At 46.2% G+C, this 72,089-nt stretch overlaps 1 protein-coding gene across 2 annotated transcripts; it reads left to right on the plus strand.

Moving 5' to 3' along the window:
• Window positions 1–2,520: 2,520 nt before the first annotated feature.
• On the plus strand, window positions 2,521–58,228 carry YME1L1 (YME1 like 1 ATPase). 2 transcript variants are annotated; one of them, XM_069729622.1, is made up of 19 exons: window positions 2,521–2,671; window positions 29,186–29,317; window positions 35,538–35,703; window positions 36,502–36,594; window positions 36,778–36,887; window positions 37,581–37,731; window positions 44,707–44,790; window positions 45,581–45,663; window positions 46,494–46,584; window positions 46,829–46,981; window positions 47,800–47,932; window positions 48,686–48,748; window positions 48,946–49,058; window positions 49,568–49,723; window positions 52,832–52,983; window positions 53,756–53,882; window positions 53,961–54,034; window positions 54,480–54,566; window positions 55,937–58,228. In XM_069729622.1, the coding sequence occupies exons 1-19, from the start codon at window positions 2,639–2,641 to the stop codon at window positions 56,078–56,080; spliced, it is 2,145 nt and encodes a 714-aa protein (XP_069585723.1). In that variant the 5' UTR covers window positions 2,521–2,638; the 3' UTR covers window positions 56,081–58,228. The 2 variants fall into 2 exon arrangements, with proteins under 2 accessions (XP_069585723.1, XP_069585722.1); XM_069729621.1 differs by having other exon boundaries at window positions 53,756–54,034.
• The last annotated feature ends 13,861 nt before the right edge of the window (window positions 58,229–72,089 follow it).

Raw genomic sequence — 72,089 nt, forward strand, 5'->3', positions numbered from 1 at the left:
TCATGCAGAACAGCTCAAATCGCAGAACTATGTCACCACAGCACTAAATGACAAGGTGGGATTCAGCAGGCTGTTTCACATTTAGCTAGTGAAAATATATTAATTTAGAATGCTATACTCGTGCATAGAGCACAATAGAAGTGGTGCACAACACACTTGTATACATGTGCCCCGCTGGCTTTGTCTGTGGACCTCAGTAATGGCAAAAAAAAAAAAATTGCTGGAAGGTCGATTTCACAGCCACCTAGCTAAACTATCTGAGTAAGGCCGGGGTCACACTTGCGAGTGCAATGCGAGAGACTCGCACGAGTCTCTCACATCATTACCCAGCACTGCCGCCGACACTCGGGACCGCTGCATTCAGCTGCGTGTCTCTCGCATTGCACTCACAAGTGTGACCCCGGCCTAAGAAACAACCACCTAACTAGCTAAAATCTTGCTGCTAACAGTGTCAGGAGCAGCCTCTCTGTGCGGTGACAGTGTCAAAATGGTGCTAAAACAAGATGTCCGCTGATTAAATGGCGAGGGACATGTGATTTCAGCAGCCAATGACAGAAGCCGTTGTGTCAGGACATTGTGGGTGTGCACACATAAAGTTAGGAAACAAAATACTGCTGACGAGAACGCCGTGCCTCTGAGCTCTGCAAACCTCCCCTCATCAAACGCTCATGATACACCACCATTATCGTTGCTAAGGTGCTGAAAATACCTCTGCGGCAATGCAAATTTTTTTCCTGGACTTTTTATCGAATGTTAACGATTTTTCACGATTTTATAACATTTTGATCGTGTTTTCGATCATGAATCCGAATGTGCCATATTCGTGCCGAATTTATGTTTGGCGATCGATTTCCAAACAAATTCGCTCATCACTACTCAAAACTTCCAAATTCTCCTCTCTACATGATTGTGGGCTGTGACTCGTTGCTAGAGCTGCTACCAAAAGGAAGGGTTAAATGTAATTTATGCAGAGAGATGCAGCCCCATCCCCCGAGGAGGAGCTACAGCCTAAGGCTACTTTAACACTAGCGTCGGCCCGTCGCAGTGCGTCGTACCGACGCATCCTGTCACAACGCAGCACAACAGGGGCAGCGGATGCATTATTACAACGCATCCGCTGCCCCACTGTGAGGGTCAGAAATGGCGGACATGACGCACCAAAAAAACGTTACAAGCAACGTTTTTTGGTGCTGGCGGTCCGACGCAACAGTCGCACGACGGTTGCGACGTGTGGCAATGCGTCGCTAATAGGAGCCTATGGAGAAAAAACGCATCCTGCAGACAACTTTGCAGGATGCGTTTTTTCTGCAAAACGACGCATTGCGACGTGCGTTGTACGACGCTAGTGTGAAAGTAGCCTTAAGCTTCAAGTTCAGAGTCACTATCTGACTGCAGACCTCTGAATCCTCACAGTGTGCAATGTGAGGACTCTCTGATGCCGGTGGCGAGACTGGGTGGCCATGTGACCGCTAGTACGCGATTTGCATACTTTTGGCCACATACCGACTAGACCTGTCTGGCCTTGCTCAACACACTTACACTGAGCGAGGCCACGCACATCTAGTCTGCATGTGACCGCATGTATGCAAATCACATACTTGTAGTCACATGACTGCCGTTGCCGGTGTCGGAGAATCCTTACAGTGCGGACTGTGAGGATTCACAAGTCTGCAGTGACATAGAGTGAGACTAGACAACCCCGTTAACCATTTGTCAATCTCCAACAATGGCATTTAAGCGGTGCAATCCTAGAGGACCACCGATTTGGCCGACAATTGCCTCTGACGCCATCGCGTGGTGCTGATGGGCGGCCTTTTCATGGTCTCCATCACCGCCATCTGTGCACTTCCATGAAGCCCAGCCACAGGCTGAGATCGTAAGTACGGTCATTTCTTCGATCTACTGCAGTATTGGAGTATTGATATATACAGAGCAGACGATCAGAGGGGCCACAGGGGACTAAAGAAAAAAGTAAAAATGGAAAAAAGTTTGGTAATTTTAATTAAAAAAATGGAAAAACTTCAACTTACAATGAAAAAAAACCCCCGAAAACAGAATAGAAGCCTTAGGGAAAAATTAAAGTTCCACATTTTGGAAAACGGCAACAAAAAAACATTTTTTTTAACGACTAAAATAAAAGTAAGTTTGGCATCGCCGTGATCGCATTCACCCCGAGAATCATGTTGCTGGCCAGTTCTTACTGTACAATGATCGTCGTTAAAAAACAAAACCTAAACAGCAATGGTGGTAAAAAAAAAAAAAAGGAAAAAGAAAAGAAAAATAAATAAAGAGAAAAAAAAAGTGAAGAAAAATCTTCTCGCCATGAATGGGTAACGGGTCCGTCAGGCAGAACGTATACGGTCATTATTTTGGCTGCATTCTTCCAAGTACAGAAAACAAAGCACACAGCCATCTATTGTCACCGCCGAGCGCCACCACTAGGTGTCGCACTCTTCCACCACGCTGTGAAGTCACTATGGTTACCATTGCTTCTTAGAAAGAACTGGAAGTGACGCAATCGACCCGGAAGTTCCTGAAAGCCGGGTTATCCGGGTCACCTTTGTTACATCACGCCGGGTAGCTGACAAGTGGCCGGAGATTCACACAAGCCGGGCGTGATTCCCGGTCTGCGGACGCCATGTTCTCGCTCAGCAACTCGGTGCAGCCGCAGGTGAGTGACGTCACGTGGTGGCGCCGTGTGACCTATACGAGTGACGTAGTTGTGGTGTGACGACGTCGCCGGTCACGCAGGATCGTGCAGTCCGTCCCCGGCCGGACACGAGGATGACACATCAGTCCCGGGCTCCATAGTGACCTCTGTGTGGAGAGGTGTCAGTAATGTCAGCCGCCTGTCATGTGTCCTGTCACAGGGAAGAGCCGCGTCAGCCACCTGCACCGTCATAAACCGTGCCGCCATCTACAAAACTGCCTGATACCGCAGCCATATGTATATATCAGTGTATATGGGGGTATATAGGAGGGGATGTGCATTACTATGGTCACCGCACTGCTATATAACCGTGTATACGGGCGTCTGTGAGGGGTATATAGGAGGGGATGTACCTTACTATGGTCACAGGTCACCGCACCGGTATATAACAGTGTATACGGGGGTCTCTGAGGGGTATATAGGAGGGGATGTACCTTACTATGGTCACAGGTCACTACACCGGTGTATATCAGTGTATGCGGGGGTCTCTGAAGGGTATATAGAAGGGGATGTACATTACTATGAACACAGGTCACCGCACCGGTATATATCAGTGTATGCGGGGGTATGTAGGAGGGGATGTACCTTACTAAGGTCACCGTACTGGTATATAACAGTGTATACGGGGGTCTCTGAGGGGTATATAGGAGGGGATGTACATTACTATGAACACAGGTCACCGCACCGGTATATATCATTGTATACGGGGGTCTCTGAGGGGTATATAGGAGGGGATGTACATTACTATGAACACAGGTCACCGCACCGGTATATATCAGGGTATACGGGGGTCTCTGAGGGGTATATAGGAGGGGATGTACATTACTATGGTCACAGGTCACCGCACTGGTATATATCAGGGTATACGGGGGTCTCTGAGGGGTATATAGGAGGGGATGTACATTACTATGGTCACAGGTCACCGCACTGGTATACATCGATGTACAGTGGGGCAAAAAAGTATTTAGTCAGTCAGCAATAGTGCAAGTTCCACCACTTAAAAAGATGAGAGGCGTCTGTAATTTACATCATAGGTAGACCTCAACTATGGGAGACAAACTGAGAAGAAAAAAATCCAGAAAATCACATTGTCTGTTTTTTTAACAATTTATTTGCATATTATGGTGGAAAATAAGTATTTGGTCAGAAACAAACAATCAAGATTTCTGTCTCTCACAGACCTGTAACTTCTTCTTTAAGAGTCTCCTCTTTCCTCCACTCATTACCTGTAGTAATGGCACCTGTTTAAACTTGTTATCAGTATAAAAAGACACCTGTGCACACCCTCAAACAGTCTGACTCCAAACTCCACTATGGTGAAGACCAAAGAGCTGTAAGGACACCAGAAACAAAATTGTAGCCCTGCACCAGGCTGGGAAGACTGAATCTGCAATAGCCAACCAGCTTGGAGTGAAGAAATCAACAGTGGGAGCAATAATTAGAAAATGGAAGACATACAAGACCACTGATAATCTCTCTCGATCTGGGGCTCCACGCAAAATCCCACCCCGTGGGGTCAGAATGATCACAAGAACGGTGAGCAAAAATCCCAGAACCACGCGGGGGGACCTAGTGAATGAACTGCAGAGAGCTGGGACCAATGTAACAAGGCCTACCATAAGTAACACACTACGCCACCATGGACTCAGATCCTGCAGTGCCAGACGTGTTCCACTGCTTAAGCCAGTACATGTCCGGGCCCGTCTGAAGTTTGCTAGAGAGCATTTGGTTGATCCAGAGGAGTTTTGGGAGAATGTCCTATGATCTGATGAAACCAAACTGGAACTGTTTGGTAGAAACACAACTTGTCGTGTTTGGAGGAAAAAGAATACTGAGTTGCATCCATCAAACACCATACCTACTGTAAAGCATGGTGGTGGAAACATCATGCTTTGGGGCTGTTTCTCTGCAAAGGGGCCAGGACGACTGATCCGGGTACATGAAAGAATGAATGGGGCCATGTATCGTGAGATTTTGAGTGCAAACCTCCTTCCATCAGCAAGGGCATTGAAGATGAAACGTGGCTGGGTCTTTCAACATGACAATGATCCAAAGCACACCGCCAGGGCAACGAAGGAGTGGCTTCGTAAGAAGCATTTCAAGGTCCTGGAGTGGCCTAGCCAGTCTCCAGATCTCAACCCTATAGAAAACCTTTGGAGGGAGTTGAAAGTCCGTGTTGCCAAGCGAAAAGCCAAAAACATCACTGCTCTAGAGGAGATCTGCATGGAGGAATGGGCCAACATACCAACAACAGGGTGTGGCAACCTTGTGAAGACTTACAGAAAACGTTTGACCTCTGTCATTGCCAACAAAGGATATATTACAAAGTATTGAGATGAAATTTTGTTTCTGACCAAATACTTATTTTCCACCATAATATGCAAATAAAATGTTAAAAAACAGACAATGTGATTTTCTGGATTTTTTTTTTTGCCGTTTGTCTCCCATAGTTGAGATCTACCTATGATGTAAATTACAGACGCCTCTCATCTTTTTAAGTGGTGGAACTTGCACTATTGCTGACTGACTAAATACTTTTTTGCCCCACTGTATATGGGGTATATAGGAGGGGACGTACCTTACTATGGTCACAGGTCTCTGCAGCGAGATATATCCGTGTATACGGGGGTCTCTGTTGAGGGGTATATAGGAGGGGACCTACCTTACTAAGGTCACCGCATTGGTATATAACAGTGTATACGGGGGTCTGTGAGGGGTATATAGGAGGGGACGTACCTTACTATGGTCACAGGTCCCTGTTCCGGGATATATTAGTGGATATGGGGGTCTCTGAGGAGTATATAGGAGGAGACCTACCTTACTATGGTCACAGGTCACCGCACTGGAATACAGTTGTGGCCAAAAGTATTGACACCCCTGCAATTCTGTCAGATAATACTCAGTTACTTCCTGAAAATGATTGCAATCACAAATTCTTTGGTATTATCTTCATTTAATTTGTTTTAAATGAAAAAAACACAAAAGAGAATGAAGCAAAAAGCAAAACATTGATCGCTTCACACAAAACTTCAAAAATGGGCCAGACAAAAGTATTGGCACCCTCAGCCTAATACTTGGTTGCACAACCTTTAGCCAAAATAACTGCGAACAACCGCTTCCGGTAACCATCAGTGAGTTTCTTACAATGCTCTGCTGGAATTTTAGACCATTCTTCTTTGGCAAACTGCTCCAGTTCCCCGATATTTGAAGGCTGCCTTCTCCAAACTGCCATTTTTAGATCTCTCCACAGGTGTTCTATGGGATTCAGGTCTGGACTCATTGCTGGCCACCTTAGAAGTCTCCAGTACTTTCTCTCAAACCATTTTCTAGTGCTTTTTGAAGTGTGTTTTGGGTCATTGTCCTGCTGGAAGACCCATGACCTCTGAGGGAGACCCAGCTTTCTCACGCTGGGCCCTACATTATGCTGCAAAATTTGTTGGTAGTCTTCAGACTTCATAATGCCAGGCACACGGTCAAGCAGTCCAGTGCCAGAGGCAGCAAAGCAACCCCAAAACATCAGGGAACCTCCGCCATGTTTGACTGTAGGGGCCGTGTTCTTTTCTTTGAATGCCTCTTTTTTTTCTCCTGTAAACTCTATGTTGATGCCTTTGCCCAAAAAGCTCTAATTTTGTCTCAAAGAACATTCTTCCAAAACGTTTTAGGCTTTTTCAGGTAAGTTTTGGCAAACTCCAGCCTGGCTTTTTTATGTCTCGGGGTAAGAAGTAGGGTCTTCCTGGGTCTCCTACCATACAGTCCCTTTTCATTCAGATGCCGACAGATAGTATGGGTTGACACTGTTGTACCCTCAGACTGCAGGGCAGCTTGAACTTGTTTGGATGTTAGTCGAGGTTATTTATCCAACATCCGCACAATCTTGCGTTGAAATCTCTTGTCAAATTTTCTTTTCCGTCCACATCTAGGGAGGTTAGCCACAGTGCCATGGGCTTCAAACTTCTTGATGACACTGCGCAAAGTAGACACAGGAACATTCAGGTCTTTGGAGATGGACTTGTAGCCTTGAGATTGCTCATGCTTCCTCACAATTTGGTTTCTCAAGTCCTCAGACAGTTCTTTGGTCTTCTTTCTTTTCTCCATGCTCAATGTGGTACACACAAGGACACAGGACAGAGGTTGAGTCAACTTTAATCCATGTCAACTGGCTGCAAGTGTGATTTAGTTATTGCCAACACCTGTTAGGTGCCACAGGTAAGTTACAGGTGCTGTTAATTACACAAATTAGAGAAGCAGCACATGATTTTTCGAACAGTGCCAATACTTTTGTCCACCCCCTTTTTATGTTTGGTGTGGAATTATATCCAATTTGGCTTTAGGACAATTATTTTTGAGTTTTTTTTTAGTTTAAGACAAATTAAATGAAGATAATAATACCAAAGAATTTGTGATTGCAATCATTTTCAGGAAGAAACTGAGTATTATCTGACAGAATTGCAGGGGTGTCAATACTTTTGGCCACAACTGTATATCAGTGTATATGGGGGTATATAGGAGGGGACGTACATTACTATGGTCTCAGGTCACCGCACCGGTATATATCAGTGTATACGGGGGTCTCTGAGGGGTATGTAGGCCGGCACCGCTCCCGGCAGTGAGTTGGGTCTCAGCTGTGATGTTCTCTGAACCACTGCTGGAGTTTGGCTCGCGATCTCTATGGCATATACAGTGGGGCAAAAAAGTATTTAGTCAGTCAGCAATAGTACAAGTTCCACCACTTAAAAAGATGAGAGGCGTCTGTAATTTACATCATAGGTAGACCTCAACTATGGGAGACAAACAGAGAAAAAAATATCCAGGAAATCACTGTCTGTTTTTTTAACATTTTATTTGCATATTATGGTGGAAAATAAGTATTTGGTCAGAAACAAAATTTCATCTCAATACTTTGTAATATATCCTTTATTGGCAATGACAGAGGTCAAACGTTTTCTGTAAGTCTTCACAAGGTTGCCACACACTGTTGTTGGTATGTTGGCCCATTCCTCCATGCAGATCTCCTCTAGAGCAGTGATGTTTTTGGCTTTTCGCTTGGCAACACGGACTTTCAACTCCCTCCAAAGGTTTTCTATAGGGTTGAGATCTGGAGACTGGCTAGGCCACTCCAGGACCTTGAAATGCTTCTTACGAAGCCACTCCTTCGTTGCCCTGGCGGTGTGCTTTGGATCATTGTCATGTTGAAAGACCCAGCCACGTTTCATCTTCAATGCCCTTGCTGATGGAAGGAGGTTTGCACTCAAAATCTCACGATACATGGCCCCATTCATTCTTTCATGTACCCGGATCAGTCGTCCTGGCCCCTTTGCAGAGAAACAGCCCCAAAGCATGATGTTTCCACCACCATGCTTTACAGTAGGTATGGTGTTTGATGGATGCAACTCAGTATTCTTTTTCCTCCAAACACGACAAGTTGTGTTTCTACCAAACAGTTCCAGTTTGGTTTCATCAGACCATAGGACATTCTCCCAAAACTCCTCTGGATCATCCAAATGCTCTCTAGCAAACTTCAGACGGGCCCGGACATGTACTGGCTTAAGCAGTGGAACACGTCTGGCACTGCAGGATCTGAGTCCATGGCGGCGTAGTGTGTTACTTATGGTAGGCCTTGTTACATTGGTCCGAGCTCTCTGCAGTTCATTCACTAGGTCCCCCCGCGTGGTTCTGGGATTTTTGCTCACCGTTCTTGTGATCATTCTGAGCCCACGGGGTGGGATTTTGCGTGGAGCCCCAGATCGAGGGAGATTATCAGTGGTCTTGTGTGTCTTCCATTTTCTAATTATTGCTCCCACTGTTGATTTCTTCACTCCAAGCTGGTTGGCTATTGCAGATTCAGTCTTCCCAGCCTGGTGCAGGGCTACAATTTTGTTTCTGGTGTCCTTTGACAGCTCTTTGGTCTTCACCATAGTGGAGTTTGGAGTCAGACTGTTTGAGGGTGTGCACAGGTGTCTTTTTATACTAATAACAAGTTTAAACAGGTGCCATTACTACAGGTAATGAGTGGAGGAAAGAGGAGACTCTTAAAGAAGAAGTTACAGGTCTGTGAGAGACAGAAATCTTGATTGTTTGTTTCTGACCAAATACTTATTTTCCACCATAATATGCAAATAAAATGTTAAAAAACAGACAATGTGATTTTCTGGATTTTTTTTTTCTCAGTTTGTCTCCCATAGTTGAGGTCTACCTATGATGTAAATTACAGACGCCTCTCATCTTTTTAAGTGGTGGAACTTGCACTATTGCTGACTGACTAAATACTTTTTTGCCCCACTGTACGCATCTCATTGCTCGGGAAGTGCTTCCCTACCATGGCGTGCATATATACACTTCAATTGTTGTTTGTTTTTTTTTTTTGCTAATCGCTCCAAATGAAATGATTATGTACGTACCCCACAAATGGAAACTGTAGAGTACAACTTGTTCTGCTAGAAACCAGACTTCTTGGTGACTGGTGTGTGCTGGTTGTCGGTCCACACTTGTGCAGTATGGTTTTACATTGGTTCGCCGGCTGCATTCCTGGACATTCACTTGTTGACCTGTGAATCTTAGAAGTGATGAGACCTTTCATGTGTGTAACCCCCGAGGTGATCAGTCTAACAGAACACTCCAGGAGTGAGTTATGTTTCTCTTGTATCTACTCCCATAGACAATAATCCAGATAGTAAGCCACCGTACGTGTCTAACTGTAACATGGAATTAATCGTATGGTATCGTATTCTTTAAGGGTTTGTTTTTCTCACAAAGTACATTTTAAGCGGTAGATCTTAGAATAGTAAGTTCTTCAATTTGATTAGTTAAAAAAAATTGTTCCTGTGTAGAGAATTTTAGAACTGTCCCCCTGTTGTGTACTGTATAATGGCTTTGTGACCGTGCATCAGTCTTCTGACCTCATCATAAACAATCGGTGACAGGCAGGCTCAGCTCTTATGTCACTGAATTAATTTATGATGATCTCTAAGGACTGGTGACACGGCCGAAATAAGCAGAAGGTATGAAAGTTTACTTCCCCAAGGGAATGTGATAAAATAACACACACAGCCATCCTAGTCAGCTGTCTTCCCAGCCTCTCGAGCATCTCCTGATCTGGTTGTCTCCATTGGATCAGAAATCGGTGTCCCGTTCTTCAAGCACCTGGTGGGAAGGTGTGTATATAAGTGATTGGCCCCGCCATAGAGCACTGAGCACCTGTACTTGGTTTCAACAGTCATTCTGAGCTCAGTCCCTTTTGAATAGTCCTATCTTAAAATGTTGAGCAATTGAATGACCAACCTGTGGTAATTATTACATTTAGGATCCTTTTGTGTAGCGGGGCGCTGTTAAAAGCCGTTCACTTTAGGACCCAGAGTATCTGTCCTACACTGATGAGGCCCATTGATTTGCACACGTGCCATGTAATGATTTGCATAGGAAATACTCGGTTACAAAGCAGTTCCCTTGATGACCGTGGTTCTAGCAGCGATCGGCTGTACTCCAGATAGGACCCTGCTTACAGAAATGAGCCTTCGGATCTCCATTTAAAGGTGTGGTTCATTTACTACCAAAAGACAAACTTGTCTCCAGTCTCCCTACTAATTTGAATGTTGGACTCCGCGTGCTGAAATCAAAGTAGCAGAAACATTGAGCCGGCCAGAGACTGTAGGACTCCTTAGACTTTCCACTGAACCACTCTTGAGGTACCTTCACACTCAGCGACGCTGCAGCGATACCGACAACGATGTCGATCGCTGCAGCGTCGCTGGAGAGCTGTCACACAGACAGCTCTCCAGCGACCAACGATCCCGAGGTCCCCGGTAACCAGGGTAAACATCGGGTTACTAAGCGCAGGGCCGCGCTTAGTAACCCGATGTTTACCCTGGTTACCAGCGTAAACGTTAAAAAAACAAACACTACATACTTACCTTCAGCTGTCTGTCCTCCGGCGCTCTGCTTTCCTCTGCACTGTCGGCGCCGGTCAGCCGGAAAGCAGAGCGGTGACATCACCGCTGTGCTTTCCGGCTGGCCGGCGCTGACACAGGATGCAGGAGGAGTGCAGAGAAGCACAGCGCCGGGGACAGACAGCTGAAGGTAAGTATGTAGTGTTTGTTTTTTTAACGTTTACGCTGGTAACCAGGGTAAATATCGGGTTACTAAGCGCGGCCCTGCGCTTAGTAACCCGATGTTTACCCTGGTTACCAGTGAAGACATCGCTGAATCGGCGTCACACACGCCGATCCAGCGACGAAATAAAGTTCTGGACTTTCCTCAGCGACCAACGATCTCCCAGCACGGGCCTGATCGTTGGTCGCTGTCACACATAACGATTTCCTTAACGATATCATTGCTACGTCACAAAAAGCAACGATATCGTTAACGATATCGTTATGTGTGAAGGTACCTTTACTTCTGTGAAGAGGGTAACCTCTGAGTGTCTTGTGATCGGGGGGGTCTCAACACTTGGTCCACACTGATGTAAAATCCTGATATGTCTCTGACACATTAAGGCTGCCGTCACACTATCAGTATTTGGTCAGTATTTTACATCAGTATTTGTAAGCCAAAACCAGGAGTGGGTGATAAATGCAGAAGTGGTGCATATGTTTCTATTATACTTTTCCTCTAATTGTTCCACTCCTGGTTTTGGCTTACAAATACTGATGTAAAATACTGGCCAAATACTGACCGTGTGAAGGCAGCCTAAGGCTACGTTCACATTAGCGTCATGCGACGCTGCGTCGCCGACGCAACGCACAACGCATCGGAAACGCACGCAAAAACGCAACTTTTGTGACGCAAGCGTCGGACGCATGTGTCGTAAAATGCAGCGTTTTTGGTGCGTTTTTGGTGCGTTTTTACAAAAACGCAGCGTTTTACGACGCATGCGTTGTCAAACACTGATTAGATCTTTACACACAATTTAGTGTCTAGACACTAGATAACACCACCAATGAATAGAAGAGGGTGGGTCTAGTGTCTAGACAATCGATAATGCCACCAATGGGTAGATGGGGGTGGGTATTAACCCCTTCATGACCCAGCCTATTTTGACCTTAATGACCTGGCCGTTTTTTGCAATTCTGACCAGTGTCCCTTTATGAGGTAATAACTCAGGAACGCTTCAACGGATCCTAGCGGTTCTGAGATTGTTTTTTCGTGACATATTGGGCTTCATGTTAGTGGTAAATTTAGGTCAATAAATTCTGCGTTTATTTGTGATAAAAACGGAAATTTGGCGAAAATTTTGAAAATTTCGCAATTTTCACATTTTGAATTTTTATTCTGTTAAACCAGAGAGTTATGTGACACAAAATAGTTAATAAATAACATTTCCCACATGTCTACTTTACACCAGCACAATTTTGGAAACAAAATTTTTTTTTGCTAGGAAGTTATAAGAGTTAAAATTTGACCAGCGATTTCTCATTTTTACAACGAAATTTACAAAACCATTTTTTTTAGGGACCACCTCACATTTGAAGTCAGTTTGAGGGGTCTATATGGCTGAAAATACCCAAAAGTGACACCATTCTAAAAACTGCACCCCTCAAGGTACTCAAAACCACATTCAAGAAGTTTTTTAACCCTTCAGGTGCTTCACAGCAGCAGAAGCAACATGGAAGGAAAAAATGAACATTTAACTTTTTAGTCACAAAAATTATCTTTTAGCAACATTTTGTTTATTTTCCCAATGGTACAAGGAGAAACTGAACCACGAAAGTTGTTGTCCAATTTGTCCTGAGTACGCTGATACCTCATATGTGGGGGTAAACCACTGTTTGGGCGCACGGCAGGGCTTGGAAGGGAAGGAGCGCCATTTGACTTTTTGAATGAAAAATTGGCTCCACTCTTTAGCGGACACCATGTCACGTTTGGAGAGCCCCCGTGTGCCTAAAAATTGGAGCTCCCCCACACGTGACCCCATTTTGGAAACTAGACGCCCCAAGGAACTTATCTAGATGCATAGTGAGAACTTTGAACCCCCGGGGGCTTCACAAATTGATCCGTAAAAATGAAAAAGTACTTTTTTTTCACAAAAAAATTCTTTTAGCCTCAATTTTTTTCATTTTCACATGGGTAACAGGATAAAATGGATCCTAAAATGTGTTTGGCAATTTCTCCTGAGTACACCGATACCTCACATGTGGGGGTAAACCACTGTTTGGGCACATGGTAAGGTTCGGAAGGGAAGGAGCGCCATTTGACTTTTTGAATGGAAAATTATCTCCATCGTTAGCGGACACCATGTCGTGTTTGGAGAGCCCCCGTGTGCCTAAACATTGGAGCTCCCCCACAAATGACCCCATTTTGGAAACTAGACCCCCCAAGGAACTTATCTAGATGCATATTGAGCACTTTAAACCCTCAGGTGCTTCACAAATTGATCTGTAAAAATGAAAAAGTACTTTTTTTTTCACAAAAAAATTCTTTTCGCCTCAGTTTTTCATTTTCACATGGGCAATAGGATAAAATGAATCCTAAAATTTGTTGGGCAATTTCTCCCGAGTACGCCGATACCTCATATGTGGGGGTAAACCACTGTTTGGGCACACGGCAGGGCTCGGAAGGGAAGGCGCGCCATTTGACTTTTTGAATGGAAAATTAGCTCCAATTGTTAGCGGACACCATGTCGCGTTTAGAGAGCTCCTGTGTGCCTATGCATTGGAGCTCCCCCACAAGTGACCCCATTTTGGAAACTAGACCCCCCAAGGAACTTATCTAGATGCATATTGAGCACTTTAAACCCCCAGGTGCTTCACAGAAGTTTATAATGCAGAGCCATGAAAATAAAAAATAATTTTTCTTTCCTCAAAAATGATTTTTAGCCTGGAATTTCCTATTTTGCCAAGGGTAATAGGAGAAATTGGACCGCAAATGTTGTTGTCCAGTTTGTCCTGAGTACGCTGATACCCCATATGTGGGGGTAAACCACTGTTTGGGCGCACGGCAGGGCTCGGAAGGGAAGGCACGCCAATTGGCTTTTTAAATGGAAAATTAGCTCCAATCATTAGCGGACACCATGTCACGTTTGGAGAGCCCCTGTGTGCCTAAACATTGGAGATCCCCCACATATGACCCCATTTTGGAAACTAGACCCCCAAAGGAACTAATCTAGATGTGTGGTGAGGACTTTGAACTTCCAAGTGCTTCACAGAAGTTTATAACGCAGAGCCATGAAAATAAAATAAAAATTTTATTTTCTCTAAAATGATTTTTTAGCCTGCAATTTATTATTTTCCCAAGGGTAAAAGGAGAAATTTGACCCCAAAAGTTGTTGTACAGTTTCTCCTGAGTACGCTGATACCCCATATGTGGGGGTAAACCACAGTTTGGGCACATGTCGGGGCTCGGAAGTCAAGTAGTGACATTTTGAAATGCAGACTTTGATGGAATGCTCTGCGGGCGTTACGTTGCGTTTGCAGAGCCCCTGATGTGGCTAAACAGTAGAAACCCCCCACAAGTGACCCCATTTTAGAAACTAGACCCCGAAAGGAACTTATCTAGATATGTGGTGAGCACTTTGAACCCCCAAGTGCTTCACAGACGTTTACAACGCAGAGCCGTGAAAATAAAAAATCATTTTTCTTTCCTCAAAAATGATGTTTTAGCAAGCAATTTTTTATTTTCTCAAGGGTAACAGGAGAAATTGGACCCCAGTAATTGTTGCCCAGTTTGTCCTGAGTACGCTGATACCCCATATGTGGGGGTAAACCACTGTTTGGGCACATGTCGGGGCTCGGAAGTCAAGTAGTGACGTTTTGAAATGCAGACTTTGATGGAATGGTCTGCGGGCGTCACGTTGCGTTTGCAGAGCCCCTGGTGTGCCTAAACAGTAGAAACCCCCCACAAGTGACCCCATTTTGGAAACTAGACCCCCCAAGGAACTTATCTAGATATGTGGTGAGCACTTTGAACCCCCAAGTGCTTCACAGACGTTTACAACGCAGAGCCGTGAAAATAAAAAATCATTTTTCTTTCCTCAAAAATGATGTTTTAGCAAGCAATTTTTTATTTTCTCAAGGGTAACAGGAGAAATTGGACCCCAGTAATTGTTGCCCAGTTTGTCCTGAGTACGCTGATACCCCATATGTGGGGGTAAACCACTGTTTGGGCACATGTCGGGGCTCGGAAGTCAAGTAGTGACGTTTTGAAATGCAGACTTTGATGGAATGGTCTGCGGGCGTCACGTTGCGTTTGCAGAGCCCCTGGTGTGCCTAAACAGTAGAAACCCCCCACAAGTGACCCCATTTTGGAAACTAGACCCCCCAAGGAACTTATCTAGATATGTGGTGAGCACTTTGAACCCCCAAGTGCTTCACAGACGTTTACAACGCAGAGCCGTGAAAATAAAAAATCATTTTTCTTTCCTCAAAAATGATGTTTTAGCAAGCAATTTTTTATTTTCTCAAGGGTAACAGGAGAAATTGGACCCCAGTAATTGTTGCCCAGTTTGTCCTGAGTACGCTGATACCCCATATGTGGGGGTAAACCACTGTTTGGGCACATGTCGGGGCTCGGAAGTCAAGTAGTGACGTTTTGAAATGCAGACTTTGATGGAATGGTCTGCGGGCGTCACGTTGCGTTTGCAGAGCCCCTGGTGTGCCTAAACAGTAGAAACCCCCCACAAGTGCCCCCATTTTGGAAACTAGACCCCCCAAGGAACTTATCTAGATATGTGGTGAGCACTTTGAACCCCCAAGTGCTTCACAGACGTTTACAACGCAGAGCCGTGAAAATAAAAAATCATTTTACTTTCCTCAAAAATGATGTTTTAGCAAGCAATTTTTTATTTTCTCAAGGGTAACAGGAGAAATTGGACCCCAGTAATTGTTGCCCAGTTTGTCCTGAGTACACTGATACCCCATATGTGGGGGTAAACCACTGTTTGGGCACACGTCGGGGCTCGGAAGGGAAGGAGCACCATTTGACTTTTTGAATAAAAGATTGGCTGGAATCAATGGTGGCGCCATGTTGCGTTTGGAGACCCCCTGATGTGCCTAAACAGTGGAAACCCCTCAATTCTAACGCCAACACACCCCTAACCCTTATCCCAACTGTAGCCGTAACCCTAACCACAACCCTAACCGCAACACACCCCTAACCACAACCCTAACCCCAACACACCCCTAACCCTAAGGCTATGTACCCACGTTGCGGATTCGTGTGAGATTTTTCCGCACCATTTTTGAAAAATCCGCGGGTAAAAGGCACTGCGTTTTACCTGCGGATTTACTGCGGATTTCACCTGCGGATTCCTATTGAGGAATAGGTGTAAAACGCTGCGGAATCCGCACAAAGAATTGACATGCTGCGGAAAATACAACGCAGCGTTTCCGTGCGGTATTTTCCGCACCATGGGCACAGCGGATTTGGTTTTCCATAGGTTTACATGGTACTGTAAACCTGATGGAACACTGCTGCGAATCCGCAGCGGCCAATCCGCTGCAGATCCGCAGCCAAATCCGCACCGTGTGCACATAGCCTAATTCTAAAGGTATGTGCACACGCTTCGGAAAACGCTGCGGATCCGCAGCAGTTTCCCATGAGTTTACAGTTCAATGTAAACCTATGGGAAACAAAAATCGCTGTACACATGCTGCGGAAAAACTGCACGGAAACGCAGCGGTTTACATTCCGCAGCATGTCACTTCTTTCTGCGGATTCCACAGCGGTTTTACAACTGCTCCAATAGAAAATCGCAGTTGTAAAACCGCAGTGAAATGCGCAGAAAAACCGCGGTAAATCTGCCATAAATCCGCAGCGGTTTAGCACTGCGGATTTATCAAATCCGCTGCGGAAAAATCCGCAGAGGACCAGAATACGTGTGCACATACCGAAACCCTAACCCTACCCCTAACCCTACCCCTAACCCTACCCCTAACCCTACCCCTAACCCTACCCCTACCCCTACCCCTAACCCTACCCCTAACCCTACCCCTAACCCTACCCCTACCCCTACCCCTAACCCTACCCCTAACCCTAACCCTAACCCTAGTTCTAACTCCAACCTTAGTGAAAAAAAAAAAAAAAAAATTATTTTATTATTGTCCCTATCTATGGGGGACAAATGGGGGGGGGGGGGGTCATTTACTGTTTTTTTTATTTTGACCACTGTGATAGATTATATCACAGTGATCAAAATTCACATTGGAACGAATCTGCCGGCCGGCAGATTCGGCGGGCGCACTGCGCATGCGCCCGCCATTTTGGAACATGGCGGCGCTCGGGGAAGAAGACGGACGGGACCCCGCCAGGATCGGTAAGTATAAGGGGGGGAGATCAGGGCACAGGGGGGGAGATCAGGGCACGGGGGGGGGGCGTCGGAGCACGGGGGGGGAGGGATCGGAGCATGGGGGAGAGTGATCGGTGTGCGGGCGGGTGGATCGGTGTGCAGGGGGGGTGGATCGGTGTGCAGGGGGGGTGGTTCGGAGCACGGGGGGGGGGATCGGAGTGCGGGGGGGTTTGATTGGAGCGCGGGGGGTGTGACTGGAGCACGGGGGGAGCGGGCAGGAGGACGGGGGAGCGGAGCACAGGACGGAGGGGAGCGGGCCACAGATCGGAGGGCTGGGGGGGCGATCGGAGGGGTGGGGTGGGTGCACATTAGTATTTCCAGCCATGGCCGATGATATTGCAGCATCGGCCATGGCTGGATTGTAATATTTCACCATTTTTTTAGGTGAAATATTACAAATCGCTCTGATTGGCAGTTTCACTTTCAACAGCCAATCAGAGCGATCGTAGCCACGAGGGGGTGAAGCCACCCCCCCTGGGCTAAACTACCACTCCCCCTGTCCCTGCAGATCGGGTGAAATGGGAGTTAACCCTTTCACCCGATCTGCAGGGACGCGATCTTTCTGTGACACAGCATATGCGTCACAGGTCGGATTGGCACCGACTTTCATGACGCATACGCTGTGTCACAGGTCGGGAAGGGGTTAATGTAATAGTGGTATATATACCCCGGCATACATTATTTCCAACCATAGAGCATCAAGATGGATCGTTCCATGGAGAGTATCTACCTCACTTTTCAGCTGGAATTAGCCCTTGCTATAGCTTATGCTTTTGCCTGTCAAGAACAGAGGAAAAGAGACAAACAACGGAGAAGGAGTCGTCGGCGTTTTTGGCTACACCCTATAGTGGAAGTCCGAGAGAGTCGTGGAGTGTACCATTGTCTTTTTGGCGAATTAAATGAGAACCAGGACAAATATTTTGAGTACACCAGGATGTCAAAAGACAGCTTCCGATATCTGCTGCGTCTGGTGGAAGGAGCCATTTCCAGGCAGGACACGCAGCTCCGTAAATCGATTTCCCCTGAGGAACGTCTGCTGGTGACTCTACGGTACGTAATGGAATGTGAAGGATTTATATGTTCTTGCCACTTTTTAAATTAACGTGTTTTTGTTTTTTGGGGTGGGGGATTGTAATTAAAAATGAAAAATTCTTTCATAACAATTAAATTAATTATATTTATTTATTTATTTTTCTTCTTGTCAGTTTCCTGGCTACCGGAGAGACATTGAGATCACTGCATTTCCAGTTTCGGATTGGAGTCTCAACACTGTCGGGTATTATTGCAGACACATGCCGCGCATTGTGGGACAACCTCAGGGAGGAATTTTTACCCATCCCTACAAGAGAATTATGGCATGCCAACGCCCAAAAATTTGAAAAAGTTTGTGATTTCCCTAACTGTATCGGAGCCGTGGATGGCAAGCACATTAGGATTACCAAGCCTTCAAGAAGTGGATCTCTTTTTTTATAATTATAAAAAATACTTTTCCACCGTGCTGATGGCAATTGCAGGTGCGGACTGCAGGTTTCTCGCTGTGGACATTGGAGCGTTTGGTCGTGCAAATGATTCACGGACATTTAAGGAGTCTGACATGGGCCGAAGATTATACGAGAACAATTTTAATTTCCCCCATCCACGACCTCTTCCTAACACCGAAGGCCCGGCCCTGCCATTTGTTGTGGTTGGGGATGAGGCTTTTCAAATGTGTGGCAACCTACTTAAACCGTACTCTAGTCGGGGGTTGGACCGCACAAAAAGTATTTTTAATTATAGACTGTCCAGGGCCCGAAGAACTGTGGAGTGCGCCTTTGGCATTCTGGTGTCCAAATGGCGTATCTTAGGATCCGCAATAAATTTGAAAATTGAGACAGTGGATGAGGTGGTGAAGGCGTGTGTGGTTCTACACAATTTTATTATTGATAAAGAGAGAGTCAACGTTGAACTCGATGAACCCATACAAAATCCATTGCCTGATTATCAAGCTCATCCTCTGCGGACAACTTTGGAGATTGCTCATATGAGGGACCAATTTGCTGCATATTTTGTTTCCGATGTTGGCCGTGTTTCTTGGCAAGATCAAATGGTGTAATTCAACGTGTTGTTATGATGTTATGTAAACACTGTGGAGCCCATGTAATGTAACCATCATATGTTTGGTTATTAATGTCACCCGATTGTCTAATGCGTTGTGTTTGTTAATAAAGTTTATTGTGCCTTTCCGCCTTTCCGTTTTCACAAAACAAATCTCCCATCCGTTTTTTCACCACTACGGGCCTGTCCTTCCTTTTTCAGGCCCCTCTTGAAACGGTCCTTCATGGAGCGCCATCTGGTCCGCAGTTTTCGAACTGTGTATAAATAAATAAAAAAACAAAACAAAATTTAGAGAATATATTGACAACGATTACGCAACCGTGTGCAATACCAATAGAAGACATCACAGACGGTTGTGTAATCCTAGCATGATGGGTCACAGCAGCATTTTGGAAATACTTACGAAAACTAGCTTTGACCGTGGGGGAAGCGCTGTCGAAGCCATCCCACAGCAATTGTGCCACCTCTTTCCACAGACACCGCAATATGCCCTGGTCCGCGTGCCGGGGGTCACGGCTGTCCCACAACGGGCCCCGTTCCTCTATGGATGCCACCATGAGGTCGATGTTGAGGGGTTCATCCAGGGCCCGTTGTGAAACCTAGAAAAAATGGAAAATATTAATTGTTGCAAGATAAATAAAAGTTGACCCTACCTCCTCCACCGCCACCTACCACACACAACACCACCCCATCCCGCCACCCCCCATACCCGCCCAAAAAAAAAAAAAAAAAAAAGTTTAAAAAAAAAAACTTACTCTCCGTCCTGCAACCACAGCTTGGCCCCGTGGTCTCTGCTCCTGCTCCGGTCTCTGCTCCTGCTCCCTCTCTTCCTCCTGGCTCTCCTCCTCACTTGAAGAAGCCTGCAAAATAGTTTACCAAAAAGTTGAGTGACCCATCTACAAATGAAAGCGAATATAGTAATAGTAGATCATGTACTCACCTCACTCCTCAGCGGTGGGGTGCTGGAATCACTGCCGCTGGCCATGACTATTAATGCAATTCTGAAATAAAGAACAAAATAACTGTTCCTATGCTCCTATGCACAATCCAGCAATATAAAAAAACAAAACAAAAAAAAAAGGCATTTAAACCACAAACAACATTGCACTCCAACCTAACGCTGAGCAAACAACACTGCCACATTGATTAAATTAAAGAAACAATGGCTGAGACAACCCAATGCCAGATTAAACTAAAGCCTAAAGATAAGATCTACAACAGACCCCATGTTGTAATACCAAAAGATTTTTTTTTTTTTAAAGTACAGTAATCCACGGAGCAAGAAACCCCAAAAACACAATAGATTTTTGAAAGGAAAAAAATGTAAATATTTAAAAACACCATACTTTACAATAAAACCGACAGGGCCGGAGACAATAGAAGGGCATACAACGCCATACATCACAGCCAGAAACATACAACAATGTCTTTACACAACCACAGTGCAGAACTACACAACTTGCAATAAAAAAATTATTACATGTAAAAGGGCGCATAATCATTAGACTATTAAACGCCATCATATAACGCAATTTTTAAACATCACAACAGAATACAAAAAACACCACCAAACCAAATAATTGAAAATAAAATTCTATCCTGAAAAGAACAATCATCAAGGCCGCAGACACAATGAAACGCCATCCTATACAACGCCATACATCACAACCAGACTAAAAATACAACAATATCTTTAACCACAGTGCAGAATATAAAACACAACTTGCAAAAATAATTTTAAACCACATGTAGAAAATGCACAGAATCATTGTATACTTACATCTCTGGACAGCGGATAAGTAGAAGTGTTCTGGGATGTGTAGAAGTGTTCTGGTGATGGATTTCTTGCCTCAAGATGCTGCAGTAGAAGTGACAAACAATCCAAACATTTTCTTTATATAGGGGGGATGTTTATCTACTGTTTGCACTGTCTAGACACCTTTTTGTTCAATTTTATGTAACGACGCATGCGTCGTACAACGCACGCACGACGCACACACGCGACGCAAGTGCGTTGTCAATGTGTTTCAATGGAGATTTTAACGCAATGTCGACGCACGAGCGACGCAAGTGCGACGCATGCGTTTTTTAGACGCTCGAAAAATGCAACATTGTCGCGTCTCCGACGCCACCCAGGTGCGGTGAAACGACGCATGCGTCGTGCGTTTTACCGAAAACGCACGACAACGCAACGCATGCGTCCCCAATGTAAAAGATAGGGGCGCATGACGCATGCGTTGCCGTGCGTCGGCGACGCAGCGTCGCATGACCCTAATGTGAACGTAGCCTAATACATTTGGAAATGCGCAGTTGCACTTTGTGTGGTTCTAAGCTAGCCCCAGTAATTTGTATTAAACCCTACCTCCATATATTGTGTATACCCACCATCAGAACCTGTTGCTTTGTGCTCTGTGACAGATAGTGATGGCTCATGCAGCATTATGACATTGTGGTGCCTTGTTAGTGCAAGAGGAGCTCATGATCTTGGGCCAAGTATCCTGAGCGCAGAGCTAAAGACTCCATCGTCTGGCTTGCATGAAGATCCAGACAGGATGTTAGAACAGGGCTGCACAAATCTTTCTTGTTTAACTCTGGTTGCAATGGAAATCGGAAGCCTCACAGCATGAATTCTATATCTGTCACATGCCAGTCCAGGAGCAGGGTCATTCACCCTGCCTGTCACTATAATGTCCAGGCTGGGTAGTTCAGTGTGTTATTGATTCAGTCAAAGGATCTTATGTCAAGTCCTACTGAGTTATAAATTCTCGTGCACTCTCCATCTTGCACTAATACAGCTCCACGGACAGTGCCAAACCTTGGGCTCGCAGTATATGGCGATACAAAAACAAAGTACCATATCCCTTTTTTCTTTAACAGTGTTTATAGTACTTAAGACTATATGAATTTAATATTGCTGGTATTCTACTGACCCAAAGAACAAAGTCTGAACTTCATTTTGTGCAGCACTTGAAAAACATAAAAAATGCAGAATTACTTTTTCACCCCTTTACCCCCAAGGGTGGTTTGCATGTTAATGACCAGGCCAAGTGGTCAGAATTATAAGGTTATAAATCTGGAACGCTTTAACGGATCCCGGTGATTCTGACATTGTTTTCTCGTGACATATTGAACTTCATGATAGTGGGAAAATTTCTTTGATATTACCTGCGTTTATTTGTGATAAAACGGAAATTTGGCGAACATGTTGCAATTTTCCAACTTTGAATTTTTATGCAATTAAATCAGATATGTCACACAAAATACTTAATAAGTAACATTTCTTACATGTCTACTTTACATCAGCACAATTTTGGAGCCAACATTTATTTTTGTTAGGGAGTCACAAGGGTTAAAAGTTGACCAGCAATTTCTCATTTTTACAACACTATTTTTTAAAAGGGACCACATCACATTTGAAGTCATTTTGAGGGGTCTATTTGATAGAAAATAACCAAGTGTGACACCATTCTAAAAACTGCACCACTCAAGGTGCTCAAAACCACATTCAAGAAGTTTATTAACCCTTCAGATGTTTCACAGGAATTTTTGGAATGTTTAAATAAAAATGAACATTTAACTTTTTTTCACACAAAATTTACTTCAGTTACAATTTGTTTTATTTTACCAAAGGTAGGAGAAAATGGACCCCAAAAGTTGTTGTACAATTTGTTCTGAGTACGCTGATACCCCATATGTGGGGGTAAACAATTGTTTGGGCGCATGGCAGAGCTCGGAAGCGAAGGAGCGCCATTTGACTTTTCAATGCAAAATTGACTGGAATTGAGATGGGACGCCATGTTGCGTTTAGATAGCCACTGATGTGCCTAAACATTGAAACCCCCCACAAGTGACACCATTTTGGAAAGTAGACCCCCTAAGGAACTCATCTAGATGTGTTGTGAGAGCTTTGAACCCCCAAGTGTTTCACTACGGTTTATAACGCAGAGCCGTGAAAATAAAAACCTTTTTTTTTTTTCCACAAATTATTTTTTAGCCCCCAGTTTTGTATTTTCCCAAGGGTAACAGGAGAAATTGGACCCCAAAAGTTGTTGTCCAATTTGTCCTGAGTACGCTGATACCCCATATGTGTGGGGGAACCACCGTTTGGGCGCATGGCAGAGCTCAGAAGGAGCGCCGTTTGGAATGCAGACTTAGATGGAATGGTCAGCAGGCGTCACATTGCATTTGCAGAGCCCCTAATGTACCTAAATAGAAGAAACCCCCCACGAGTGACCCTATATTGGAAACTAGACCCCCCAAAGAAATTTAGATGTGTTGTGAGAACTTTGAACCCCCAGGTGTATCACTACAGTTTATAACGCAGAGCCGTGAAAATAAAAAAAAATCTTTTTTTTTTTTCCACAAAAATTATTTTTTAGCCCCCAGTTTTGTATTTTCCCAAGGGTAACAGGAGAATTTGGACCCCAAAAGTTGTTGTCCAATGTGTCCTGAGTATGCTGATACCCCATATGTTGGGGTAAACCCCTGTTTGGGCGCACGGGAATGCGCGGAAGAGAAGGCGCACTGTTTTACTTTTTCAACGCAGAATTGGCTAGAATTGAGATCAGACGCCATATCGCATTTGGAGAGCCCCTGATGTGCCTAAACAGTGGTAACCCCCCCCCCCAATTCTAACTGAAACCCTAATCCAAACACACCCCTAACCCTAATCCCAACAGTAACCCTAACCACACCCCTAAACCTAACACACCCCTAACCCTAATCCCAACCCTATTCTCAACCGTAAATGTAATCCTAACCCTAACTTTAGCCCCAACCCTAACCCTAGCGGGAAAAAGGAAAAAAAAACATTTTTTATTTTTTCCTTACCTAAGGGGGTGATGAAAGGGGGTTTGATTTACTATTTATAGCGGGGTTTTAGCGGATTTTTATGACTGGCAGCCGTCACACGCTAAAAGACGCTTTTTATTGCAAAAAATATTTTTTGCGTAACCACATTTTGAGAGCTATAATTTATCCATATCACAGTAAAGTGACAGATCGCTGATCTGACAGTTGGCTGTGCACTGTCAGATCAGCGATCTGACATGCACAGCAGGGAGGCTTCCCGGCGACTGCTCTGAACAGGCGCTGTGAAGCCACCTCCCTGCAGGACCCGGATGCAGCCCTGTGGCCATTTTGGATCCGGACCTGCAGGGAGGAGGAGGTAAGAGACAATCGCAGCAATGCGATCACATGTCGTTGCTCCGGGGGTCTCAGGGAAGCACGCAGGGAGCCCCCTCCCTGAACGATGCTTCCCTATACCGCTGGAACACTGCGATCATGTTTGATCGCAGTGTGCCAGGGGCGGTCCTTGACCACTCCTGGCACATAGTGCCGGATGTCAGCTGCGATAGTCAGCTGACACTCGGCCGCGCTCCCCCCGTGAGCCTGGCTGATCGCTCTGGACCAGTGGTCCCCAACTCCAGGCCTCGAGGGCCGCCAACAGTGCGAGTTTTCAGGATTTCCTTAGTATTGCACAGGGGTTGGAATTATCACCTGTGCAGATGATCACATTATCACCGATGCAATACTAAAGAAATCCTGAAAACCTGCACTGTTGGCGGCCCTCGAGGCCTGGAGTTGGGGACCCCTGCTCTGGATGTACGATTCCATCCTTGGGAAGTTGGGCCCACCCCACATGGACGGAATAGTACGTCCAATGGTAGAAAGGGGTTAAGTAATACAACTCTAGTTGTTATATGTAACTAAAAATAACTCGTCTGATAAATCTCACATCAACGTCGACAAAAATTGATGGCGTCTGAAATGCAACAATCAAAATTTCCCCAAAAAGTTTTAAGGCCAAACTAGGTCTGATCCTTAAAGGTTTTGTCCAGGGATGTAATATTGATGACTTATCGGACACCTGGAAACCCCCTGATCGGCCGTTGTTCATGAATATCAATTGCTGGGTATCTGACGCCCCACATCAATCAGCTTTCATCAGTTGCAAGTTCTTCCTCTACAGTCATTGTCGGTGTCTTTTTTTACATTGAACAAATTATTAAACAACATGTTTGTACAGTTAAGTCCATATATATTTGTGCAGAGACAACATTTTTCTAATTTTGGTTATAGACATTACCACAATGAATTTTAAACAAAACAATTCAGATGCAGTTGAAGTTCAGACTTTCAGCTTTCATTTGAGGGTATCCACATTAAAATTGGATGAAGGGTTTAGGAGTTTCAGCTCCTTAACATGTGCCACCCTGTTTTTAAAGGGCCCAAAAGTAATTGGACAATTGACTCCACGGCTATTTCATGGACAGGTGTGGGCAATCCCTTCGTTATGTCATTCTCAATTAAGCAGATAAAAGCCCTGGAGTTGATCTGAGGCGTGGTGCTTGCATTTGGAAGGTTTTGCTGTAAAGTAAACATGCGGTAAAGGAGCTCTCCATGCAGATAAAACAAGCCATCCTTAAGCTGCGAAAACAGAAAAAACCCATCCGAGAAATTGCTACAATATTAGGAGTGGCAAAATCTACAGTTTGGTACATCCTGAAAAAGAAAGAAAGCACTGGTGAACTCATCAATGCAAAAAGACCTGGGCGCCCACGGAAGACAACAGTGGTGGATGATCGGAGAATAATCTCCATGGAGAACCCCCTTCACAACAGCCAACCAAGTGACCAACACTCTCCAGGAGGTCGGCGTATCAATATCCAAATCTACCATAAAGAGAAGACTGCATGAAAGTAAATATAGAGGGTTCACTGCACGGCGCAAGCCACTCATAAGCATCAAGAATAAAAAGGCTAAAAAACATCTAAAAAAGCCAGCACAGTTCTGGAAGAACATTCGTTGGATAGATGAAACCAAGATCAACCTCTGCCAGAATAATGGAAAGAGAAAAGTATGGCGAAGGCGTGGTACAGCTCATGATCCAAAGCATACCACCTCATCTGTAAAACCCGGCGGAGGCAATGTGATGGCTTGGGCATGCATGGCTGCCAGTGGCACTGGGTCACTAGTGTTTATTGATGATGTGACACAGGACAGAAGCAGCCGAATTAATTCTGAGGTATTCCAAGCCATACTGTGTGCTCCGATCCAGCCAAATGCAGCCAAACTGATTGGTCGTCGTTTCATACTACAGATGGACAATGACCCAAAACATAAAGCCAAAGTAACCCAGGAGTTTATTAAAGCAAAGAAGTGGAATATTCTTGAATGGCCAAGTCAGTCACCTGATCTCAACCCAATTGAGCAGCATTTCATTTGTTAAAGACTAAACTTCAGACAGAAATTCCCACAAACAAACAGCAACCGAAAACCACCACAGTGAAGACCTGGCAGAACATCAAAAAGGAGGAAACACAGCGTCTGGTCATGTCCATGAGTTCAAGACTTCAGGCAGTCATTGCCAACAAAGGGTTTTCAACCAAGTACTAGAAATGAACATTTTATTTAAAATTATTGAATCTGTCCAATTACTTTTGGTCCATTTTAAAAACAGGGTGGCACATGTTAAGGAGCTGAAACTCCTAAACCCTTCATCCAATTTTAATGTGGATACCCTCAAATGAAAGCTGAAAGTCTGAACTTCAACTGCATCTGAATTGTTTTGTTTAAAATTCATTGTGGTTATGTCTATAACCAAAATTAGAAAAATGTTGTCTCTGTCCAAATATATATGGACTTAACTGTAAGTGCCTTGATAAGAATGAAGTGATTAACCAGAGTCCGCATGGGTTTATAACTAATAAGTCATGTCAGACTAACTTAATTTCCTTCTGTGACAGTCACTGACTGGGTGGATCAGGGAAATGCTGGAGATATAGTATATCTTGACTTAAGCAGAGTATTTGCAAAGTATCTCACACAATCCTTATTGAAGAAAAAAATCACTAAGTATGCAATGGACAAGGCAACTGTTAGGTGGACTCATAACTGGCTTCGTGATCGGACCCAAAGAGTGGACGTAAATGGCTGCACATCCAGTTGGAAGAATGTCTCAAGTGGGGTGCCGCAGGGCTCTGTCCTTGGCCCTGTATTGTTCAACATCTTTATCAATGATTTAGATGAAGGAATTGAGGGTACACTGATTAAATCTGCGAATGACACAAAGCTAGGAGGGATAGCTAATAGTAGAGAAGAGAGAGAGGATTCAAAAAGATATAAATAGATATAAATAAACTGGAGCAGTGGGCAGCAACTAACAGAATGTATTTTATCCTGTTTAAAAACCAAAGTACTACATCTGGGCAATAACAATGAAAAAAACTTATATAGAATGGGAGGAATATGGCTAAGTAACAGCACATGATAAAAAGACTTGGGTATACTAATAGATCACAGACTGCACATGAGTCAACAGTGTGATGCAGCAGCAAAAAGGGCAAATGCAATTCTGGGATGTATTAACAGAAGCTTACAGTCTAGATCACGTGAAGTCATTATTGCCCTCTACTCTTTGATCAGACCTCATCTGGAATACTGTTTCCAGTTTGGGCATCACATCATATAAAACACCTCAACAAACTCGAGAAAGTTCAGAGAAGATCAACCAGAATGGTGACCGGTCTGCAAACCATGTCCTATGAGATGAGAAGCGGTCACAGGATTTGGGAATGTTTAGCTTGCAAAAAAGAAGACTGAGAGGAGACTTAATAGCTGTCTACAAATATCTCAAGGGCAGTCACATTGTAGAAGGATCATCTTTATTCTCATTTGCACAAGGAAAGACTAGAAGCAATGGGATGAAACTGAAAGGGAGAAGATACAGATTAGATATTAGGAAAAACTTTTTGACAGAATGATCAATGAGTGGAACAGGCTGCCACGAGAGGTGGTGAGTTCTCCTTCAATGGAAGTCTTCAAACAGAGGCTGGACAGACATCTGGGATAATTTAGTGAATCCTGCATTGAGCAGGGGGTTGGACCAGATGACCCAGGAGGTTCCTTCCAACTCTATCATTCAGTGATTCTATGATTACTCTGTTATGACTTGTGGCGTTGCCGGCGTGTCTGTCAGGAGGTAAAGTGACAGTCGATCACGCGACTGCACCGTGTTACTGTGACCTTACCCACCTTGTGTTATACTATATCACTTCTGTCTCTGTGTGAGAGGTTTGGGATGTTGTGTAACAGCCACATTCCGCTATTATTAACACTCGCTCATCTGACATTCGATACATGTTGTCATAAACATACGGTACGTGTTCTGTTCAGACATGGTGGTAGCTGCTACCTCCAGAATAACTACCCTTTTACCAATGTCAACCATTTTCCTTTTCACTTTTTTTCCTGCTTGTCCAAGAGTCAAAACATTGCTTTAATTTTTTTTTTTTTTTCATGATGAGTTCATTTTACCATTCAGTGTAATAGAAAACAGGGAAATAAAAATTCCATGTGGGGGGAAAAAAGTTCAGTTCCTTTTTGTTTCTGGGTTTTGTTTTCACGACATTGAGTACCGTGGTACAAAAATGACCTCGTGACCTGATTCTTCAGGAAGTCTGTACAATTTACAGTGATACCAAACTAATATATATATATATATATATATATATATATATATATATATATATATATACACACACAAAAAAAAATTCCGAACTTGAAGTTAAAAGCAAAATACGTTTTCTCTTGTGCTTGCTGATATAGTTTCTCATTTTCAGAAAATAAAAACTAAATTTATTGCTTGGAACTTTGGAGACATGTTGTCAGAAGTTTATAGAATAAGGCCACGTTCACATTTGCGGTGCATCGGCGCAACCGCGGCGACGCATGCGCCCCTATATTTAACATGGGGGGGCGCATGGACATGCGTTTTGTGACGCATGCGTTTTTTGGGCACAAGCGTCAGGGCGCAGAGGACGCTGCTTGTTGCATTTTTTTTGCGCTATAAAAATGAACGCATGCGTCACAACGCAGCGTTTTGCATGCGTTGTGCGTTGCGTCGCAGATGCAGCACACAACAACGCAAATGTGAACGTAGACTTAAAGAACAACTTACATTTTACTCAATAATATACCTACAAAGAGAAAATACAGACAAACTGAAAATTTTGCAGTGGTCTCTTAATTTTTGCCAGAGCTGTGTATCTACAATTCAGTTCCACATCGGACTCATTCACATTTATTGGTTTTCTTCTTTATAGGTTACAATACCATTAAGCCACCTCATTACTGCCTTCCACTCTCCCAAGACTGCGGTGTATTTTCCCAGCTCATCCTCCATTCAGGTTCTGCCCCGTGAAGTGACCCCCGACACTGAAACATACAGTTCTGAGGTAGGTAATATTCTCCCAGGGAATTCCATGTACCTCATGGTCAAAGGTGTTGTCCTCTACTGCAACTCGGCTCCCATTCACTTCAGTAAGAGCTGAGCTGCAGCACCCGAGCACGGCCTCAACACAGTGAATGGAGCTGAGCTCTTCAGACTACATAAATGTACATCTGGTCTAAGCGGCAAAAAGCTGATTGGTGGGAGTGCGGGTGTTGGACCTCCACCGATGCTGATGACCCAATTTTAAGGAGTATTAGACGATCCATTTTATGATAATCGCACGTTATAGACGTAAATGTCTGGTAAGGTGGATTTAAATAATTTCTGTCATTATCTCTTCACATGCCCCTCTGTCTGCCATTATTAATAATATTGCCGTATCACACAGGTTTTAATATTGGTCTGAGCTTCAGAGCAGTGCTCCAATGTAAAAACAGAGCTCCTTGCCTAGGTCACCGGCCACCCCTGATAGACTGCATAGGTGGCCGGTAAGCTGGGCAACGAGCACTAAACTTGAGAAGTAGATACAAGCAACTTTGCAAATTAACACAAAAGTAATAATCCATCCAGACAAATGAAAATCTGCTCCATTTTTCAGTACATATTGCCAATGCTTTAAAACTAAAGATAAATGTTAATGGCCAATCTGCCATTCTGGTTTGAAATGTCTATTTCTCCTACGCCTCATTGGGGGACACAGGACCATGGGGTGTTAGACTGCTGCCACTTGGAGGACACTAAGTGAATATAGAAAGATTAACTCCTCCTCTGCAGTATACACCCCTTCTCTGGCCAGTATTCATCCAGTTCTTGCTTAGTGTCTGTAGGAGGCACTTGGGTCTGTTTCAGACCCCAACTTTCTTATTTTAATTTTAATTTTTCTGTTAATTCTTATTTTTTAACTAACGGAGTGAAGGGGGCAACGGATTCCTTTTCTAGGGTCCGCTCTCCCCCGAACAATTAACAGGCGAGCAAGCAGAGTATACCTCTCCGTCCCTCTCCTGCGACGTCTGGGGCACGCCTAATCTTACTGGGGCGACAGGTCCTCTTTTGGTCCCGATCTCTTCTCCCCGCCTCCCCTCCCTGCCCTCACCCCTCTTGAAAGACTGTGAGCACAGAGTCCTGCCTCTCATGTTCTTCTCCAGGGCCTGACAGCTGAACAAAGGTCCACACCTGATGGCGTCACTGCAGCCCCGCGACTGAAAAAAAAAAACCCTTGGAGGACAGAGGCAAAGATGGATGATGGGTCCCTTCCATCCCCCAATCGGGCATGGATTGAGCACGCACCATCACAGTGACTGGAGGCCTGCTGCACTGTATGTACCTTCTTCGCGCTTCCCTGCGTCGGAATGTGCGGTCCTGGTCCCTGGGGAGAGGCGCCGTTGGCCGGGTGACAGCGGCGGTCAGCAGCGCTCCATCGCGGCCGCCGGCGCGCATCGCCAGCAGACCCCAGAAATTTAGTCCCCGGCTTTTCAGACCCCTATCTCGGCGCTTCTTGTTTGGGACGAGAGGCGCTCTGTAAATCTCGGGGGCCATATTGCTTCTCCTCTTCTGCTGGGACATCACGCTGACAGCTCCCAAAGCTACAGGACCACCGAACAGCCATCCTATTCCTCCCCAGGGACACAGGCACAGGACCATGGGTAAGCTGCACCAGGAGAGCTTAACCCCTTCCCTGCACTATAGCGCATACCCTGCCTATCCTGTCCTTATCTCAAGACACACTGTCTCAACCTAAAGAGGCCAAAAGAGTTAACAAAAAGCACAGTGTTTTTCACTTCTTGTGCCACTTGCAATACTGCCCTGCCCCGAGCTCACAATACTCCGTTATGTGCGGATTATGACCCGGCCTCTGTGCAATTGCCTCCCGCCAACACCACCGCTGACCCTGCAGAGCCTAGTCCCCCCTGAGGGGGCCGCTTCCCTGTCACGATCTATGGCTTCCATTCCATTATGGCTTGCGTTTCAGCATCTGTGAGCTCAGTTTCTCGTTCCCCCTTCTCCGGAGAACTTAAATGACTCTGAATACGAGTCCGCGGCTTCTTTCATCCAGGATTCCTCGACTTCCCAAGAGACCCTCGATTTTCTCATTGAGGCGGTCAACAAGACCCTGAAGGTGGACGAGGAATCCGTATCCACTCCGGAACACGTAGTGTCTTTTAAAAAGACTAAACGTGTTCAAAAATCATCCTGAATTTAAGGAAATTGTACTGAAACACAGGGACCAGCCTGATAAACGCTTCACGGGTCAAAAGCCTATTGAGGCCAAATACCCTTTTGCTCAGGAACTAATGAAGGATTGGCTACAGTCTCCTTTAGTGGATCCTGCCGTATCGCATCTCGCCTCCAAAACGCTCCTATCTTTTGTCTGACGGTTCTTCGGTCAAAAACCCCACTGACCGTCAAATTGACTACCTGGCTCGCTCTTCGAGACCACAGGAGCGTCTTTTTCCATCCTTCGCCGCTTCTTGAGTGGCTAAGGCTATGGTCGTTTTGGCGGAGGTGCTTACCACAACCATCCATGACATTAATCTCCCTCCAGAGGCGATCAACCTGGCTAACCAGATAGCCCAAGCCGAGGACTTCATAGTTAACGCCTCAATAGACGCTGCCAATTGCGCTGCACAGGCAGCCGCAAATGCAATCTCCATCAGAAGAGCCCTATGGCTAAGAGATTGGCGAGCAGATTCTGCTTCCAAAAAATCATTGACATCTGTGCCCTACCAAGCCGGTCGCTTATTTGGAGAAAAATTGGACCAAATAATCTCTTGACTCTACCGGAGGGAAAAGTAAATTTCTCCCTCAACAAATCCTACCCGGCCATTTCGGTATCAGCAACAACCTCAATTCCAGCCTTTTCGTAACATTCCTAGTTGGTCATCTACATCCTCCTCTCCCGGATCAGGACGAGTTTCGCGCAGACACAGAGGCTCCCAGGTCTCATACAGACCTAAGCGTAACTGGAAACCCAGACCAAGGTCATCTGGATCTAAGGGAACCAGATCCATTAGATCCTCCACTCAATGACTCGTCGCAACATCCGGAGGACATCGACAAAGTAGGTGGCCGCCTACTTTGGTTCCATCAAGCCCAGCTTTTCTCCGGGCCATACGGGCACTACAAGGGGATGGAGTCATCATTCCGGTTCCCCAAGACCAAAGGTTCAAGGGGTTTTACTCGAACCTTTTCGTGGTCCTAAAAAAGGACGATTCGCTGCGACCGATACTAGATCTAAAACTTCTGAACAACTTTGTCAAAGTTCGACGCTTCAGAATGGAATCTCTCCGTTCTGTCGTCGCGTGGAAAAGGGAGAGTTCCTAGCATCCATAGACATCATAGATGCTCACTTCCACATCCCATTTTTTTTCCTCCTCATCAACAGTTCCTTCGCTTCGCGTTTCGCAAGGAACACGTCCAGTTTGTGGCCTTACAGTTCGGCCTCGCCACCACTCCCAGAGTCTTCACCATTGTCATGGCAGCTGCCATGGCCATTCTTCATGCTCGGTGAGTGGTGGTACTTCCGTACCTGGACGATCTACTGATAAAAGGCCCGTCATATCCAGCCTGCGAGGAGTCCGTCGATCTCACGGTGGATACTCGTTCTCACCTGGGTTGGAAGATAAACTTCGAAAAATCTTCTCCGATCCCGGCTCAGCGAATTTCCTTTCTTGGAATGACACTGGACACTTCCCGCGGCCTGGCCATTCTCCCTCCAGACAAGGCCCAGTCTCCCACTCCATTTGTTACAGCATGCGCATTCTCGGGAAGATGGTAGCAGCCATAGAAGCGGTTCCGTTCGCAAATCCACCTCCGTCCCTTACAACATGCGCTGCTGTTGGCATGGAACGGGAACCCGTTCTCTCGACTGTCATTTCAGTCTGTCTCCACAGGTCAGGCAGACCCTCAGGTGGTGGACGCTGAAGTCCTCCCTGAACCAAGGAAAGTCCTTTCTCCCAGTGTGTTGGCTGGTGGTGACCACCGATGCCAGCCTCTTGGGCTGGGGTGCAGTTTTCAACCACCACACAGCACAGGGGCGGTGGTCCACTCAAGAGTCGCATCTCCCCATCAATATCCTGGAAATACGAGCGACCAGACTAGCGTTACTCAGCTTTCACCATCTCCTGGCAGGTAATCCCATCAGAATCCAGTCCGACAATGCCACAGAGGTGGCGTACATCAACCGTCAAGGGGGAACCCGCGGCAAGACAGCCATGCTCGTAGTCACCCACATTCTCCATTGGGCCGAGAGCAACCATTCGCCCATGTCGGTGATCCACATACCAGGTGTGGAAAATTGGGTTGCGGACTTCCTCAGTCGCCAGGGTCTTGCCTCGGGCAAGTGGTCCCTCCACCCGGAAGTTTTCCCAGCAGATTTGTCTTCGCTGGGGAACCCCGGATGTGGACCTCATGGCTTCCAGGCTAAACAACACGGTCCCACAGTTCATTGCCCGATCCCTCGACCCACGTGCCGTCGGGCAGATGCCCTAGTCCTGCCGTGGCATCAATTCTGCCTCCCGCACATTTTTCCTCCTCTTCCCCTGCTACCGAGGGTCATCAAGAAGATCAGGGCGGAGGGGGTACCAGTGATCCTAGTGGCGCCGGACTGGCCGCGCCGGTCATGGTACGCGGAACTGGTTCAGCTGGTCACCCACGTCCCCTGGCGGCTTCCAGATTGCATGGATATTCTCTCACAGGGCCCGATTTACCACCAGAACTCCTGGGCCCTGTCTTTGATGGCATGGCCATTGAATCCTGGATTCTAGGCCAAGCTGGATTCTCTCCCAAGGTATCCTCCACCATGATCAAGGCTAGGAAACTCGTGTCCATGCGCATTTACCACCGTACCTGGCGAATCTTTTTCGCATGATGCAACGCCCATGGATGATCTCCTCTGGTATTTTCCATTCCTTCCATATTGGAATTTCTCCAATCAGGCCTAGAGTTGGGTCTCGCACTTAGCTCTCTCAAAGGACAGGTGTCAGCATTGTCAGTCCTGTTCCAACGAATAATTGTCACCAGATTACCGATTAAGACGTTCATTCAGGAAGTTTCCCGTGTGGTGCCTCCCTACAAAATGCCTTTGGATCCATGGGATCTTAATTTAGTCCTTGGAGCTCTTCAGGAGGCCCCCTTCGAACCACTGCAGGACATTTCTCTGACCTTCCTTTTCTGGAAGGTAGCTTTTCTAGTGGCTATTACATCAATCAGGCATGTCTCGGAATTTGCGGCTCTTTCCTGCCGACCCCCGTTTCTCATCTTTCACCCAGATAAGGCAGTCTTGAGGACTTCTCCTTCTTTTCTACCTAAAGTCATTTCCTCCTTCCACCTAAATGAGATTATTCTGCCTTCATTCTGTCCGGCACCAGTCCATCGCGTTGAGAAAACACTGCACACTCTCGATGTGGTTAGGACCCTTCGACGGTACATCTCACGGACGGCTCCCTTCCGCAAGTCGGATGTCCTATTCGTACTTCCAGAGGGACAAAGGAAGGGCTCTCCTGCTTCCAAGGCTACTCTAGCCAAATGGATTTGATCGGCTATTCAGGAATCCTATCGTGTCAGGGGTGTTCCTATCCCAGCAGGGATTAAGGCCCATTCTACTCGGTCAGTGGGTGCCTCTTGGGCCATTCGGCACAAGGCGTCAGCACAATAGGTCTGCAAAGCTGCGACCTGGTCCAGCTTGCATACTTTTATAATACACTACCACATTTATTCTCTATCCTCTACAGACGCTGCCCTTGGCAGGTGCATTCTGCAGTCGGCGGTACCTTAGCTGTAAGCCAGTGGTAGATGGGGTATTAGCAGCTATGTTGCTCCCCACCCAGGGACTGCTTTAGGACGTCCCATGGTCCTGTGTCCGCCAATGAAGCGTAGGAGAAATAGGGATTTTTGTGTACTCACCGTAAAATCCTGTTCTCTGAGCCAATCATTGGGGGACACAGCACCCACACTGTTAGCCCTTTGGCTTGTTGTTACTACTTTGGTTTTGACATAGTTTTATTGTCTTTCGTTTAATTCTCCTACTGCTTTACTACCGAACTGGATGAATACTGGCCAGTGAAGGGGTGTATACTGCAGAGGAGGAGTTAATCTTTCTATATTCACTTAGTGTCCTCCTAGTGGCAGCAGCATAACACCCCATGGTCCTGTGTCTCCCAATGATTGGCTTGGAGAAAAGGATTTTACGGTGAGTACACACAAATCCCTATTTTTTTTTCTAACAGCCACTTTTAAGCCTCAGAGACCTGGGCTTGTCTGAGTTGAGGACTACAGATCTCGATTCACTTCTGAACAAGCTTCTACCCGGCTTCTTCTCCGATAACAAGAAAACCTCCCCCAGCTGGCACACATCACATGTATCTGCTGAGTCTTTCTTTGAAAACAAAAATGGTGAGTGCTGGTGGTACTCTACAAGCTTGGTCTGAACCTCCCCACCCCGGTCCTGCCTGGTGCCATGGCTGCTGTACGTGGAGAGGTGGCCACTGATACATGCCTCCTCTCTGTATTGTCCTCTGTGGGACCTCTGCATGCAGCTGAGCACACGTACCAGGGGCCTGCTCTTGTGAGTGGTGACCCACATCATTATTGTCTGGGAAGTAAAATTTAGAGAATAGTCTTCTCACTGATTCCCTCCACTAAAATTGCCTGTTCCCCTGCCAGTCTGTACCACCTTCCCGGACGTGGCACCACAGCAGCTGCATCACTGCCTGTAGAGGATCATGTCTGCTGCCAGTGATCGGATATACCAGTTACATATTCCTTTTAATTGGATATCATTGGGGAGTTAGCAAGTAGTGACCCAGCTGGTAAATCTTGTATATAACTGTGGATCTGTCTTGTCTGAAGCCGGGATGGGCGGCACCTGCACAGTGTTTTTAATTGTTTTTTAGACCTTTTTCTTCAATAAAGATTGATTTTAATTCAGTGGACCTCTTCTTTGCTTTGGTGGGTTACCCATAGTATGTTTTGAATTCATCGTATGAAGTGCCATTAATTTTATGTTTGGACATTTTGGGAATTTATTCTCTTAGCTATTTTGTGTATTTTAGATAATTAGGGGCCCAATTTATTGTAAGTGGGGAAACTCCCATTAAAAAGAAAGTTTGGTGAAAACTCTTCCCCAGCAGGTAGTTTTAGGATTCACCTCTCTGTTAGTCTCTGTAATCCCTGACTGTGTTTTTGTCTTAGGATACCCCAATACTTTCCATACTCTGCGACCACTTTCTATACAACAGCCAAGTCCACTAAAACAAGTCAGTTCAGACCTCCAACGTTGGCCGGGTAAGAAGAATTCTATATTTCCAGACTTGATTTTGTTTCTTTTTCCTCTTGAAATTATCGCTTATAGGGTAAAAATTGTATAGATTAGCGACCGCATTATAAAACGTCAGCAGAAAGTATATAGCGGAAGATGCTAATCTAATGCCTGTAGCTATAATGTGACTTGCATAAAACTGTTTTCAGGTTACATACAGTCTCGAGGATTCAAGACCCTGAAAACCAGAGACAGACGTCTGCAGTCCACCTCCGAGCGCATCGCTGCCTCTGAAAATGCCACTCCTTCATTCATGAAGGTACATATGGATATTTTAGTCTTATATTATTTTTTTTTTTAATATATATGTTGTGCAGACCTTGAGATGGTCAAATTAAGGTCACAACATTTGTGCAATGAATTGGTGGTAAGACCTCCCTTATGACCCCAATATGTTTTATAGAAACCATTAAAAAGCTTTATTTGACATAAAATAAGACCATCACATATGATCCAGGCTGCTCTTGCCATGACGTGGGTGCTTGCCGTGATGTGGGCACTTAACGTAACTACTCTAATCCAAGCCATTTAAGGCTGAGTTCAGATCAGCGTCTTTTCATCACAACAAGCTGTACACAGACCTCTAATCCGCCCAAAAAAAAAGAAATTAGATAATACAGAATCTATCCATCATCCATCGTTCAACTGTTGCAAAAATGACGCAGGAGCCAAATGGGCTTCTCGTTTTCTTTGTGGATGTAAAAATACTGATCTACAGATGCCAAAAATCGAAATACGACCATTGTTCTAGCAGGTTTGAAACGTCAGATGTAACCAAAAATTGTAGCTTTATTTTTTTTATTACCCCTTCAATAAAAAAAAAAACTAAACATTTATTGCCACCGAAATTCTAAGGCCTAAATGTGCTTAGTCATGAAGAGGTTAATCTATGTTTATGTGCTCTGTTTATGAAAATCTGTATAATTTAGGATTTTGTTACTTTATTTATTAGGGATTCTTGATGAGAGATCGGGTCCCAGATGTAGAAAACCTGGAGAAGATAGTTAAAAATAAAAATGTCCCAGAAGGACAACAAGATGCTTTTAAGAATGGGTTTGCAGAGGGTTTCCTAAAAGCTCAAGCACTCACCCAGAGGACCACTGGTATGGAAATGTCAGGCATTTATAGTGGTGTTTCAATGAGTTATAACTTATTTACAAAATGGGGAATAACTGCTAGATTGGGGGGGGCCTGGCCATTAGGCCGCCACCAATCACCAGAAGGATGTTCCTATGTCCCCCTGTGAAATGTTCACTGCAGATCCTCAGTCATCGGGACTGATGCAAATGGCCGAGCTCTGTACTCTGTCAGTCCTCTACATTGTGTATGAAGAGGGCGCTGATTGACTTGGCTGGGCGACTTTGTGGCCCTGCTCTTGCAGTCGGATGTCCCCTGACCCCTCCATAATCTATTAGTTTAAAGGGGTTGTCCACTACTCGGACAACCCCTTTGCAATCATGACGTTCCCTCATTATAATTTAACGACTGCTATACTCTTCTGTGCAGGTGTCGCGCCAGCAATGGAACAGCGCTCAGAGGGGAGTATAGCAGTTATTTTATGAAAAGGGGTCATCTGAGTAGTGGACAATATTTTTAACAACCATCCTGTGAATTGGTGATTCCTATGTGAATGATGTTCCTATGGGGGTTAACTGATTCTAGGTATATGTGGGATTGCTGTGGCGCACCCTGTCCTGGCATCTTCCTCAAGCCTCATACTCGTCAGGAGATCGTCCATTTCTTTATCGCCTCTCATTGGGGGACACAGGAACCATGGGTGTATGCTGCTGCATACAGGAGGCTGACACTATGCAAATAAAAAAATTAGCTCCTCCTCTGCAGTGTACACCCCACCGACTGGCATTAAACTCTTCAGTTTAGCTTAGTGTCAGTAGGAGGTGGACACGGGTCTTTCATTAGACCCTTATCTACCTCAATGTGCGTCGTTTCTTTTCAGGTTTTTTCCGGAGGGATACAGGGTGAGCAGTCACACCTGTATTCCCACAATGCGGACTATGAGTACGGCGTGTACTGCCACCTCGTATCCTCATAGATCCCTTTCCAGGACCAAGATCCTAGCACAGAAGCGTGCTCAGAAGTCCGGTCCTGGCTCCGTCCCCCACCCACTCGCCTACCAGAGCCTGTCGGTTGGAGGCGACGAGGACGTCCATCACAGCTCCGTGGACGTCTCATTCCCCTCAGGTTAGTAACGGCGTGGGATGTTTAGGTGAGTATTTCCCCTCCATTCCCCCGGGATCTTTTCTCCAGATGTCCCCCTGTCCTCCCTCATGGCGTTTATTTTAGAGGGATCCCAGGGACAGCCATAAGCTCTTCTTCCTTAGCGGCCGCAGTTCTCTCCCTGCAGCCGCACAGCCCCTTACAGAGTCACAGCCTAGCAGGCTGCTGCGCCGCTTCCCCCTGCGGTCTCACTGCTCGGGGGCCACAATGCGTCCTGTGTCTGCACGGCGTCCTTGGCAGGATGTCGTGCCACTTACTTTCTGCGGCGCTCCGACGCCGCGATTCTCCGGCGGCGCTCCGACGCCGCGATTCTCCGGCGCCGCGATTTTCCGGCGGCCTCTAATTTAGGTCCCGGCTTCTGCCGGGGCCTACTTCTGGCGCCGCGACCCAAGTTCCGCTTTCCCGGACAGCCTTGGCAGGCTGCCGCTCTTCTCAGTCCCTGCGGTGCACTGCTCCGGCGCCGCGGTTTCCTTCTCCGGCGGCGCCGGCCTCTAATTTAGGTCCCGGCTTAGGCCGGGGCCTACTTCCGGTTTCTCGGCTCCTCACTTCCGGTTCTGCGGGCGGGCTTTTTCCCGCCCGACTTACTGTGCCCTGCCTACCGGCGCCCCTGCGTCTGGCTCCGCCCCCTTCCTCCTGGGACACTTCTCTGGTGTGAGCACCGCTTTGTACCGGCAGCAGCACCAGCTCTCGCAAGCGCACCCGCATCTTCTGTGGGCACAGCTCTATCTGAGCTGAATACAGCTCCTCAGGGCACTCCATCGACAAGTGGGACATCTTCCAGGACCGGGTCCGTGAGTAGCTGCACTGCAGACTGACACCCCCCTCTGCCCACTGTCCCCTAACCCACTGGCATCTTCAGGGTCCCTAAAAATGGCTACCTCTAAAGGGGGCCGCTCTCGTCCCCCTACCTCTTCATCTTCTGCCTTAGTCACGTACTTTGCATGTTCGTCCTGTAACAGCAAACTTCCCTCAGGTCAGTCCTCCCCGCTGTGTCAGTCCTGCAGCAACCCGATTGTTCCCACCGCCCAGGATCCCCCGGCTGTTCCGCCCGAGAGCGATTCCCCCCATCCCAGGCTGGGCCGCCTCTCTGTCACAATCGGTGGCTGATTTAACACGGGTCTCTCAAACCCTAGTGTCCGCGCTGGATCTGTTACCCCTGCAGTGGCCAGCGGGTCGCAGGAACCGCCGCCCGAGCCCTCCTTGATAAGCCACAAAAGGTCCAGACAGGAACGTCGGTCTGAGTCCTCTTCGCGCTCCATCTCGCCGCTCGGCCCTCCCCTGCGGTTGGTGTCCCACCGATCCTCCTCCCCTGAGTCAGGCGAGGCATTATCTGATGCGCCTTCGGAGGATACTTCGGAGCTGGATCCTAACCAAATCGCCACCATGAGTGAGACAGTCCAGAACCTCATTGGGGCAATAAACCAAACATGTGGCATCAAGGATCCCTCTACGGAACCCGTAGATCAGGCGGTTTCGTTTAGACGGGCCAAACCACCTTCAAAATTTTTCACTCCTCATCCTGAATTCGAGGAAATCGTGTCCAGAGAGAGAGAGAACCCCACTAGGCGTTTTCAGAGGGGAAAACGCCTGGGTGTGTTATATCCTTTTCCTCCAGAACTTACCGCCAATTGGACGGCCTCTCCCTCGGTGGACCCCCCTGTTTCCAGGCTGTCCACCAACACGGTGCTTCCTCTGTCCGGCAGAGCATCTCTGAAGGATTCTAACGATAGAGTTATAGAATCCTTCGCAAAATCTGCTTTTGAAGCGGCTTCAGCGGCTCTATGTCCAGCTTTTGCGTCCACTTGGGCTTCAAAATCCATCTCAAAATGGGCCAAGGATCTTCGGCGAGGTATCCTGGATGGGGCGCCTCCCGCGCAATTAGCGGAACTTGCCAACCAGATTTCCCACGCTGGTGAATACCTGGTTTCCGCCTCCCTGGATGCAGCGTCTTGTGCGGCTCAAGCTTCCAGCAATGCCGTTGCCATCCGCCGGACCGTTTGGCTCAAGGCCTGGCAGGCGGACTTGTCCTCCAAAAAGTCCCTCACTAGTCTGCCCTTCCAGGGCTCTCGCCTCTTTGGTTCCCAGCTGGACCAAATAATTAAGGACGCCACCGGGGGTACAAGTTCTCTTCTCCCCCAGGCTAAGCCTCGTCGCCCTCCTCCTAGACGACAGTTTCGTTTTTTTCGGCCTTTTCGTCGCTTCGCTGCGTCAAACTCCTTTTCCCAGCAGCAACAGAGGCCACAGGCACGTCAAGAGAAGAAGGCGGTGTCCTTTAGGCCCACTCCGTCCTGGCGTCCTCGTTTCTCCCAGGGTAGATCCTCCAGGCCCAGGACTGGAAGCTCCACCTCGGCATGACTCCTCCGCAAGACTCCAGCCCAACTCCCAGATTGGGCGACCGTCTTCTCCTTTTCAGGGACGTCTGGATTTCCGCAGTAGAGGATGCATGGGTCAGGGAAGTTGTATCCTCGGGATACAAAATAGTTCGCTTCCCGACCTCGGGATCGTTTCTTCCAATCCCGTCCTCCAAGAGACCCCGCTCTAGTTCCAGGCTTCTTCTCAGCCATCGCTTTTCTGCTCAAATCCGGGGTAATCGTTCCCGTCCCAGAAAAAGAACGCTTCACGGGTTTCTACTCGAATCTTTTTGTGGTACCGAAAAAAGACGGCAAAGTTCGCCCCATTCTGGACCTCAAATTGCTGAACAGGAGAGTTCGCCTGAGACACTTCAGGATGGAATCCCTTCGTTCAGTAATTGCTTCCATGGAGGCTCAGGAGTTTCTATGCTCAATAGATAACCAGGACGCCTACCTCCATGTCCCGATATTTCCCGGACATCACCGTTTCCTGCGCTTTGCAGTGCAACGAGATCATTTTCAGTTCGTCGCCCTGCCGTTCGGTCTCGCAACCGCGTCAAGAGTGTTCACGAAGATCATGGCGGCGCTGATGGCCATCTTGAGTCAGAGGCCTGGTCCTATTTCCATATCTCGACGACATCCTCATCAAGGCTCCGTCCTTCGCTCAGGCCCACGAAAGCCTGTCCATTGTTCTCGACACCTTAGCCCGTTTCGGGTGGCTGGTAAACCGGAAGAAGTCCTGTCTTATTCCTTCTCAGCGCATCATCTTTCTGGGCATGCTTTTCGATACTCGTCAGAGCAGAGTCTTCCCACAGACAAGAGATCCACTCTCTGTCGGGACATACGCTTGCTCCAGGGTCCTCGACCTCCCTCCCTCCGTTCGGCCATGAAGGTTCTGGGGAGGATGGTAGCTACATTGGAAGCGATTCCCTTCGCCCAATTCCATTCGCGACCCCTTCAGCAAGCCATTCTGTCTCAGTGGGACAGGTTGGTCTTCTCCCTGGATCGGCCGATCACTCTCCTTTCGGGTCAAGCGGTCTCTCAACTGGTGGTCGACGTCACCTCTCATCTCCCAGGGCAGGTCCTTCCTTCCGGTTCACTGGCAGGTGGTGACAACGGACGCCAGCCTGATCGGCTGGGGTGCGGTTTTTCGCCACCTGACGGTTCAGGGCCGCTGGTCGCCGCAGGAGTCATCTCTGCCGATCAACGTCCTCGAAATTCGGGCCATCTTCCTGTCCCTCCGCCACTGGGAAAGGATCCTCAGGGGCCTTCCAGTCCGGATCCAGACGGACAACGCCACGGCTGTGGCATATGTCAACCATCAGGGGGGGACTCGGAGCTCCTTGGCCCTTGCCGAGGTATCCAAGATCCTCCTTTGGGCAGAGGCAACGGTTCCGGTGATATCCGCGGTGCATATCCCCCGGCGTGGAAAACTGGGCCGCCGACTTCCTCAGCCGCGAGGGCCTCGCAGCAGGGGAATGGTCCTTGCATCCGGAGGTCTTCCATCAGATTTGTCTTCGATGGGGAACTCCGGATGTGGATCTTACGGCGTCCCGAGTCAACAGGAAGGTTCCGCAGTTCGTCTCCAGGTCCCGCGATCCTCTCGCAGTGGGCGTCGATGCTCTGGCCATTCCTTGGTCACAGTTCGAGCTGCCCTACCTGTTCCCACCCCTTCCATTACTTCCCAAACTGTTGAAGAAGATCAAAGCGGAAGGGGTGCCGGTCATCCTGATCGCCCCGGATTGGCCCAGGAGAGCTTGGTTCGCGGAGCTCGTCAACCTTCTCGCGGACGCTCCCTGGCGCCTTCCAGACAGGCCCGATCTGCTGTCCCAAGGTCCGATCTGCCACCCGAATTCTCGGTCGCTCAGTTTAACGGCGTGGCTGTTGAGACCGCGGTTCTGAGAGCGTCCGGCCTTTCGGACCGGGTGATTCACACCATGATTCAGGCTCGGAAGCCTTCGTCTTCCAGGATCTACTACCGCACCTGGAAGGCCTACTTCCGGTGGTGCGAGTCCAACCGCGTTCCGCCTATGGTTTTTTCCCTGCCTTCTCTTTTGGCCTTCCTTCAGGCAGGACTGGATTCGGGCCTGGCTCTTAGTTCCCTGAAGGGTCAGGTCTCTGCGCTTTCCATCCTCTTTCAGAAGACCTTGGCCTCTCGGCCACAGGTTAAGACCTTCTTTCAGGGGGTAGCCCACACCGTCCCGCCGTACAGGGCCCCTGTGGAGGCATGGGACCTAAACCTGGTACTGGACGTTCTGAAGGTTTCTCCCTTTGAACCTCTTAGGGAGATTCCTCTATCAGTTTTATCATGGAAGGTAGCCTTTCTTGTGGCCATCACGTCCATTCGCCGCGTTTCCGAGCTGGCGGCCCTGTCTTGCCGCCCTCCGTTTTTGGTCATTCACCAGGACAAGGTGGTCTTCTGGCCCCCACCTTCTTTTCTTCCTAAGGTGGTTTCCACCTTCCACCTCAACGAGGACATCGTTCTACCTTCCTTTTGTCCAGCTCCGACTCATCCTCTGGAGCGATCGTTGAACAAGCTGGACCTTGTCAGGGCTGTGAGGATCTATCTGGACAGAACGTCCACTTTCCGGAAGACTGATTCCTTTTTCGTCATTCCTGATGGCACGCGCAGAGGCCAGCCGGCTTCTAAAGCGACTATTGCTCGATGGATCAGAATGGCAATCTTGGAGGCTTACCGGGTCAAGAACAGAGTGCCCCCTCCTGGGATTAAGGCTCACTCTACCCGGGCAGTCGGCGCCTCCTGGGCGGTGCACCACAGGGCTTCCGCCCTGCAGCTGTGCAAAGCGGCAACTTGGTCTTCCATCCACACGTTCGCCAAATTTTACAAGGTCCATACCTACGCATCGGCGGACGCCAGCCTAGGCAGAAGGATCCTGCAGGCGGCAGTGGTGAGTCCTCTGACCTGATGGAAGTCTGTTTTTTCCCGCCCTTGGGACTGCTTTGGGACGTCCCATGGTTCCTGTGTCCCCCAATGAGAGGCGATAAGGAAAACAGGATTTTTGGTTGCTTACCGTAAAATCTGTTTCTTGAAGCCTCCATTGGGGGACACAGCACCCTCCCAATGTTTTTGTTATATGTTCTCTGACTGTTCTCACGTTTACAGTTCTCAAGTTTGTGGTTATGGTTTTTCAACCTTGTTCTTTCTCCTACTGCTTTCTCATTAACTGAAGAGTTTAATGCCAGTCGGTGGGGTGTACACTGCAGAGGAGGAGCTAATTTTTTTTATTTGCATAGTGTCAGCCTCCTAGTGGCAGCAGCATACACCCATGGTTCCTGTGTCCCCCAATGGAGGCTTCAAGAAACAGATTTTACGGTAAGCAACCAAAAATCCTGTTTTGTTTTTACTGCTGATCTCATTCTATTTTATAACTATTGGTCACATCTGTATCTTATGGTTCCCGAGTCTCCTCCTTTTTGCTTTATTCATAAAATTAAATTAGGAAATCATTGTAATGTCTCTCTTTTTAGAATCATTGAAAAGAACCCGCTACATTCTACTGGCCGTGCTGCTGCTTGGCATCTATGGTTTATCAAAAACACCATTTTTATCAGGTGAGAGTTTTGTTTTTTTTTTCTTTTGCTGTATTTTAAATCTTTGTGCCTTTGCAGTTCTATGCCTGTAAATACAATGCAGGAGCTTTGCAATATTCTTTTATTATTCCTCCTGGTAAGTGTATGAATATATTGATGTTGGGATGTTACCTTTCTTCTTGTCAAGGGGACATATCCATATATAGTTTTAAACTGACAATCATCAGTACTGACCGTATCACACTGTGCAGTGAAACGCCCTATTGGCAAAGTTTTGATGTAGTCTAGGCATGTTTTTTTAGTTTAAATAATGTTAAAATAATAAACGTTTCTATTAAATGAATAAAAATGTTAAAAGGTGTCCTGGGACTTAAATATTTTAAGCTCCTTTCTAAATTCTCAACTAATTTTGAGATGACTTATAATACCACCGAGAGCCATTTCTGCAGCCCTTAATTTAGTTCATGCAGAGGATCGGTGCGGGTGCTAGGAGGGAGGCCTGCCAATCTGATATCGATTACCAATCCTAGCAGGAAGTCAACAATACAGAAGTTCTGAAAAACTTATTTTTTTAATATCTGGAAATATACTAAGAAACGGAACAGTACTGGCATTTTTAGCTTGTGTGCTGTTCTTCTGATGAAGAAATGTCCCCACCACTTTTTTTTTTTCCTCTCTTCCCCATAAGTGAAACAGTCTATCCTTTTATCTAATGACCCTAGAGTATTAGGACCTCTGAGAAATGCACTAATCTGTAAAGGTAAGTGATAATGACACACTTTTTATTTTGTGATCTTTTTTTTTCTTGCAGTTCGTTTCAGAGCAACATCCGGCCTTGATGCAGCTGTGGATCCCATTCAGATGAAAAATGTGACTTTTGAACATGTAAAAGGGGTGAGTACAGAGGATATGGGAGCGTATTAGGGATGGTCGCGCAGGCGGGCTTCTCACCATTCACCACTATGGGTGATCAAGTATTAGTAGCGCAAATGTGCTTGGCAACTTTCAATGTCCTTTCCATTCCTGTATTGTTCTCGACATGGATGCGACTTTCAGCTCTTTGACCTGATACAGTTGGACACGTATGGCATAACCTTTGCATCAGAGACCAGCTCCCTCATTACGTATGTATGTTTTACTCCAAATTACAATGTTTCAGAGAAACCTGGTGAGAAATAGGGCCATGGACGAGATGACTAGTCATGGAGACATGTCCATCCATTCATCTAGATTGGTGGGCTTTACCTATACTCATATAGGGACTGATCTGTCAGTCTGAATGGACAGGGAGAAGGCCATGGGGACAAGAATCCATTACTTTGTCTCCGCTTTGTACTAAAGCTGCTGCGTTTCGGAGTAAAATTTGCATATTTGTAATGAGGTGTCTGGTTCATTCTGCCCACTGCTCAATCAGGGATCACGTGACCAGCTCCCTTTAACTTTACAAGAACAATTTATGGTAATTACTCAAGACCCCATTCTGTTGTGTACCCAAAATGCTCTAATAGCCCCTAATCATTCTGGAGTGTTGGCTGGTATGTGATTAAGGCCCCGTTCACACAGCTTTTCTGCAGTGCCTTCGAAGCTCCCCGACATGACCAGAGACTTTAATGACTCAGAGTTCAAATAAACTCTTCTTTTAGAACAAATACATTGGGTTTTTTTCTTAAAAACTAACACTGTTGTCAGAATTTGTGAATATTCTTGAATTTATGTACGAACAGGTTGAAGAGGCAAAACAAGAGTTACAAGAAGTGGTAGAGTTCTTGAAAAATCCTCAGAAATTCACAGTTTTAGGAGGCAAACTCCCCAAAGGTAAGGAACCTTCCATGATGAGTCATAGAGGAAAATTACAATTTTCCCAGCTCTTAGTGACTAAGCTTTCCACTTACAGGATAGGAGTAACAGTTGGGTGGGTTTGATAGGGATTGCTTAGAATAGTCTTTGATGCATAGACTATGGCGGTGATGAGCCATTCTTGTGGATTACTATTTTTGTGATGTATTATTTACTAAGTTATGGTAAAAATGAAATCTTAATAATTAGCTTTTTCTTCTAGGAATCCTTTTGGTCGGACCACCTGGAACTGGGAAGACCCTCCTTGCTCGAGCTGTAGCTGGAGAAGCCGACGTCCCTTTCTATTACGCTTCTGGTTCTGAATTTGATGAGATGTTTGTAGGCGTTGGAGCAAGTCGCATTAGGAATCTATTCAGTATGTACGCTTATAAATGCATGGTGCTGGATTAGTGCCGTGCCCTATTTTACTGACACCACCCACTGCAGAGGGCATCATCACCTAAACTGTGCAGGGAACTGCAGCTTAAGCTCGATTTTACCATTCACAGCAGACAGTGGTGGCCAGGAGCGCCACTAAAGGCGCTGCAACACTATGAGCACCGCCATCGCCTTCTTTCTCTGAAAGAGTCTCACATATCATCATATAGGCTTCAGCTCTTAATATAGATGCCTAAATTGTGAAACCTTTCCTGACCGCATAACCCAGAATTATGTTTTTTTTCTTTTTTTTTTTTTTTCTTCGTGTTCTTCCTTATCCTTCCATTTGGCTCAATGTAACTTCTATAACACTAATGCTGCATTTAACCCTGCTGTTCTGTTGGTCAAAAATGACCGACTTTGAACTTCAATATTCTTTAAAATATTCAAGATGCGGCTCTGAAACCCGTGGCCGACTGACCCATCCTCATTTAAGTCAATCAACCACAAGTTTCAGAACCGCATCTTGAACACCCCAAAAAATACCAAAGTTCAAAATAGGTCTCCCCAGACCGAACAGAACAGCAGGGTTAAAGCATTTTACAATAGTGGATATAAAATTGCAAAGATGTAAAAGTGAGATTTTCAGCTGTGGAATATAAATTCCCTAATATTAGTAGCAATGCATTTAATATAGATTTTTGACAATCCGTTTTCTTATTTGCAGCACAGAGAAGGATGATAATTTGTAGTTGTATATAGATACATTGTTGCTTTTTTTTTTTTTGGTTCACTTTTCCTTTTTCTTCTTTAAAGGGGAAGCCAAGACCAATGCACCATGTGTCATATTCATAGATGAGTTGGATTCTGTGGGTGGAAAAAGGATTGAATCCCCCATGCACCCGTATTCTAGACAGACGATAAACCAACTGCTTGCAGAAATGGATGGGTATGTGTTTGAGTAGTTAGTGTCCCAAATTAAATAATACTTTTATATCATAATGATTTTGAGTTTATTGAAGAATAGCTGTTTCAGCATGAAATGTTCTTATTGCTATTTTACTGCAGGAACTTAAATTTCTCTTGCATATGTTTTGTCAGAATACGCATTCGGCTAGTACATCTGGGTGTCTCTTAATGCCAGTTAAGTGAAGTGCATTGGAGCAAGATGTGCCATATTAAGCGGCACCCCACACTCAGCCCCCTCTTTATAAGGGGAGAGATGGCTAGCGGCATAATTTGTAACTCTTCTGTGCCAGACAAGTGGATTTCAGATTTTGATAAATTTCCATTACAATAAATGGAAGTTAAAACGCACAACTTCTGTAAGGAAAAGTTGTGGCATGCTCTATGGCATGCAGTTTATGAAGGGGAGAATGAGAAGCATTATAGAGGCTCAATGAGGGAAAATGCTAAATTGTCTACTGGCCCATTGAACCACAGAGAAAGCTTTTGCCATCACAGTGGCCATGAACGTAGCAAAGGCTTATACATGGACTCTCAAGAGCTTTGTGTCTTTACAGAGAGCACATAAAAGAATATTGAGGTATAGATTTTCTAAAATAACTACTGTATTTAGCAGTCAAACCTAAGTATGCCCAACTTTCCTCAATTCTTGCATGCACAGTGTTTTGTCTCTTCATTCCTCATGTTAAGCATATAGGCTTAAGCCCAGATCTTTGTGTTTTTTATTGTTTTTCAGCTTTAAACCCAATGAAGGAGTCATAATCATTGGAGCCACAAACTTCCCAGAAGCCTTGGACAAGTACGTATCAGACTCTGATTAGGATGCACATGACTAGAATAAAATGATATCCTTGGTATTGCAGCTTCGCTCCATAGAAGTGACTGGGGCTGAGCCACAATATAAAACTGTCTGTGCACAAGTGTGATATGGTTTCTGGAAGAAAGCAGCTATGTTGGCATATTATCTTTTACATTTTTTTTTTTTCCTCTACACAGTGCCTTAGTTCGCCCTGGTCGTTTTGACATGCAGGTTACCGTCCCCAGACCAGACGTGAAGGGTCGCACAGAAATCCTGAAATGGTATCTCTGTAAAATCAAGTATGACCAATGTAAGTCTTCACATTTACTTACAACATGGTGAGACATGAGACGTATAGAGTTTTAAAAAGCTGTAATGATTAGTAGGCACATGATGTGTCTGAAGAAGCTGAATAATTTTTTTCCCCTCATAGCTGCATATATATTATGTCATTTAATAGACCTAATCGTTCCTTACTGTTACCAGTGTATGTATCTTGTCCTCCTTTTTTGCCTTTGCTTTGTTACAGGAGACCTACCTGTGTCAGATTTCTCTGTAAGGGGGCTGGCTGGCAGGCTCATTTCAAATGCCAAGCCAGCCCCCTTCTCATAATTAGGTATGTCAGAGGTTGGCGTAACTATGAAAATGCGCCAGTCACAGACTGTCTTCAGATCACTGCTCCTTTCTTAATTCAAGTTTTAGTTTCTTTTTTTTTTTATTTCTCTTTACACACATTAAAACAGTATTTTTTTGTTTACTGGACAGCCCCTTTTGACATGTGAATAGAAATGTTTAATATTGTTTATCTTGCTGTTATAGCTGTTGACGCTGAAATAATTGCACGTGGCACTGTGGGATTTTCTGGAGCAGAGCTGGAGAATCTGGTTAACCAGGCTGCTCTTAAAGCTGCTGTGGATGGAAAGGAAATGGTTACCATGAGAGAGCTCGAGTTTGCCAAGGATAAAATACTCATGGGTATGTAATTCACTTCTACCTACCTATATACATACATGACATGGAAAGTTGAGCTAAGCTTGTCAGGATGCTGATGGCCAGTCATGGTCCTGACTTGGAAAGTAGAAGCATCAGAATGGTGGAAGTCCATAAGTACCGCACAATTCTACCTTCTCGGCTGGTGATGTGGGATTCCATGGTGTGATAGAATGATGGGGCATGTAATACATGCTCACATGAATTCTCCATACCAAGAGCTGCTTTTTGGACTATTCAAATGGTCTTGTAGAGTGAATTTCTGAAGAAGGTACCCTCTCCAAAACGGCATATGGAATAGTGAGTGTCCCTTTAAAGAGAACCTTTCATGTTGAGCTGGACACACGATGTAATAGTGGCTTCTGAGTGGAGCAAAACATTTTTTTGCTTTAATTTTGCCTAGGCTGCAAATATATTATGTGTACTGCTTCTCCCTGTATGATGCTGACCAATTATAAGCGATCATCAACACTCAAAGGAAAAACATGTCCCCATAATAGCTCCAGAGCAGGTTTCTCAGTGGATGAGATGTAAAGATAAAGAACCCAGTCTAATCTCCTACATGGGTCAGTGTGGGGGAGGCACAGCACAGCTGAGTTTAGCTGTGTCACATTACAAACCCTTCTGTCAGCTCTCCTCCTTTCATATCACTGAAAGGTCTGGCACCCACCATTGGTCATCAGGGTGTTATATGGTTTCTGTTGGAGCGGTAACAGTGTGCTATTGATTACTTATTTCTAATGATAGGCCATTAATAACGAAGTAATTTAAGGCTAAGTAGTGCTTAAAAAAAAATAACAATATAGATTTAACTTACACATGCTATATTATGCCTAGTGTAGGGTCTTAAAGGGGGGGACATGACACAGGATTTGGAGTTGTTTTAATTGCTATGAAATGTATCGCCCCATTGTGTCCTGCACTAGGCATAACATACCCGTATATACTCGAGTATAAGCCGACCCGAGTATAAGCCGACCCCCCTAATTTTGCCACAAAAAACTGGGAAAACTTATTGACTCGAGTAGAAGCCTAGGGTGGAAAATGGAGCAGCTACCGGTTAATGTCAAAAATAAAAATAGATACCAATAAAAGTAAAATTAATTGAGACATCAGTAGGTTGTGTTTTTGAATATCCATATTGAATCAGGAGCCCCATATAATGCTGCATACAGTTCATTATTGCCCCATAGATGCTCCATATAAAGCAGTGCCCCATATACAATGCTCTGAACCGTTCATTATTGCCTCATAGCTGTGCCATATAGTGCTCTGCACCGTTCATTATTGCCCCATAGCTGTGCCATATAGTGCTCTGCACCGTTCATTATTGCCCCATAGCTGTGCCATATAGTGCTCTGCACCGTTCATTATTGTTCCATAGCTGTGCCATATAGTGCTCTGCACCGTTCATTATTGTCCCATAGCTGTGCCATATAGTGCTCTGCACCGTTCATTATTGTCCCATAGCTGTGCCATATAGTGCTCTGCACCGTTCATTATTGCCCCATAGCTGTGCCATATAGTGCTCTGCACGTTCATTATTGTCCCATAGCTGTGCCATATAGTGCTCTGCACCGTTCATTATTGTCCCATAGCTGTGCCATATAGTGCTCTGCACCGTTCATTATTGTTCCATAGCTGTGCCATATAGTGCTCTGCACCGTTCATTCTTGCCCCATAGCTGTGCCATATAGTGCTCTGCACCGTTCATTATTGCCCCATAGCTGTGCCATATAGTGCTCTGCACCGTTCATTATTGTCCCATAGCTGTGCCATATAGTGCTCTGCACCGTTCATTATTGTCCCATAGCTGTGCCATATAGTGCTCTGCACCGTTCATTATTGTCCCATAGCTGTGCCATATAGTGCTCTGCACCGTTCATTATTGTCCCATAGCTGTGCCATATAGTGCTCTGCACCGTTCATTATTGTCCCATAGCTGTGCCATATAGTGCTCTGCACCGTTCATTATTGTCCCATAGCTGTGCCATATAGTGCTCTGCACCGTTCATTATTGTCCCATAGCTGTGCCATATAGTGCTCTGCACCGTTCAGTATTGTTCCATAGATGTGCCATATAGTGCTCTGCACCGTTCATTATTGCCCCATAGCTGTGCCATATAGTGCTCTGCACCGTTCATTATTGTCCCATAGCTGTGCCATATAGTGCTCTGCACCGTTCATTATTGTCCCATAGCTGTGCCATATAGTGCTCTGCACCGTTCATTATTGCCCCATAGCTGTGCCATATAGTGCTCTGCACCGTTCATTATTGTTCCATAGCTGTGCCATACAATGCTCTGCACCGTTCATTATTGCCCCATAGCTGTGCCATAGAAAGCCGTGCCATTGCTGCTGCAATAAAAAAAAATGCCATACTCACCTCTCTTGCTTGCAGCTCCCGGCGTCTCTCCGCACTGACTGATCAGGCAGAGGGCGGCGCGCACACTATATGCGTCATCGCGCCCTCTGACCTGCACAGTCAGAGCGGAGAGACGCCGGGAAGATGGAGCGACGCCTGGCGTGTGGAACGTGGACAGGTGAATATGCGATACTTACCTGCTCCCGGCGTCCCGCTCCTTCCCCCGGACAGCTGGTCTTCGGTGCCGCAGCTTCTTCCTCTATTAGCGGTCACCGTTACCGCTGATTAGAGAAATGAATATGCGGCTCCACCCCTATGGGAGTGGAGTCCATATTCATTTTTCTAATGAGCGGTCCCACGTGACCGCTGAAGAGGGGAAGAGCTGCAGCACCCGAAGACCGTGGGACGGCAGGGGGAGCGCCAGGATCGCCGGGACTAGGTAAGTATGCCTCAGCGCCCTCTCCCCCTCACCCGCCGACCCTGCCGCCCACCGTGACTCGAGTATAAGCCGAGAGGGGCACTTTCAGCCCAAAAATTTGGGCTGAAAATCTTGGCTTATACTCGAGTATATACGGTAATCATTTTTACTTTTTTTTTTTTTTTTTTCTGGCCTATTCCCATCTTGGTTATCGCTTGTTTCGTAGCTTTCAATCATGTAAATTATATTAAAATAAAATCTGCATCCATATTTTTATACGATTATACGGTTATAATTTTTATTTTTGCAGGGCCTGAAAGGAGAAGTGTGGAGATTGATGCCAAGAATAAAACAATTACTGCCTATCATGAGTCAGGGCATGCTATAATTGCCTATTTCACCAAAGATGCAATGCCTATCAACAAGGCGACGATCATGCCACGGGGTCCGACGCTTGGTCACGTGAGTAATGCAGACTTGGTGGCGCTCCTGCTGTAAAAATTGCATTCTTGAGCAGTCTTTCTATAGAACTGTCTCTCCGGTTTTCCCTGATAATGTCTTTGGAAATGTACTGTACAGTACTGTGCAAAAGTTTTAAGCAGGTATAGAAAAACGCTGCAAAGGAAGAATGTTTTCAAACAGAAATGTTACTAGTTTTATTGTTAAGAAGAGCAGAGAGTTCTGGAAGTGATGATACGACCCCCACAGAACCCTGACCTCAAAATATTTACATCCTTGTAGGATTACCTAAAGACTAGTGATGAGTGAACGTGCTCAGATAAGGTGTTATCTGAGCATGCTCGGGTGCTAACCGAGTGACTGTGGCGTGCTCGAAATATATGTTCAAGTCCCTGCCACTGCATGACTCGCTGCTGTTAGACAACCACAACACATGCAGGACTGCCTAACATTCAGTCCCTGCATGTGTTGCGGCTGTCGAACAGCTGCGGGGATTCAAACATATTTTTCGAGCACGCCGAAGTTACTGTTATCGTATGAGCATGCTTAGATAACACCTTATCCGAGCACGTTCTCTCATCACTACTAAAGGGACAAAAGCATTTTCACTAGCTTACATTCACAGAAGATCTGTGGTCTGTTCTCCAAGATGTTTGGAGCGACCGTTGTACCAAGTTCCTTCAGAATCTTTGAACACATCTATTTTATTTAGTTTTTTATGCCTGCCTAAAACTTTTGCACCATGCAAATATAAAAACACTACTCATATCTTTAGGTGTCCCTTCTGCCAGAGAACGATCGATGGAGTGAGACCAGGTCCCAGCTCCTTGCTCAGATGGATGTGAGCATGGGAGGCAGAGTGGCTGAGGAAATAATTTTTGGACCTGAAAACATAACTACAGGTAATTTTCTCTTGGCACAGTCTAGTTATTACACAGACTGCAGTTTTACACATCTGATGTATCTTGTTATCTTTTTAGGGGCTTCTAGTGATTTCGACAGTGCAACAAAAATAGCAAAACTGATGGTAACAAGATTTGGAATGAGTGAAAAGGTACCGAATGTCTCTTCTACCATTCTATATAGAGGAGTTGTGTATGGAAATCACTGAGCGCTAGACCTGGCTGTAAATGCCAGAAGGGCCTGTCTGGTCATGGGCCGCATTGTTTGCTACGTTGTTAGCAGAATCTGTTCTCAAGACACCCATACTGTTAAGAGTTGTGACGGAGCACAAAGTCGCTGACTGTCACTTACCCCAGCAGGCCACGGGTATCATTAGAAATATTGGTCTTGTAGAAAATCTTCCTTTCCTCCATCCAGGGTAATATTAGTAATATATATCCCATCTGGTGCTCGGGGGGTGGGGACACCATGGGCCTAAGTGATTTTGGCCCCAGTCCTTACCTGGGCAACCCCTTAACGTTTTCATTAAGCTGGAGCCAGTGTGGCTCTTGAATAGGTTTCTGTGTACTAATCCTGCTTTGACTCCTATATTTCAGCTTGGGGTAATGACTTATTCTGACACTGGAAAACTGAGTCCAGAGACACAAGCTGCCATAGAGCAAGAAGTTAGGACACTGTTAAAGGTAAAACAGTCGGATCTGAGTTTATACATGCTCCATAAAGTCAGGCTAAATGTGCACTGTGCCAGGGACCGGGACCAGGGGTGGTAGATTTAATTTACCCCACCTTCGTCATCAGAATGGAGGTGCTCAATTCCTGGCTTGTGTCTGTGCAAGCGCAGTTCTCTCCAATGTCGTCTTTGGGAGAACTAAACATAGCTGCTCTTACATGGCTACCCTCACCCCTGTCTTTAAATTCTTTAAAGAGGATCTATCAGCAGGTAAAAATCAGGAATACATTGAGATTTAAAAACCTCCTCTTTTGACCTGGTGACAGGTCCCCTATTAAGGTTTGATTTTTTTTAAAAAATGTTATTTTACTTCAACATAGAAAGTCTCTTTTTTTTCTCGAGAGGAGGCAGTTTTTAATTGATACCATGCACATTACCATAATGTTCTGCAAAACTGGAAAATGATTCCAAATATGCAGCCATGGGGAAAAATGCACTTCTATTGTTGTCTTTTTGCGGTTTCATTTTTATAGTGTTCGCTATGCAGTAAAATTGACCCCACGAACAGGATTCTACAAGTCCGTCTAATTATGGCAGTACCAAAAGCAGTGTTTTACTGTTCCGGCAAAGTGATCAAGATTTCTGAAATCTTGGGCACATTAACATATTTTTTTCCTTGCAAATTTGAAGCAGCTTCATAACTGCAGCAGAACCATTTTTTCAGCGTTTTTAACCTATTCTAATGAATACGAAAAACACATAAGATGTTTCTCTTATGTAGCTAATTTTTTTCTTGCTAAAAGACACTTTTTTATGTAGAAATATCCACAACACATACTTGACGTGTGTACATATGCTTACATAAGTTTTTTTTTTTTTTCTATTGATTGAGCTGTGTTGTTTTAACTATTGGTACCATTTTGTGATGCATATGATTTTATTGCCATTTATTGCATTTTTTTTATTTTTTAATTTTGTGCTAATTTTTATATCATGATTAGTGATGACCGAGCGTGCTCGTGTCCTAATCGAGTATTTTTGAAGTGCTCGAAAATGATGCTAGTCACTGTGGATGCATGTCTCATAGCTGTTCGACAGCCGCAACACACGCATTTCCTAACAAACATTTTTTTTCTTTCGAGCATGTAAAAATACTCAATTAGGACCAGAGTGTTTTGCTCTGATAGCGCCTTATCCGAGCACGCTTGCTCATCACTAACCGTAATAGATTGGACTTTTATAGATGCAATATCCCAGATATGCGGGTGATTTTATTTATTTTTGGTGTTGGTTTTTTTTGGAACTTGTACTGTGAGTTGGCATAATATGTATACTGTGTTGTTCATCTGAAAGTGGAAGTGACCATTTAGTTTTATCTTTTAGGATTCTTATGAACGGGCGAAAAACCTTCTGAAAACTCACGCAAAAGAGCACAAAAATCTTGCCGAGGCGTTACTAATGTACGAAACTTTGGATGCCAAAGAAATTCAGATTGTTTTGGAAGGAAAGAAACTGAATGCTAGATGATATCGTCAGTATAAAGGACTGAGCCCCTCATTGTTTTATCGTCTCTGCAGAACTCATTCTTTGTATTGCGTACTCCTTTTTATTTAAGATATGCCATAATATCGCTGTGGGGAAGGACCTCAGGGCAGGTTATATGGGTAACTGACCATACAGAAAACTCACACTGCATCACATAAGCGGCTTATCATCCAGTGCACTCAGTATGGCTGCATCCATTACTTCTCTACAGATGCAGCCATCATTCACAGTATTTGGCCTGATCATCTAATGGGTGCATTGTAATATTTACCAACTGCACTGCCTATGACATTTTAAAGGGGTCAGGGAAGATGCAACAAGGAATTGACCAAGTGATCCGTGTATCCATGAGCAAAAAATAACAAGCACAGAACAAAATGTGCACATCTTAAGGGTTTGTGTATAGGAGAACACCAGATGTCATGGGCACAGATGACTTTTAAGGGGTATTATGGTTTTAAGAAGTGAAGTATATTTTTTGGAAACTGAGATCTTAAATACTGTAAGGCACCGATACATATAGTATATAGCCGGAATAACATCCATTTGTTGAAACCAAAGTACTACTTTATTGTTACTGTCATTTCTTACAGATCAGATGTGATTATACGGCCAATGTTGAGAAGTGGGACTCACTTCTGTTCAGTCTGTCTGGTTCTATAGTAATTAACGAGGAGTCTTTTTTTCTATTAAGCCAGTCAAATTTTAGTTTATCCAATATATGACCATTCTAAGATGGTATCTTAAGTTCCCGACATACTGCCTGTATTAAATATAGACCTGCAGGCACATTTTACAGAGTTTTAAAGAAGTTTGGAAGCTGTTGGTCTTTCACCTGCAAGGAAGCAATAAGTAAATGAAGCTTCCCCCCCCCCCATAATAGTGTAGCACTTCTATATTAGCACTTTGTTCTCCTCGGCCAGGAGAGGCTTACCCCCCCACAACACACAACCCTGGGGGGCTGGATAGTGTAGTGCTCCTGGTGAGCTTTTTTAAAAAATGGTCCTAATTTTTTAAACTATGCAGCCGACATCATTACTTTAACATCTGGAATCGCATCAAGGAAATTGTATTCATATACGTGTTTTTGTTTTCTTTTTTTTTTTCTTTTTATAAGGACCGAACTTTATTATAACTCTTCGCTTTATTGCGTCTCGTGTCATCTGCTCACAGGACAATCTTTTTATAGGGTTTTCCAAAATTTCACCCCTTTTTTTAAAGTCTCTGGTTAGGTACAATATCATTAAAAAAAAAAAAAGAATTATCAGTGGAGGAAGACGTGATTACATTGGATGTACCATTCGCATTGTCTTCTATGGATCCATTCAGCTATCTTGGTGCAATAGTCATCTGAGCCAAGTAAGTGGTAATATTTAGTGATGAGCGAGCGTGCTGGGATAAGGTGTTATCTGAGCATGCTCGTGTGCTAATAGTGTCTTCTGCGTGCTCGAATACTATGTTAAAGTCATTGTGGCTGCATGTGTTGTGGCGGTCGAACAACCACGAGACATTCAGCCGCATGGACTTGAACATAGTATTTGAGTATGCCGACGACCGTATAAGCACACGAGCATGCTCAGATAACACCTTTATAAGAGCACGCTTACTCATCACTAGTAATATTATAACTCCTGCACCAGAATGATCGTTGTGAAGTGGAGGCGTTCAAGGAAAGTTTGACTTCATTCTTTTTAATGTTCAGTGTAAAGGAAGGGAAAGTGTTCCGCTTTGGTTTTCTGCAGGTCCTTTGTTATCACTAATGTCCAGCACTAAAATGTATATATAGCTGAAAGCTATTTTCAATGTTGTTGAGCATCAGCATAAAAGGAAAAGTTTGTTTTAATTTCTGAACTGACAAAATTGCATTTTATTTAATGTGAAAATTATATTTTAGGGCTCTTCCACACATCATGTGTGTGTTTTTTTTTTTTTTTTTAATTTAAATCTATAAATGCATACTATAAGCTGTGTGAGTATAGCTGACACCCAAGACCCTGTGTATGGCAAATCTCCTGGAAAACTGCTTACTATTCAGTCAGAAGTGGAATGTAACACTTATTCCTGCCTGTGTAAATTGAGGTAAATGATGCATCTTTAAATATGTAAATAAATCTGAATTCTTATGGTGAACTGTGTGGATTTTATCTGATTTTCCCTTTTTTTTATCATAGCTAAAAATTTGTGATATGAAATATATGGGGAGTCTTATGTAACCTTGGCCATGCAAAACTGGAATGTACATTTCTCCTTCGCCTCATTGGGGGACACAGGACCATGGGTTATGCTGCTGTCACTAGGAGGCTGACACTAAAGGCCACTTCACATTAAGCGATGCTGCAGCGATACCGACAACGATCCGGATCGCTGCAGCGTCGCTGGAGAGCTGTCACACAGACAGCTCTCCAGCGACCAACGATCCCGAAGTCCCCGGATAACCAGGGTAAACATCGGGTAACCAAGTGCAGGGCCGCGCTTAGTAACCCGATGTTTACCCTGGTTACCAGCGTAAAAGTAAAAAAACACAGCGGCCGGAAAGCAGAGCGGTGACGTCACCGCTCTGCTTTCCGGCTGACCGACGCTCACAGCCAGTACAGGAGGAGTGCAGAGAAGCAGAGCGCCGGGGACAGACAGCGGTAGGTAAGTATGTAGTGGTTTTTTTTTTTTTTTTTTACTTTTACGCTGGTAACCAGGGTAAACATCGGGTTACTAAGCGCGGCCCTGCGCTTAGTTACCCGATGTTTACCCTGGTTACCAGTGAAGACATCGCTGGATCGGTGTCACACACGCCAATCCAGCGATGTCCACGGGAGATCCAGCGACGAAATAAAGTTCTGGACTTTGTTCAGCGACCAACGATCTCCCAGCAGGGGCCTGATCGTTGGTCGCTGTCACACAGAACGATTTCCTTAACGATATCGTTGCTACGTCACAAAAAGCAACGATATCGTTAACGATATCGTTATGTGTGAAGGTACCTTAAGCTGAGACAAAAAAAGTTAGCTCCTCCCCTGCAGTATACACCCTCATGCTGGCTTCCAGAGACCCAGTTCAAGCTTCGTGTCCATAGGAGGCACACTGTTTGTTTTTTTTTTTTTTTAAATTCTACCCGGACGAAGGGGGCGACGGATTCTTTCATGGTACGATCTCCCCCGAACCAACAACAGGCGAGCACGGGAGTTTTACCTCTTCGTATCCTCTCCTGCGACGTGGGAGCCACTGCCTGAGCTGACCCTTTTTCGGGCAACGGTCCCTTTCTCGGGCGCCGATCTCCCCACGTAGTACAGACGAGCACTGGTGTTTTATCCTCCAGTATCCTCTTCTGCAGCCAGGCCTTTTTATTGCCGGACATCTGCCCTGCCCACCAGGTTTCACCCTCGGCTGTACAGAGGCACTATTCCCGTGGCGTCCGTGCAGACCACACTGCATCACCACTGATTGCGGCTGATTCAGGTGGTGGACGGTTCCTCTCCACCCCCCTTTCTGGGGCTGGTGGATGGAGGCTTCCCAACCCCTGCACCGATCCTGTCTTTCACCCCAGACACTCCTACCTCAGCCCCTTGTGCAGCGCTGCTCCATCATGGTAAGTGTCTCGTGGGGAGGGGGGATGGTCGGCGGTTCGGAGGGCTCCCCCTTAGTGGTGGCACACTTTATTTCTGGGCCCCTTATTTCCGGCCATCAGCGGCCGCGCGCCGGGGCGAAGCCGCAAATTTAGTCCCCGGCTTCGGCCTAGCCGGGCAGGGATCAGACCGCTTCCCGATAGGCTCCGCCCCCCGGTCCTGGCGCTTCTCGCTGTGTGCGAGATCTCTCCCCCAGGTCTCGGCGGCCATCTTAGATCTTCTCTGCACGCCGCAGCTCCAGGTCTCCCAGCTGCAGCGTCCTCCACGTGCAGCGCTGTGCTCGCCGGCTGTCGCCTATTCTTCCTGCCGTCTCTCTGCCTCTGTGGGACACAGGACCGGGGTAAGGAGACCGTCAGCTCTCCCCTGCAGCGCCGCCCTCGCTTCCTTAGGCTAGACCACTGGGGTCTATCTGGCATTAGTGTACACCATGTCTCAGTCTAAAGGTACCTTCACACATAACGATATTGTTAACGATATCGTTGCTATTTGTGACGTAGCAACGATATCGTTAATGAAATCGTTATGTGTGACAGCGACCAACGATCAGGCCCCTGCTGGGAGATCGTTGGTCGCTGAATAAAGTCCAGAACTTTATTTCGTCGCTGGACTCCTGCTGACATCGCTGGATCGGCGTGTGTGACACCGATCCAGCGATGTCTTCACTGGTAACCAGGGTAAACATCGGGTAACTAAGCGCAGGGCCGCGCTTAGTAACCCGATGTTTACCCTGGTTACCATGCTAAAAGTAAAAAAAAAACAAACACTAGATACTTACCTACCGCTGTCTGTCCTCCAGCGCTGTGCTCTGCACTCCTCCTGTACTGGCTGTGAGCCGGAAAGCAGAGCGGTGACGTCACCGCTCTGCTTTCCGGCTCACAGACAGTACAGGAGGAGAGCAGAGAAGCAGAGCGCAGCGCTGGAGGACAGACAGCGGTAGGTAAGTATCTAGTGTTTGTTTTTTTTTTACTTTTAGCATGGTAACCAGGGTAAACATCGGGTTACTAAGCGCGGCCCTGCGCTTAGTTACCCGATGTTTACCCTGGTTACCGGCATCGTTGGTCGCTGGAGAGCGGTCTGTGTGACAGCTCTCCAGCGACCAAACAGCGACGCTGCAGCGATCCGGATCGTTGTCGGTATCGCTGCAGCGTCGCTTAATGTGAAGGGGCCTTTAGACTAAAAAATCCTCAAAGGTGCATACGACCTTTTTTTCTGCGTGTACCACCTGCCAGGCTCCACTTCCCCGCCCTCAAAGCTCCCCCCTCTGCTCTGCCTGCGATGCCCAATGTGCCCAGGAGCCCTCCACCGCCACCGACTCCGGCGTACCTAGTCCCCCCGCGTGGGTCGCTTCACTTTCGCAGTCAGTGGATTTTTTAGCCAATGCTATCAAGTCCATTCAGAACCCTCCTGGGGAACGGGGCAATCCGTTACAGGTGTTAAGAGATCCCTCCATAGCAGGGGAATCGTCGGTCAGCAGGGGCCGCTCTCTCCATAAAGAGGCACGGTCATCCAGAAAACGGATCCGCACTACCTCTCCTGAGCGCTCACCTCGCCACTCAGACTCTGGCAGATCCTCCTCTCGCTCACCCTCCTTGGGGGCTCGCAGCGTTCACGACTCTGAACATGAGTCCGAGGTATCATTGGACCCGGAGGCTCCGGAGTTCAGAGCTACGGTTGACTCCCTCATTGTAGCAGTCAATCACGCACTTAAGGTGGATGATGACTCTAATTCCGCTCCGGAACACGCGGTCTCTTTTACCAGAACCAAGCGTTCCCACAAAACTTTTGCCTCTCAGCCAGATTTTCTGGATATAGTCAGGTGACACAGGGAGCGTCCAGATAAGCGTTTCACGGGTAAGAAGGACCTGGTATCCAAGTATCCCTTTTCAGCAGATCTCGTGAAAGACTGGACGGATCCCCCTATAGTAGATCCTCCGGTCTCGCACCTGGCTTCTAAAACGCTTCTTTCAGTCCCGGACGGCGCTTCAATCAAGAGTCCCACTGAACGCCAGCTAGACTCTCTAGCTCGCTCAGTGTACGAAGCCTCAGGCTCTTCCCTATCCCCCTCCTTCGCCGTGGCTTGGGTGGCCAAGGCAATGGTTTCCTGGGCGGATGCTCTAGCGAAATCCATTCATGAACAGGACCTCCCGTCTGAGATGGCGGACCTGGCTAAACAGATAGCCATGGCTAGTGATTATGTGATGTACGCATCCCTCGATGCAGCGAATTGCGCAGCATCGGCGGCTTCTAACGCCATCTCTATCAGAAGGGCACTTTGGCTCAGAGAGTGGCGCGCAGATTCCTCCTCTAAAAAATCTCTGATCTCTCTCCCTTTTCAAAGCGGGCGCCTTTTCGGTGAAAAGCTAGACCAGCTTATTTCCGACGCCACAGGGGGAAAGAGCAAGTTCCTTCCCCAACAGAGGCCCAAGGCGGCCTTCCAGCGCCAGCCTTACTTTCGCTTTCGTACCAGCCCAGCCTGGTCCAATCCTACCGGTCTTTCCAGATCAGACCGATCCGCTCGCACAGACAGAGACGCTCGTCCCTCCTTCAGGCCGAATCCTTCCTGGCGCGGAAAACCGAGGCAGCCCAGAACCAGAGGTTCGAGACCCCCCAGATTCCCGTCTCAATGACTCGGGAACGGCGCCAGTCGATACCTCCAGAGTAGGCGGACGTCTACTTTTTCAGCAAGCCTGGCTCTCCGTCATTCACGACGAATGGGTCAGGGATCTGGTATCGTCTGGCTACAAAATAGAGTTCTCCGCTCCTCCTCCAACTCTGTTTTTCCCCTCTCGTCTCCCCAGTTCGGGAGCTCAGTCTCGCGCCCTCCTTTGCACCATTCACTCCCTCCGCCAGTGCGGGGTCATTGTTCCGGTCCCAGAACACGAGAGGTTCAAAGGTTTCTACTCAAACCTCTTCGTAGTGCCAAAGAAGGACGGAAAAGTGCGCCCCATTTTGGATCTGAAGCTCCTGAACAAGTGCGTAAGAGTACGGCACTTCAGGATGGAATCGCTCAGATCGGTCATCTCTTCGATGGAAAGAGGGGAATTCTTGGCATCGATAGACATCAAGGATGCCTATCTTCACATTCCGATATTCCCGCCTCATCAGAGGTTCCTCCGCTTTGCCGTTCTGGAAGACCACTTACAGTTCACGGCCTTACCCTTCGGTCTTGCCACGGCGCCCAGGGTATTCACGAAGGTCATGGCGGCTGTCATGGCCATCCTTCATTCTCGAGGAGTCGTCGTGTTACCTTACTTAGACGATCTCCTCATAAAGGGCCGTCCTTTCAGGCCTGCGAGTCAAGCGTCCACATTACCCTGGATTCTCTTTCACGCCTGGGCTGGTTGATCAATTTGGACAAGTCCTCTCCCATTCCTGCCCGTCGGATCTCCTTTCTGGGAATGATCCTGGACACTTCAAGGGGACTGGTCTTGCTTCCTCAGTCCAAGGCCCAAGCGCTTCAGCAGGGAGCCCAAACGCTCTGCCGTCCTCGCCCGCGAACCATTCGGTTCGCCATGAAGATCCTGGGAAAGATGGTTGCAGCAATCGAAGCAGTTCCTTTCGCTCAATTCCATCTCCGCCCCTTGCAACAGGCTTTGCTGGACAACTGAGACAGGAGTCTCCCATCTCTCGACCGCCCTTGCCCCCTGTCCCCGCGGGTCAGACAATCTCTCGTATGGTGGACCCTGGGTCCATCTCTTCTCCAGGGGAAGTCCTTTCTCCCGATCCGCTGGTTAGTGGTAACTACCGACGCCAGTCTTCTCGGATGGGGGGCGGTGTTTCTTCACCACTCTGCCCAGGGCCGTTGGACAGTTCGGGAATCCAGACTCCCCATCAACATCCTGGAGATTCGTGCTATCAGACTTGCCCTGAGTCGCTTTCACGCCCTGCTCGCGGGTCACCCAATACGAGTCCAATCGGACAACGTCACGGCGGTGGCTTACATCAACCACCAGGGGGTACCCGCAGCAGGGCGGCGATGCAGGAAGTCTCTCACATCCTTCGTTGGGCCGAAACCAACCATTCCACCATCTCTGCGGTGCACATTCCGGGAGTCGAGAACTGGGCGGCGGACTTCCTGAGCCGCCAGGGCCTTGCCTCGGGGGAGTGGGAACTCCACCCAGAGGTCTTTCGACAGATCGGTCTTCGCTGGGGGACCCTGGACGTGGATCTGATGGCGTCCAGATTGAACGCCAAGGTCCAAACTTCATTGCACGTTCTCGGGATCCCCAGGCCATAGGAGTAGACGCGCTGATTTCTCCGTGGCATCAGTTTCAACTCCCTTACGTGTTTCCTCCCCTTCCCTTACTGCCGAAGGTGATCCGAAAGATCAAGACGGAGGGAGTTCCGGTCATTCTGGTCGCCCCAGACTGGCCACGCCGCGCTTGGTACGCGGAACTCGTTCAGCTCGTAGCCGACGTTCCCTGGCGGTTACCAGACCGCCCAGACCTGCTTCGCCAAGGTGCGATCTGCCACCAGAGCTCAGGGGCCCTATGTTTAACGGCGTGGCTGTTGAAACCTGGATTCTAACTCGTGCCGGTTTCACCCAGCAGGTCATTCCCACCATGTTAAGTGCTCGCAAGGCGTCTTCCGCCTCCATTTACCACCGCGTCTGGAAAACATTCTTCTCATGGTGCAGGCTCCGAGGGCACCCTCCGCTCGCTTTCTCTATCCCTCGCATCTTGAATTTCCTTCAGTCCGGTCTGGACTCCGGCTTGGCACTGAGTTCCCTCAAAGGCCAGATCTCAGCGTTATCCGTGCTGTTCCAGTGCAGGATCGCCACTAACCTTCAGGTCAAGACCTTCATTCAGGGAGTCTCCCATGTGGTTCCCCCCTACAGGATGCCGTTAGAGACCTGGGATCTCAACTTGGTCCTGGGGGTTCTTCAGGAACCTCCGTTCGAACCCCTTCCTGGTAGCGGTGACGTCCATCAGAAGGGTTTCAGAGCTCGCCGCTTTATCCTGCCGGGCACCTTTCCTTGCCTTTCATCAGGACAAAGTAGTCCTACGCCCTTCCCCGGCGTTTCTTCCGAAGGTGGTCTCATCTTTTCATCTTAACGAGGACCTCATTCTTCCCTCCTTTTGCCCGCAGCCCAAACATAGGGTTGAGAAGGCTCTCCATACTCTGGACGTGGTACGGGCCCTCAGGAGGTACATTTCCAGAACGGCTCATTTCAGAAAATCGGACGCCCTTTTCGTGCTCCCGGAGGGTCACAGAAAGGGTTTGGCTGCGTCTAAATCCACGATAGCCAGATGGATCCGACCTGCTATCCAGGAATCCTATCGTGTCAGGGGCAGTCCTGTCCCGGCGGGGATTAGAGCACACTCCACTCGGTCGATGGGTGCTTCCTGGGCCATCCGGCACCAGGCAACAGCGGAGCAGGTTTGCAAGGCCGCAACGTGGTCCAGCCTGCATACTTTCACAAAGCATTACAATGTCCACATTCACTCCTCTGCGGACGCGGCCCTTGGCAGGCGTATCCTGCAAGCGGCCGTTGCGCATTTGTAGCCAGATGGTACACGGAGTTATTTGGTTGTATTGTTTCCCTCCCAGGGACTGCTTTGGGACGTCCCATGGTCCTGTGTCCCCCAATGAGGCGAAGGAGAAATAGGGATTTTTGTGTGTACTCACCGTAAAATCCTTTTCTCCGAGCCACTCATTGTGTGGACACAGCACCCACCCTGGTAGCTGCACGGCTCGTTACCTTTTTTGGTCTTTGACTGTTTGTTTGACATGTTATATTCTAATGTTACTTGATAGATTGTTGTTATCCTACTGCTTTTGCACTGAACTGGGTCTCTGGAAGCCAGCATGAGGGTGTATACTGCAGGGGAGGAGCTAACCTTTTTTTGTCTCAGCTTAGTGTCAGCCTCCTAGTGACAGCAGCATAACCCATGGTCCTGTGTCCCCCAATGAGTGGCTCGGAGAAAAGGATTTTACGGTGAGTACACACAAAAATCCCTATTTAGGCCACGTTCAGTATTTGACCTCAGTATCTGTAAGCCAGAATCAGGAGTGACACAATCAGAGGAAAAGTATAATAGGAACACGTCACCACTTCTGCATTTATCACCCACTCCTGGTTTTGGCTTAAAAATACTGATGTCAAATACTGACCAAATACTGACCGTGTGAATGTGGCCTTTGACTGCCTGATATGGAAGTGATCCATGGGAGATCCAAAATTTGGGAAGGAGCAGTGGGCTCAGCTGATTGCATCATTCCCAAAAAAAAAAAAAACCCTCATTTCCTCCCATCACCTGTCAAATGTCCTGTACAGCACTGCAGGGAATCCTTTTTCTGCATATACTCCAACTGTTTCATAGACAATGGATGGAGTGACCCCCATGGCTGCTCCATTGCTGCTCCGTTCAAATGGGGGACATGAGACCCCTATCTGAGTCATCGGTAGGATCCCAGTGAACCTTTTTTTTGTTTGTTTTTTTTGTTTACGAAACATCTTAATGGATTTTTTTTTTAAACTTTTGACACAGAATATATGGAGGCACCACTGATTGAAAATATGGAATTTTTCCCATATAAATATAACATGTAAAAAGATTTCCCCAAACTCATGTTCTCTTATCTAGAACAATGTATTTGAAGAGGGGTGTTGGAGGACTTTTTGAAGCCATTTTTCCTTGTGGGTTGGTCAACACTGTTACACTATATTTGATAAATTTGCCGCATCTTAAGCTGGAACACTTCTGTCTTATTACTCCATTTCTTTATGCTTTGCCATCACATTAACAGTGCTCCAGATATAGTTGAGCTTAGCGGTTCAGGACAGGACCTGGAAAAGGTGAGTATGGCTTTTTTTTTAAATTATTTATTACAACAGAGCCCTAAATATTATCTGAGAGGGGAGGACTCCTTTTAAAATTCAGCCACCTCCAGATGTGTTTTTTTTTTTTTTTTCGAAGTGCCTTTTTGGAAAAGTCAGCCATCAGTTTATTTACGGTAATTGGTAAATGGCATTAAAGGCGCAATTTATTTTTTCTCTATTAAACCCATAAAAATATAAATTTTATTGCTGAGGCTGTGTTCACATTATACTAAAAAATTTACGTAAAAACACCTTAGTTCAGTGATTTTCAACCTTTTTTGAGCCGCGGCACACTTTTTATACTTAAAAAATCCCGAGGCACACCACCAACCAAAATGGCACAAAATGGTGCGTCCAGGTTTGAGATGAAAGTCTGCAGTCATTCTATGTGACTGCAGGCTTCTGAATTCTCACAGCGCAAGCACTGCACACTTTCAGGATTCTCCCTTGCCGGTGGCCAGAGTGGACGGTCATGACAGCACAAGTATGTGATTTGGATACTTCTGGCCACATTCTAACTAGACGTGTCTGGCCTCAGACAATTCATTTTCATTGAATGAGGCCACACATGTCTAGTCAGCACGTGACCGCATGTATGTAAATCACCAACATCAGAGAATTATGATAGCAGTGTGCACTGTGAGAATTCAGAAGTCTGCAGTCACATAGTATGACTGCAGACTCATCACAACCTTGGACATCCCCTTTAATGTTCCTAACAAATAAAAATGAGAATTAGTATCACAAAAAAAACACATTTACATCCAGGTACCTGATAGATGACGTTGTTTGTGGAGTCGCCTCTTTCTTTTCATCTTCACCTTGTCCAGATGCCATGATGACTCTTCTCATCCACCGGCAGAGCTCGTTTCTGCAGACTTCCATCTTCTCCTGTCTTCTGCAGCACATCCCGACACAACACCCTTAAAGATAGCAGTGTTATTATAATGCTCCGGAATAACAATATCTGCCCTAGGCTGAGCCCCTGAGTAAATAATTGCCCCTCACTTTATTCCCAGCACATAATATGACCCTCACTGTCCCTCTTATGGTACATGCCATCCACACTACCCTCTCTCTCTTTTCCATACTTCACACTGCCTTCTCATACGGTGTCCCTCATAGAGAGCCCAGTCTCTCTACTGTGCCCCTTCATTACACTCCTCCTACTTGGCATACTGTCTCCTCCTGGCTGTTACCCTCACACTACTCAGTATCTATTATGTGTCCACTCACACTTTCATCCCCCCATACAGTCTGCACACATTTCTAATAGCCTCCTCCTGTACATCCCCCCCCTGCTAACATACCCCTTTGCTCTCTCCATATTTCCTCCTCACACATTCCCCCCTCACACATTCCCCCGACTCCCCATACTGTCCTCACACATCCCATCACCATTGCTCCCAGTACTGTCAGCACACATTTTTCCCCTCGCTACTGTGTCCACCCCCATCTCCCCACTCACCCCCACAGAATATATCCACTCCCCTTCCGATAGAATAAATCCATCCCCTTCCACACAGAATAAATGCACCCTGCCCCACACATGCTAAATAAATTCCAGCCCCCCCCCCCACGTACACACTGAATAAATCCCCCCCACACACTGAATAAATTCCCCCCACCACTGAATAAATCCCCCCACACACTGAATAAATCCCCCCCACACACTGAATAAATCCCCCCCACAGAATAAATCCCCCCCACACACTGAATAAATCCCCCCCACACACTGAATAAATCCCCCCCACACACTGAATAAATCCCCCCACACACTGAATAAATCCCCCCCACACACTGAATAAATCCCCCCACTCACTGAATAAATCCCCCCCACACACTGAATAAATCCCCCCCACAGAATAAATCCCCCCCACACACTGAATAAATCCCCCCCACACACTGAATAAATCCCCCCCACACACTGAATAAATCCCCCACACACACTGAATAAATCCCCCCACTCACTGAATAAATCCCCCCCACACACTGAATAAATCCCCCCACTCACTGAATAAATCCCCCCCACACACTGAATAAATCCCCCCCACACACTGAATAAATCCCCCCACACACTGAATAAATCCCCCCCACACACTGAATAAATCCCCCTACACACAGAATAAATCCCCCCCACACAGAATAAATCCCCCCCCACACTGAATAAATCCCCCCCACACACTGAATAAATCCCCCCACACTTAATAAATCCCCCCACACACTTAATAAATCCCCCCACACACTTAATAAATCCCCCCCCACACTTAATAAATCCCCCCACATACTCCCCATAAACCCGCCCCACGCTGAATCTTCGGTGTCTTCAGCTCCACAGCACAGGAGCACTTACCACCAAGTCTCTTCTTTCTCCTGCGCGCCGGATAGTGACGTCAGCAGCGTGACCACATGACTTGATCACGCTGCTGGCGTCGCTCTGACCCAGCGGTCAGAGCCTCAATTGTACTCGCAGCTGGTAGATGTCTGCGAGTACAATTGATCTCCGGGAGCCGGCACGCTGCAGCTTCTCTGTGCCGGCTGTCAGCTTGACAGTCGGCACAGAGAACAGCTGACTCCCGTTCCCCGCGGCACACCCGACCATGTGTCGCGGCACACTAGTGTGCCGCGGCACACTGGTTGAAAAACACTGCCTTAGTTAAACCCTTCAGTGAACACCGTAAAAAAAAAAAAAAAAAAAAAGTGGTAAACTGCTTTTTCATCAGACCGCAAAACAAAAAATGGAATAAAATGCAAATAAAAGTCAAATGTAAATAAATATGGTATTGCTGAAAACCTCAAATTGCCCTGGAAGCCTCAAGGTGCCATTTGACTCAAAGGAGAAATAAAAAAAATAAAAAAAAGTTAAAGCTCGCAGAGTAAAGCCATGCAAAAACATTTTTTTTAATTCTAAAAAAGTCTTTATTGTGTAAAAGTGCCAAAACATAAAAAAAAGTTGTGCGCTACCAACAGAATTGAGACGTATATACCAGTATGGTACAGTAAAGTGGTGGTTTATTTCAACGCGTTTCGAAGTATATAATTAGTTATTCTTCAGGAAAAAAAAACACATTTTGAGACTGGTCAGAATTGTAAAATTTGGTCTGGTCAGGGGGTGAAGGGGTTAATAGGAGAGTAGACTGAAAAGTTGCTTGTTTTTACAAACGCGTTGCAATTTTCGCCATTTTCTAATGAGATGACCCCATTATCCCTTCCCAAGCAGCAGATTCCTTCCTCTTCAGCATCTTAGTATATGGCTAATTAGAAAATATTCAGGTAGAGTTTAGACTCTCGGTTTGAGTTGAGGTAATTTGTTCCTTCAAGTTGACTTACATCTGGTGAATTTTTCAGAAACACAGATGAATTCTCCCAGAGTAAAAAAAAAAAAAAAATTGAATCCTGCCAGATCTGGGCACCAGGCTCTATTTTGCATTTCAGATGCTGTGTAGGATCTCCCAGAGAACAGACTTTGTGCTCACTGAGGTAAAGTGAAAGTAAAACCTGCGTGTGAGGGGAAACCATCGCATCTGCTCCACGAAGTTTGATATAAAACACATCCAGCGTGTGCCTGGAATAGCAACGATCAATCACGGACGGTGACATTTTATAACACAATCACTGGCCTGTGAGCTCCCTATTTTCCAAAGGCCTCCTGTGTAGTGATCACAGGGTGCAGAGGTGTTACCAAAGTAGCTGGGAAACTGCTCCAAGGCCTCTGTCGACGCCATCCTTGTAGTTCTCTGAAATTCCGTCATAGGCCAAACATCATACGAGACAACGATTTACGTTATATACCTAATATTTTGATTACTTACTGTCATACAAAGATAGATCCCCCTCTTGAGATGGTAACGTTACTCCAATTTAGGGTGCCAAACTCCTTGATTTAGCTAGATTTATGGCCTCACATGGACATTCTATATGTTTATTCCCCCTACTTCCTTTACAAATTTAGGAGGGTTTGATATTCATGTCCCTTCACTTTCCGAGTGTTTTTTAACCACTACACTTCACTTGTCATATGTCGTGTCCCTCAGATTGATGCTGGCTCGCAAGCAGAGTCTGCATCTTTTCTGGCTGATGATGACTGATTCAGCCATCATCTGCCTCTAACAGCCACCTGCGGCTATTAACCTGTTAAATGCCGCTGTCAAGCTCTGACAGCGGCATTTAACACATGCCAGTGCCATTCCACATGCCAATCGGCGCGCCCGTGACGTGATCGCGGGGGGACAATGGGTTGCCATGACAGCCTTCGGGTCTGCCAAAGACCTCTGTTCTTATGACAATTGTCCTGTGAAGGCCAGCTGGTAACTGGCGCTCATAGAAGATTGTGAAAGTTAAAATCCTTTTACCCCCATTAAAAATAAAACAAGAAATAAATACACTTTGATATTGTTTTTTTTGTAAAAGTCTGATGTGTCAAAATCTAAACTAAATTAATCCGATTGGTAAATGGTGTAATTAGAAAAGAAATCGAAACGCCAGAATTACATTTTTTTTTTTTTTTTTTTTTTTTGTCCGCCCCAACATTGCAAAAAAATGTAGTACGAGGCGAAGAAAATCTCATGGTATCGATAAAAGAAATGATTGCCTTTTTAATTAAGTGGGGATCTATTTTTCGATTTCATTCTAATTCCTTCATATCATGATTTTCTTCAGATCATGTTTGTGATTTTTGTGATATATTATATACTGTAATACCAGGTTCAAGACCCAAAGGCGATTAAAAAATAATGTAAAAATAAAAGTTTAAAATATATAAAACAAAGTCGCCCCAAAATATGCAATACAAAGGATCAATGTCATATTTTTCTCAAAATGGTATCAATAAAAATTTCAGCATGTCATGCTACAAAAACAAGCCCTTACACAGCTCTGTCAATTGAAAAATAACTAACAAAAACCTGAAAAAAGATGGGTGAATTACACAAGCTCACCCCTCCCCTTTACACTTACATTTTTTTTTCCCTTGTTTTACAATACATGATATAGTAAAATGATTGGTGGCATGCTTACAGTTCATTTGTGGCTTCATCGTCCTTCAGAATGTGTTTGTGACCATCAAGTCAGCTTTGCAGAGTCAGTGTTGGTTTCCATATAGTGTTGAGCCCTATTCCACAATCGTTCTAAGGCCGGGGTCACACTTGCAAGTGCAATGCGAGAAACTCACACGAGTCTCTCGCCTCAATACCCGGCACGGCCGCCGACACTGTATTCCTATGCAACCGAATGCTCCGGTCCGAGTGCCGGCGGCAGTGCCGGGTATTGATGCGAGAGACTCGTGCGAGTTTCTCGCACTCGCAAGTGTGGCCCCGGCCCAAGATAGTTGAGTGGCTCCTGCCATATTCTAAGTAAAGAGATGTTCTAGTCTATCATTACTTTAAGGCATCAAGGTTAGTCAATGTGGACATTAGAAAAGTGGAAATATGTACTGTGACCTTATGAAAATTTGAGAATTTTTAGAATACAAACAACCATGTCTTTGTGAGACGCAGAAAAGGTGTGCAGATGGTTTCTATGTGTGTAGTGCCCCCTAGGGCACATGGAATGG

This window comes from Ranitomeya imitator, chromosome 6, assembly GCF_032444005.1.
Source record: "Ranitomeya imitator isolate aRanImi1 chromosome 6, aRanImi1.pri, whole genome shotgun sequence".
NCBI lineage: Eukaryota > Metazoa > Chordata > Amphibia > Anura > Dendrobatidae > Ranitomeya > Ranitomeya imitator.

Coding starts and splice junctions, on each gene's coding strand:
- YME1L1 (XM_069729621.1), top strand. CDS start 2,639: ATGTTCTCGCTCAGCAACTCGGTGCAGCCGCAG. Junction 36,595..36,777: donor AGACCTCCAACGTTGGCCGG/GTAAGAAGAATT, acceptor AACTGTTTTCAG/GTTACATACAGTCTCGAGGA. Junction 45,664..46,493: donor CTTTTGAACATGTAAAAGGG/GTGAGTACAGAG, acceptor ATGTACGAACAG/GTTGAAGAGGCAAAACAAGA.